The 70,554-nt window shown below is 37.7% G+C and overlaps 5 protein-coding genes across 6 annotated transcripts; 4 read left to right on the forward strand and 1 right to left on the reverse strand.

Annotated features, from left to right (window-relative positions):
• Positions 1-220: 220 nt before the first annotated feature.
• On the forward strand, positions 221-11,880 carry LOC116727582 (glucocorticoid-induced transcript 1 protein-like). Its single transcript, XM_032575092.1, has 8 exons — positions 221-896; positions 2,499-2,644; positions 4,019-4,120; positions 4,390-4,506; positions 6,392-6,520; positions 6,596-6,764; positions 7,706-7,868; positions 9,190-11,880. Exons 1-8 carry the CDS (start codon positions 773-775, stop codon positions 9,464-9,466), a joined length of 1,227 nt encoding a protein of 408 aa, XP_032430983.1. The 5' UTR covers positions 221-772; the 3' UTR covers positions 9,467-11,880.
• Positions 11,881-13,955: 2,075 nt separating this feature from the next.
• On the forward strand, positions 13,956-19,162 carry LOC116727737 (cytochrome c oxidase subunit NDUFA4). Its single transcript, XM_032575362.1, has 4 exons — positions 13,956-14,148; positions 17,390-17,478; positions 18,670-18,730; positions 18,885-19,162. Exons 1-4 carry the CDS (start codon positions 14,101-14,103, stop codon positions 18,939-18,941), a joined length of 255 nt encoding a protein of 84 aa, XP_032431253.1. The 5' UTR covers positions 13,956-14,100; the 3' UTR covers positions 18,942-19,162.
• A 1,214-nt stretch (positions 19,163-20,376) lies between these two features.
• Positions 20,377-28,186, forward strand: cenpt (centromere protein T). Of its 2 annotated transcripts, none has more exons than XM_032573367.1 (13): positions 20,377-20,684; positions 21,730-21,838; positions 21,919-22,054; positions 22,146-22,239; positions 22,345-22,481; positions 22,613-22,670; positions 22,757-22,893; positions 23,230-24,207; positions 25,241-25,531; positions 25,611-25,710; positions 25,816-25,983; positions 26,145-26,249; positions 27,567-28,186. In XM_032573367.1, the coding sequence occupies exons 1-13, from the start codon at positions 20,599-20,601 to the stop codon at positions 27,694-27,696; spliced, it is 2,529 nt and encodes an 842-aa protein (XP_032429258.1). In that variant the 5' UTR covers positions 20,377-20,598; the 3' UTR covers positions 27,697-28,186. The 2 variants fall into 2 exon arrangements, with proteins under 2 accessions (XP_032429258.1, XP_032429259.1); XM_032573368.1 differs by having other exon boundaries at positions 22,345-22,472.
• Positions 28,187-28,468: 282 nt separating this feature from the next.
• On the forward strand, positions 28,469-44,945 carry spop (speckle type BTB/POZ protein). The gene is made up of 10 exons (XM_032574962.1): positions 28,469-28,554; positions 34,335-34,551; positions 34,880-35,001; positions 36,254-36,405; positions 37,112-37,239; positions 37,313-37,490; positions 38,922-38,977; positions 39,930-40,052; positions 41,225-41,367; positions 43,352-44,945. The coding sequence occupies exons 2-10, from the start codon at positions 34,474-34,476 to the stop codon at positions 43,494-43,496; spliced, it is 1,125 nt and encodes a 374-aa protein (XP_032430853.1). The 5' UTR covers positions 28,469-28,554; positions 34,335-34,473; the 3' UTR covers positions 43,497-44,945.
• A 2,645-nt stretch (positions 44,946-47,590) lies between these two features.
• Positions 47,591-50,920, reverse strand: LOC116726831 (neurexophilin-1-like). The gene is made up of 2 exons (XM_032573706.1): positions 50,423-50,920; positions 47,591-48,627 (listed from the first exon to the last, which is right to left on the reverse strand). Exons 1-2 carry the CDS (start codon positions 50,471-50,473, stop codon positions 47,899-47,901), a joined length of 780 nt encoding a protein of 259 aa, XP_032429597.1. The 5' UTR covers positions 50,474-50,920; the 3' UTR covers positions 47,591-47,898.
• Between the last annotated feature and the right edge of the window lie 19,634 nt (positions 50,921-70,554).

Genomic DNA, 70,554 nt, shown 5'->3' on the forward strand with positions numbered 1-70,554 from the left:
ACATAAAATTTAGTATTTAGGGGGATTTTAAACATAGTAAATCTGTTAATGCGACGTATGAATGGGGGCGGGGACAGAAAATTTTATTGTTTGAGATTTGACGGATTGATGGGGCATTGACCAATAGGGTTCAAGAGCAAGTCCCCACCAGCCAATCAGAAGTCAGAGCTGCGTGTAACTTTGGCATAATTAAATCCACTACAGCGTGGTTGCGGTGGAAGTGTTTTGAGTTTGCCATTAAAGCCAGAACACTGGAGGGGGAAGAGAACCACGTCTACTTTCGCAACTTTCAAGGCCGTCAAAAACACACCTCGGCCCGAAAAACACATAATGAAACAGGCCTGTAAATGAGCTCTGAAGACGGAGGAGTTGACGTTAGGGTGACTTTTTTTTAAGCTAGCGCTGCTTCCTCGTTCGACAGAGGGGTGAAACATCTCAACATCCTCACAAAGAAACTTTGCTTTGCTAGGCTGCTAACTCGAAAACGACCAAGTCAACAACAACAAAAAAAAGTACCACTAGCGACGGCGCTTGCTCAATAAAACGTTTATATGTCGAGCTGAGTGACGTTAACTTCTTTAATTCACTGTGAAAGCTATGTGTGCGGCTCAGGGGAGAACTTTGTAACGGTTTCGAGTAATCATCATCATCACTACAGGAGGAAGAGCTGCAGTGGGTAACTTTAGCCAAGCTACGAGCAGCAGCCCAACTCGTACAGCTGAAACTGGGCTGCCAGTTTTTAGGTGATTAGTTCAAGCTGGTTCCCGCAGACATGTCCGGCCGAAGTGGACCTGGACATCCCCGGCCCGGCTCTCTGGGTCCGCAGCCCCTCAAGGCGACTGTTCCCTTCAGGCTGGCCAGCAAGCCGCGACCGAACCGGAGGGATGGGAAGTCAGGTATGGACTCAAAACACCTGTTAAGCTCTGACTGGAAACAGAAACTTATATAACATCAAATCAGGCAAGAATGACGAGGATTTTTATACAACTTTTACTCTGGAAAGATGTCATATTTGTCCCCCAAATCAATTTTTTAACAGGAAACTTACTCCAGACAATTAATGCTTTAAATGTACAATATTTTTGACTTATTTATCTGTAATCTGGACACGATCTGTAATTCTAGATCAGAGCCATCTTTGCTCTCAGTACAGCTGAATAAAACTCGTCAAGAGCTGCAAATGTTTTGACAAAAGGGCGACTTACAATTTGAATAAATGTCTACTGGAGGAAACGTTATACTTTTTAAACAACCACCATTTTATATCTATTTTTACGCTTTAAAGTGAAGCAAAACGAGTCAAGAAAGTTGACATTTGTGAAAAATATTGATTTAAAAAATATTGGTGGTACTTTTAGTATGATTCTGTTGTGGAAATGCACCTAATTTTATTTTAAAGAAGGTCTATATGTTTTTTAACTTGTTTATTATTAGCTGATGTTGTTTATTGTGAAAGTTTGTTGCACACCACTGTTAACAAAACACCCAGTGTGGTACCGCGTAGGAAGAAATAAAATTATATCAATAATCAAACACTAATGGGCTTCTTACAAAACAATTAGTTATAAAATGCATTTAGTTATTTTAGGTTCTTAATGTTGCGTTAAATATTAGGTAAACAAATAGGAAGTGCGTAACATGTACTGAGAGTCTGGATGTGATTTTTCTATTTGCAAAATAAATTCTTAATTTGTTTTCTGATCTGGAGAAGTTTCATTCTCCTCCAAAAGGGCAGAAGGTTACCGAACTTAAAGGTTACTGCAGTTTCACAAACCCCTTTCCTGCCTGATTGAATGTATTCATGAGGTGGTTTTTAACCCAGTAGCACTATATTTAGTTATGACTACCAGAATAAATAGCTACACCAAAAGTTTTTTTAAAATGGCTTTTATTTGAAACAGGAAAGCAGTAATTGTACATAGCATGTTAGTTATTACAGTTTTAAACATCGATTTGTTCTTTTGTATGCATGAATTTAAAATAAGAGCTGATATGTGTTTTTTTTAATAGTGTAACATTATTAATGTAACAAACTGATATTTGCTGGGTCAACCTGTGTAACCTCAGTGGGTGGGGTTCGTTCAGTTTTCACACCATGACTGTCTGGTTTTATAATCTGTTTCTTGGCAGTGCAGTTCAGTAGCTTTAGCAGCAACAGGCAGGGGAGGGGCAGTGCTGTAAAACCATGTGCAACATCCATAGGTCTACGAAATAATTGATTAAATATTGGCGATGTTTCTGTGAAAAGTTTTGATGTCCTTAAAGAACAACGGTCGTTTTGATGAGGAAATTGAGATGCAGATTTTCATAGAAGGAACTTAAATATTTATCTTTTTTGAAGAATAAAATGGTCAGTTTCGTTGTCCAGATTTATTCCAAAATACTCAGAGTCCCTTACAAAACCGGATGTTTAAATGAAAACATGAATTTCTGATACAAAATGTCTAACCTGCTTGCCTTTTTTAAAAATGCATTATGTTTTTCTGCAACGTTTGTAGCAGGAAAGCCCAGGCTGCACCAGCTGAGCTCGGGGATGAGACGGACGATGTCGCTGGACGCCATCATCGGGCCATATCTGCAGGGACACTGGCCGAAAGAACCAGAAGTCCACTGCGGTCCGTCCTGCAAGGACAAATCAACCCAGGTATGCTATAAATGGAGTTAATCAGCAATAAATCGACTAATCGCATAGTAAATTAACATTACCGTGATAATTTCCATTCGTTAAAGAGAAGCTTCCCTTTAGTATCAACAAAAAGCCTCCATTTTGAAACTCGGCCTGTCACGATAAATCTTACTGGACGATAAATCGTCCTAGAAGTTATTGCGATAAACGATAATATTGTTGTTTTTGAGATCATTTTCAATTAATATAATGGCAATGACACATTCTCAAAGATCAATGAACTTTAAAATCTAGAGAACATTTAACTCTGGAACTGGAAGACATTTTAAATATCAAAAATTAACAACAAATATACTGTAGTCTCTGTAAACAAAATTATCCTTCAAAAAAAGGCTGTTTGAGACCAAAGCACCAAAATAAAAACTTTTGTCATCCAGTTTTTGATAAGAGAGAGAAAATTTAAAAAAAGCAAACAAATAATGCAAATGGAAATTATTGATCTTGTTTTAATTTATAATGCGATTAATGGATTTATTGCTACATTTGACACCCAGTAAGAAGAACTAGCTAGTTTGCACTTCCTGCCACTTTTGTCTGAATTATTATTATTGTTAATATTTTTTTTAATGCAGTTTTGGTTATTGAGTCTTAATAAACCATTTTAACTAATGTTGTTTTGTTTGTTCAGTTTGTACATTTGAAATATTTTCCAGGTTACAGTTGCGTCAATATGTTTCTATTTTTAGTTGAAAACGGTCTCAGAATGACAATATTATCATTTACCACACAACTTCTGCAGCATTTGTTATTTTACGAGTTTAAAAGTGAGTCAGAGAAATGAGTTTATCACAATTTTGTTAAAGCTCTGCATGAATTTACAGTTTAGTTTTGTTTGAGTAGGCTTGAGTCATGGTGTCTATTTATTACCCTGCAGTTTTCTGCAAAGATAGAAGTGAGACGTGAGTGGAAGGAGAGGGGGAGGGAGTGTCCGGTGCTTGCACAGCTATTACATAGTGTGAACCACAGCCATGAGAACAGTGACTGAAGTCAGCTGATGAGGCTGTTCTGGCTGCACCCATCCTCTCTGCTCCGTGTGTGCAGGGCCTCGCCACTGGTCTTCGGTTGCCCACATCCTCCACTCGCTCTGTTTTTCAGTTTCTCCTGCTCTTTTGCTCTTCTAGAAGTGTGAAGAACATATCTGTGGGTGTTAGCTGTTTAAAATATCAAGCCAAGAACGAAATAAAACCACCTTATCTGTGTGATCCAAACCAGAGGTTTTGATGTTACGTGAGGTTTATTCTTGTCGCTGTTTTTTTGGCCAGACTCACATGATGTGATGATCTGAGCTAAAAATTCACATTAAAAACCTTTTTCTGTTGTTTTTATCTGTAGACTCCGGAGTCATGGGTGGAGAAGTCCAGGAGCAGGCGAGCTAGCAACAGCGGCAGCCACAGACGCTCGGCATCGTGGGGCAGCGCTGAGCATCTTCGAGAGGTCAGTTTCTGCTTTTATTCCTCAGCAGGTTATAACTCTGGATTCAAGTGGCCAAGCTCATTAAAAAAACTAACTTTTCTGAGCTGTGATCTCATCTGCTGCTTGGAAACTTCCTGTTTTCTCACCTACATGCACATGAAAATCTGGTTACAGCATATTTCAGCTGTTATTTGCAAATGATTTTTTTTTTTTTTTAACATGCATGACTAAAGCTATTAATGCCGACGTATGCACAAATGTGCTTGGCTGTAACCTGTGTTATTTTGCAGATTGCCAAACTGAAACAACAACTGCAGCAGGGCAGCAAGCCTGCAGCCTCTGGGGTGCATGACAAAGATCGTCAGTGTTGTTGTCCTCATGGGAGCTGTAGCCTAGGAGCAACTCAGGTACTTTACCACCATCATCAAACAAACACAGGGGCCCATTGAGACTTCATAGTCTTCTACTACGACTGTCTGTGTCCAATTTTTGAATTTATACATCAAGTGTGCAACTATTTACAGGAAGTGACTGAATTAAAACACTGAAGCAACAGGAAGATCACTACATCACATGTGCTTCTTCTTCTTAGGAAGAAAGACATAGTTCTGCTTTTGAGCACAGCTGGTCATTTTGTAGTGTATGATAATTGCACGCTTGATTTGGTTTTTGAGGCTTGTGGCCACAATTGTTTAAAATAAAATCAGTTCGTAGTTTATACTGGCTATTTTAGAGCAACAAAGGCAGTCATTCTAGGCTCATTTTGTGACTTATTGTTGTGGGAAAGACCCAAAAACGCACATTTTCATAACAACAATTTGTAAATTAAAGCATAGCGTTTAGATTCTGATGCAACAGAAGTGTTGTTTCTTTAAATTCTGCATGCTCACAAAGGAAACATTAATATGAGCTGAATTATCAACAAGTCGTACCAAATCCGAGAGGAAACAAGCTAGCATTAGCCTAGCATCTCAGCAAACTCCTTCCTGTGCAAAGATGCTTAGCAGAGTTGGATGCTTGTTCACTGAAGAGTTTTTCTAGCCGAGTCAGTTAATCCGTTAGAAAAATTAAGCAACAAGTTTTTTTTAGGTCAAGTGTAATTTGGAGCATAACAACTTTCTCAAACCCAGTTCTCTGGGTTTTTAAAGTTTTTCATTCCTACCCCCCTTTTCAAAGTTCAGCAATATGTGTGCAGCAGCGCCTGTTGCAAATCAGTTTTTCTGTTTTTTTTCACATCTTTTGAGTATACTGTGACCAAGCACTCAATAATGAGAAGCTGGGATTGCGGAACCAAAGGGGCGTGGCTTAGAAATCCAGTCAATAAAATGTCACATTCATTCTGCAATCCCTTCTCACCCCTTCCATTTAAATCTGTACTTTTTTTTTTGTAAATCGTGAAATTTTATTTACACTGAAGAAATTGGCTTAATTGCATGAAAAGCTATTAAGCTTATCAATTTTTTAAGCAGAATTTCTGATTAAATTGAACAATTTCCTAGAGTTTAATATCAGATATTGGGTATATGGATTGAGTTTTTCTTTTTCTGGACTTTTGACCTTATTGGATGTGGACATGTTAGTGTGAGACCTTTCATTATCTCTTTCTGAAAGATGAAAGAATGAATTTTTTCGACACGGGGAAAATGACGAACAACCACTAGCAACATTAGCTGGTGTTCTGGATGCTTCAGTCGTTTACAATGTTGAGAAGGAATTTTCTCCTCTTTCTCTTCTTTACAACTCGGCTACATTTCAGTTCCTTGCAGCAGAAGGACAGGGGTTCATTGTCCTGTTGATGATCCAGTTCTGGTCCAAATTTGTGTACAGAAGGGTGCAGCAGGATTAGATTTAGTTTGTAGTAAGTATTTTTTATAACTTATAGATATGAGTAGAAGTTAAAATAGTCTCATCTCATATATTTAAATGTTTACATGGGCGGAGCTAAGAGACTAGGGGGCGGAGCCGAGTCTGCAGATGAGTTCCTTTAAATCGAGACTATAAAGCCACCTGTGTAGAGTCGAAACATTATAAATGTCGATCACATTTCCATGTGATTGACGGCACTTGACAATTATTGGTTGTGTTTTATAACTTTGCATTTTTTGTGTGTTTTTATGACATAACGCACTTTGAACTGCCTTGTTGCTGAAATGTGTTTTGCAAATAAACTTGACTGATTCATTTATATCAAATAGCTGAACTGGTAATGTGTGTGGTTGTTGAACTGAAGTCAGGAGCTGCCTTTAAAATGTTTTGAACTAAAAGTTAAGTGGAACGTGTTTGTGTCCTCAGACCCAGCCGGTTCCCATCCCCCTCTCGCCTCTGTCTACTCTGGTTCCCCGCCTGCGCTGCAGCGTGGAGGGCCTCAACCAGGAGCTGGAGGGCATGTTCATCAGCCAGTCTCCTCCCCCACAGCACAGGGTAGGTGTCTCTCATGTCTTCTGTCTTCAGAAAATCACAGTGATGCCTGATTTATTTTGTTCTCCTTCTCGTCAGCTGCTCGAAGTTCCAGACGGTCACCGCGCTCCGGTGCCTCTGCACAGCTGCAGCAGCGGTTCGCAGAGCGACCGCGCCACCACACCCCTCTCCTCCTCCTCCAACTGCTCCTCCCCCTGCACCTCACCTCCATCTAACGCTCTAGATGCTCCTCTGGACCCTCACCAAGGCTAGTTTATGTAGTTTATTATGCAAAATAAATCCACATTTTGGATGTTTTTGTACTTGCATTTGGCTTCTAAAATCAACCCAAGCGCTTAAAAATAAGTTAATGTTTCTTTGGTGTCTGGAAAACGAGCCGTTTCAAAAACCTGAACTCTCATTCGACGCTCACTAAGCCTGTCGCAATGACAAATTTTACTGGACAATAAACTGACCAAGAAGTTATTGCGATAAAAGATACTATTGTTGTTTTGAGAACATTTTCAAGTAATATACTGGCAAAATAAATCAAGAATACATTCTCAAAGATCAATGAACTTTCAATTGCAATGAACATTTAACGCTGGAAATGGAAGACATTTTAATTGTCCAAAAATAAATAAAACAACAAATAAAATTAATTCTGAAATATCTTTAAACAAAAAAAGGGATAATTGAGACAAAAGCACCAAACTGAAGACTTTTGTCATCCAGCTTTTGGTAGAGAAAAACAATACATTTTAATTTGTTATGCAACTAGTCACATTTGGTCGTCTGGTTTTACCCCTGTATGTGCTGTACAATGGCTGCTGGAAAAGACAAGTGTTTTGTAGTTGACTTACCGTCCAGGAAGTACTTGCTGTATTCTTGTTGGTTGTGCAGGAGGCACCACTTCTGCTTTTCAAAGATGTACGGTTGTATAATTACGAATCTGTTTGCAGCCATTTTCAGATGCGAATGTAAATGTGGCCAGAAGTAGTTTGTTTGGATTTAAAGAGACAGAGCCCTAAAACAGCTCATTCACTCAAAGGACTAAATTCTCATTATCTAAGAATGATTTTGACCAAAAAATATGATGAAACTGTTTTGTATAAACTCATCCTAACCTGTTGAAGGAAGACTGATATGTCTCCTTTAATAAAGCAGCAAACAAATACTTTATATGCATTTTTTTCCTTTTTGTTTCAGGCTCAGTAGAGAAATGTCCGCTGTCTCCAGTGTCCTCCCAAAGCGAGGCCGAGCTCAGCCAGCCGCCACAAATCTCCTCCTCTCCAGGACTCAACAAAAGCTTCTGCTTCCAGCGAGAACCTCCAGAGGGCTGCGAGAAGGTCCGAGTCTGGGAGGAGTTCAGGTACCGTTCTGCTGCTGCAGGGACGTCCAGATAATCTTAGTTTCAGGCAACATCAAGATCACAAATGTACTGAAAGGGCCGCTTGTAGCAGAATGTATTGATAAAACCACCTGTTCCACCTGCAGGATTGTTATTTGATGCTTTAACAGAAACGGTTTAGGATTCAGATGAGTCTGACACGTCGATCTTTTCTGATGAGAAACGTAAAATTAGATAATTTTTTTGTTATTTATTTATGTACATAAACTGAAAAAAATATTTTATCGTAGTTCCTGCTCCGCCTGGGAGAATATCTAGTTTCACATCCACTTTTCATGATGTGTGGAAATTGTTTTGCATTATTGGCTGAAAATGAGCTGAACTGTTGAAACTTATTAGGAGTAAAATCACTAATAGGGAGTGAAGCTGCGTTTTCATTCCCGTTTGTCTTGGTTTTAGTCTCTCACTCCCTCGGACTCATGAGTTAAACTAACAGCTTCTGGTTTACAGTGACGACATTTAGCTCTTTTTTCAGGCACATTGCTCATAACTTGGTAATCTGTTGGTAATCTGTGCATTCATGAATCCAAAACAAAATTATAAAAGTTTTAGTTTTTTTTTATTGTAGTTTAGTTTGATTGTGTAATTCTGTTCATTTGTTACATTTTGTTTAGTTTTCAGTAGTAATAATAGTAGTTTTAGTTTTTTCATACTTTGGTTTAATTGTACGTGCAAAATTCTAAAGGTTCGACGTATGGTATTGTGATTGGGTAACAAATACTCAACAGAAATTACTATTTTCAAAAAATGTATTGATTTATTGCTAAGCAACCAAGCGGGTTTGGGTAGAGTATCCAAAAATTGTCCTCAAGTAAGAGCAGCACTACTTCAACATTTACTTTTACTTTAAGTAAAAGTAAAAAGTATCAAAGAAATTACTCAAGAGTAAAAGAGTATTTGGTGAAATGTTTACTCAAGTACTGAGTTACTAATAAGATTATTAATCATAAAATTACTCAAGTGAAAGTAAAAACACTCCCAAATGTAACTGAGTAAATGTAACTAGTTACTACCCAACTCTGGTGTTTTCTCACATCGTCATTTTGCCACCAGGAGGAAAATGTATCGCTATAATTTACCAACAGCTGGCGTAAACTAAAATTAATTTCACATCAGTTTGAAAGGCTAATAAATATACTAATAAAAATGTTATCGCTATAATTTCAGTATGTTTTAGTTGGTTTTATAAAAGTTATAGTTTTCCTCCAGTATGTTCCAGTTAAATTGTTTAGTTAACGATGATAACCTCGATCCAAACTCTAAGTCCTGGTCTCTCCTGCAGTATCTCACACCACCACAAGGAGGCCCCGGTCTCCTCCTGCCCCGACCCCAACAAGGTGAACTTCACCCCCCACGGCGGCTCGGCCTTCTGCCCCGTCAGCCTGCTGAAGCCCCTGTTCCCCTCCATGGACCTGCTGATCCGCAGCCTCACAGTCTCTCCCGTCGGGAACTGCTCCGGCCAGGGCACGCCGTCCGCCGGGAACCGCGGCGCCTCTCCGGATCCGGCCGCCGCCTCCGCCGTGCTGGGAGACGCATCGGGAGAGGCGCTCGCCTTCTGATCACAGCTGCAGCTCTTTTCTGTGAAAATGATGATGCAAATGTTTACCTGGACCAGGACAGGTGTGTTTGAACTGCTCTTCTTCTTTAGTTATAAAATAATCTGATTTATAAATAACTCTGGAGGAGGGGCAAATAAATGACATGGTAGTGTGAACACCCCTGGTGAAATTTCAGGTATTTTTCCTGACAAATCAAGTCTTTCCACCTTTTATTGTGACTTCTTCCCTTAGTCCATTGCACTTTCAGTCAAATTTAACTCTAATTTTAATCCAAATTCATTCATTTGTGTTTGCAGATGTACCTTTTAGCCCCGAATTATTCATATTTCGTGACGTATTTGGATTTTAAGTCTCACCTTAAACCAAAATGTTATTTCTCAACATGATAAAACTGTAAAATGAGTTTTGTATTAAAAATATATAATAATATAGCTGTATTTATTTAAATTTGTATTAAAAATTGTGTTGCATATTAGTTATATCCTTCTCAATAATCGCTTTGTGAGTCTCGGCTTCAAAAACATTCATTTTACATCCACATCCCAGTAAAATTAAAATAATATAATAATTCGATACAATAATTTTGTGCTTAACTGTATGTTTGGACTTCAAATTTTTATTTTCTAGCAGAAATCCTGAAGGTTTTGTGTAAAAATTCATGAAAGTTTTCAGAAATGTATCCACCATTAGCAAGAAAATTAAACAAGCCCACAGCATAATGATGCCACCACCATGTTTATCTCGTTAGGGAATTCTCTCTCGAGTCCCTTCTTCTTAGTCTAGATATATGGATAATAGAATATATCGTCTGATATAGAATCAGTGCTGCTGTGGTCTTCCTGACGGGTTCACGTTTTGTTTTTGGATACATTTCTCATGGTGAGATGCTATGGAAAATAATGCTGAGGAATTTTATTTGTAGCCTTCTTATGACTGGTACCTTTAAACATCGAGGCTTTTCTGACTTTAGCTACCAGATTCACTAGAAAGATGGTAGATAATCTGAACGCAATTAAAACAAGAGGTTATTGCTGCTTTTTCCCCCAAAATCTTTGCTCTTCAACAGATCAGTTCAGAATATGTCGCATTAAAAGTGGAAAGTTTTGATTATTTATCAGAATTTCCTTTAAAAAACAACATTTTACCAGGGGTATGAACACTTCTGAGCTCCGTCGAAACCCAAAGGAAAGACTTTATAAGCTACAATTTGCTTCCAGAAACTCAAAACATTTAAATTGGGGTCAATCAGTTTTATTTTCCAAAGAAATTTATGGCCAAAAAAAAAAACATACAACAGAGCTTTGACTTTACTAGCTTCACTTCCTGCCTAGATCCTCCTCTTTTTTTATGTTTGTCCAAAATATCAGGAGTCTAGGTCTTCTGAGAACACTCACCTCTTATTAAAATGAGTTTTCTTCCTTGTTTTAGGTATTCAAAGATATTTATGTGTAACTGGATGTTGCTAGTGCATGACAAATCAGCTGGTAATCTTTGCTTGACTCAAGAGAAGACAATGAAATCACTTTTTTTGTTTTATTCTACTAGACTGAAGGGAAATTTCCGTTTGTTGGAGTTGGGTAGCATTTATACCCAAGAGCTTCACTTCCTGCTTTAAGGTAGTTTGTTGTTTTTGTAAAAATATGTGAGTTAGTAGTTAAAGATGTTGTTTTTCGATGTTGGTGTATCAAGAATACACCAGATGGGTGTGTTTTTGACACTATGTTGATAGTTTTGAGGTTTCACGGCCTAGTTGACTACCTAACCAGTTTTAGTGGTATAGATGTGTCGCCTTTAATGTTTGCTTTGATATGTTTTCGTTCTGCCAAGCTGACAAGTCGATCAACTAGTTTTATTTCCGGTAGACAAGTTTGCACAGATTGAACTGTTACCTTTGAGTTGCAATTCTTTGTTGTTTTCTTTTGTTTTTTTACATTCATACCTTTTGTACTTCATTGTAAATCTTAAGAGTAGTAAAGTGCATTTTGTACGTCTTTATCAGTTACCTGCAGCATAAGCTAAAAGTAAAAAGAAAAAAAATCCTGTTATTTCTAGTTTTGTTGATGTTTGTTTGTGGCAGGTTTTTCATCATCAGGTGGAGTTTTATGCACTTCCAGGAGAGGATGTTTGGTTTTTTTCCACTTTTTACACATTTCTGGGTAAAATGTCTGACAGATTTGTGTGTGTGTGTGTGTGTGTGGGCGTGTGTGTGTTAGTGAGCATGGTGATGGAGACTTGATTGATCTTTTCACTAACTTGTAGGTTTTTTTTTATTGTTATTATTATTATTAAAAATACAGAATAGAATTGTTCTTTTCCCATTTGATATAAAATGCTTCCTTTCTGTTTGGATGTTGGGAATTTGCTGTTTTCTCAGGTTCTGTGTCCTGTCCACATAAATATAGTGTGACAATAAACTCTGGTTTCTGTCATTTATCCACTTCAAACTTTTTACCACATCTGTTAAAAAAATACAAAAAAGCAACCTTGAATCGATATAAAGTAGCCCATTTTTTCTCATTTTCAGTTTTTCAAAATGGATATTTATTGTCAATCCAAAAGTTGACAGGGATGAGGGAAGTTGTAAATAAAAAAAATAAAATAAAGTAAAAGGTGGAGTAGATTTATTCCAAATACTTCAGAAGTTTAATGATTAATCTCAGAAATTTTCTAGAAAAAACTTTCAAAAGTCAAAACATTTTCAACATTTGAAACTCAGAAATTTCTAAATTTTTAGTAGAAAATTTCTGAGATTAATTTATAAATTTCTGATATTTTTTGGCAGAAATTTACTACTTGCTACTTTTTTCTCTCTCTATGATTACATGATTGTAGATTTTGCACATTTCTTATATTTAAAGAAAGTCTTGTAGTTTGGACTTTTTTTCTCTTGATTGAATGACTTTATTTTCAGTAATAACAGAATTTTGGTCACTTTCTTTAAAAACTCTTGCTATATTTATCCAAGTTTAATAAAAAAAAAGCTAATTTGTTTTGTTTTTTTTTTTCAGAAAAAGTCTCTGGATAAATGTGGTTTAATATTTTCTTTTAAAGCTTGACTATAAAAATATGAATGTTTTGTCAGAAAATTATGTTGGTAATTATTTAACCCGTATTAAAAACTTGTATCACTTTTGAATTGCAGTTTGAGGGGGCTGCACAAAATCAGTCTTAGGGCCACCAAAGGCCCCTGGGCCACACTTTGGACACCCCTGACTTGGTCTCTTCTGTACTGATGTAAAATGAAAACTAGTTACTATAACTTCTGTTGACTCCAAAGTTTGCAGATGTGGCCCAACGCAAATGCAAACTCCGACCCTTTAGCGCCCTCTGCTGGTGCGTGACCCACGCGGGCGTTTAAATTCACAAAGATTTGTAAAATAAAAATCAATTTTGTTGAGGCTAATTAAAAATCTCGGTCACTTTTCACCAGACAGTGAAGCCATTTTGGTTTTTATCACCATCATTTAAAAAATGATAAAGATTTCCCCCCCTGCTGGTCGCAATCATTGTTTTAGTTTTGTTTATATACTTTTGTAATATTTAAATTAATGTAGAAAAAATGGAGAACAAAGAAACATTAAAACTCTTTTGTTTTGGGTTAATTTGGATCTGAATGAGTTTTGACCTGCTTTTAAGGGTTTATTCCATTTTTTAAATGAGAGATTTTGTTCTAGTTTCTTGTGCAAATATCTGTACATTTGAAATAAGACAAAACTAACTTTCAGCGAGACATTAGAGTTTGATATCAGTCAATAATTCCTTTTATATTGATGAAAAGGTTCTAGTTCCACTGGCATAACAAAACATTTTTACCCATGTTAGTTACTTGTAAGTCAGTTTTGTCTTATTTCAGGTACACTAAGATATTTGCACTAGAAACTAGAACAAAACTTAGTCAAATTTGTGGAGGTTATTTAGTTTTTTTTGCAATGTGGCACAAATATTTGGTACTTTTTTAGTTTGATTTACAGAAACAATATTAGCAACTCTCAGTAGACTGAGCTGTTTTCCTTCTATGCAGCTAAATACGAGTAATAACATTTCCTTCCAGATGTGTTTGTGAACAAAATGTTAAACATCACCCTGACTTTACTAAGTGTAAAGCATAATATAGTTCATTTCTGTTAGTAATTCAGTTGAACAAAGTGGTATATTTCATGTATTTATCATCATAGAAATTAGAATGTTGCACAAGAACAATAAAGAGTTTTTTGTTTTTTTTGTCCAAGTGTATGAATAAAAAGTTGAGTGGAAGGAAAAGATGCACAAGCATAAGGGAGGATTCTGATGGAGTTTTGGCTCAATTCTTTGTGATTTATTATTTATTTAAAAATTTAAAACAACGTATCTTTCATTGAAATGCATCAAAGTTGTGGGCAAAATGTGAACATGTGATTGTAAAAGCAGTGACGGGCGGCAGCAGGTGATTTTTCTTTAAGAGGTCCGCAGCCTCGCGGTGTGACCGGGGTCCGTGTACCCGGCTGGGATTGGCTGGCAGCAGAGGAGTGGGTGTTCAGCTCCGCTGCGTGCCTCCAGGCCTGCAGAAAGAAGATCCGCAGCAGCTCTGCCTGTTTGTCCGCAGATTCCTATAAACCCAACAGACTCCGGTCGCTGTTGCGAAAAGACCCTCCACCATGTCCATGTTCTCGGTCGTCCGGAAGCAGATGAAGAGTCACCCCTCTGTAAGTCTCAAATGCTGTAATTTAATTTATTTATGTTTTCTCCTGTGCTTATTATCCTTATTTGACATTGAAACGTGCGCGCGGAGGGGGAGGCGCGTTCCCGATTGCTGAAATATTCCCAACAAAAGGGCGATCACTTATTAAATACTATATAAAATAAAATAAAAATATATCCACATTAATGGGATCTGAACGCAATGTTTGGGAGGTTTTCCCTTCCAATAACCTTAAATCTTAAAAATTTGACCTAAATGGCTTATTTTTTTATACATAAAAACCACCAACAAATGAAAAAAGAATGGATGATTAAAACACGAACGCACCTAATTTGGGTTAATTTCTTTAGTAGAAACAAATGAATTGCCCTGATTTTTCTTGCGGTTTCCCTTTCACCTGCTGGGATTTGCTGCACTTTACACTCAGGAGCCACATCTGGCCGAACCCAGCCGGAAAAGATCCAGATGAGGGGATTAATACCGCAGCCATGCATGGTGGTCGCCAAAGCACGTCTGATATCCATATAGGCCTGACTGACTGAAGTCTATTTTTCCAAGGACGACGGGGTGAAACAGTCTGCTTTACGGCAGAGACCATATAAATAGGCCACTGGTATGTTTATGTCCTGTGCTGGTCGGTGACTCACCCATTTGCCAGTTTGTTTAGCTGGTTGGGGCATTTTGTCGTGAAAAGTTTGATTATCACACCAAATCTCCAATCTGGAAATAAAATTCAATGGACTTCAGAAGAATAACACCCCCAAAATTAATGGATAAATGATTTCAAAACCCTTTATCCCATCCATTTCAACTGATTAATATAGGCTATTTTGTTGTCGTGAAACTTTTGATATACTTTCAATATTCAATCTTTTTGGATTCCCGCAGTGGATGTCGTCAACCCAAAAATAAAACTCAGCCCTCAATTTGCATTACTTAGCTAAACGGCGACATTAGCTGCGTTTCGGTTGACCTTAAAATTGCGCATATTTAATTACGAAAATAAATTATCTTTATTTAACCGAAAATTTGCGTCTTTCGGAACGCTAATTAAGAAAAAGTGAATGTTTTTTTTTTTCATAAAAAGAGGTGGTTTTCCGGCTGAATCGAAAGAAATGTCTTTTTCCCCCACGTCACACGAGTCATGTGATCAACAACCGGATGTTGCGACTGGCGGAAATGACGAAGACTACAGGAAGTGGTAGAAGGATGATTGTCAGCAAGTTTTAAAATGACTTTCAGGGTGAACAAACTTATTTTAACTGTATTATTTATCTAATAGAAACACTGCAGTTGCAAAATGGTGTTGTTGTTTTTTACGTTAGCGGAATATCAACAAAGTTTTGTGCACATTTGTAATAGAAACAGCTTATGACAGGGGAGCAACTACATACTTTCTGAGGTGTTTGAGAAGAAATGAGGTAGCACCACTACACACCTGTAACTACAACACACAGTAGCAAGACAAAAGTAAAGTGTCATTTTATTAGTAACATAAACTAACCTGAATACTTACAAGCCTCGTCTCGATACTGAAATAATTGTCATCCATCCTGTCATCAAACAGGATTCAAATAAAATAAAATAAAGTAAAGGCAGTCACACTCACATGCATTCTACATAGGATAGTTTTTCCACCATCATTTGGCGCCCTCTTTAGCATAGCACCCATATGCGCCGCCTATAGTGCATACTCACTTTTTGGTTGTTTTCGACGGAGCAGAAATCACTTATATTCACAGTTTATCTGTACTAAGAAAAACGTTTGCCTTTTTTTCCAGAGAAAGCATCTAGGGATGGATAAAATATTGTAAAAACTTTGTTGGATGAAATCAAACATATTTTGGGCTGAAATTGCCACAGGCAGCGTTGGGTTGCCGGTTTGAATCCCTGATCCTTTCAGCCTCAGTCTCTGTGTAAATGTATAAATTACTAAATGTAGACTAAAGCCCTTTGGAGTCCTCTGACTTGGTAAAGCATTATACAAGTAAAAGCCATTTACCATTTCTTCTATTTTACAGTAAAACATGGTGGGGATGGTATTATGATCTGGGATTGTCAATGTTTATTTTAATTGTACAGGTTGTATGTAATATTAAAGGTGGAAAACATGATTTTTTTCTATTGTTTTACATCACATAAAGACTGTATATGTGAAATAACAGGGGTTTATGTTATTATTTCTTATTCAATGTAAAAAGGCTTTATTATCAATCAATCAATCAATCAAATTTTATTTGTATAGCACATTTCAGCAGCAAGGCATTTCAAAGTGCTTTACATCATTACAAACACAGAAACACAATGCAACATAGAATCAACAATCAAAGCACAGCATTAAGTCAAGTTCCATCAATAAATTTGTAATTGATTACATTTCAAATACAATTCTAAACAGGTGGGTTTTTAGTTGAGATTTAAAAGAAGTCAGTGTTTCAGCTGTTTTACAGTTTTCTGGAAGTTTGTTCCAAATTCGTGGTGCATAGATGCTGAAAGCTGCTTCTCCTCGTTTGGTTCTGGTTCTGGGGATGCAGAGCAGAACCAGAACCAGAAGACCTGAGAGGTCTGGAAGGTTGATACAATAAAAGCAGATCTTTAATGTATTGTGGTGCTAAGCCGTTCAGTGATTTATAAACTAACAACAGTATTTTAAAGTCTATTCTTTGAGCTACAGGGAGCCAGTGGAGGGACTTTAGAACTGGTGTTATGTGATCTATCTTCCTGGTTTTAGTGAGAACGCCAGCAGCAGCATTCTGGATCAGCTGCAGCTGTTTGATTGATTTGTTGGACAGACCTGTGAAGACGCTGTTGCAATAATCAATACGACTGAAGATGAACGCATGGATGAGTTTCTCTAGATCTTGCTGAGACATTAGTCCTTTAATTCTGGAAATGTTCTTCAGGTGATAGAAGGCCGACTTTGTAACTGTCTTTATGTGGCTCTGGAGGTTCAGGTCAGAGTCCATCACTACTCCCAGGTTTCGGGCTGATCGCTGGTTTTCAGTTGTAATTACTGAAGCTGTGCATTGACTCTAGATCTATAACTCTAGATCTATAACTCTAGATCGTTCCTCTTTAGGTCCAAAAATAATAACTTCAGTTTTGTTTCTGTTCAGCTGGAGAAAGTTTTGGCACATCCACACATTTATCTGCTCTAAGCATCTGTTCAGTGATTGGATGGGCTCTGATGATAATATCATATTATCTGTTTATGTTTTAACACAATAAATGCTTGTTTTCTACAGCTGATCCCCCTCTTCATCTTCATCGGTGGTGGCGCGACGATGAGCATGTTGTACTTGGCCAGACTGGCTCTGAAGAATCCTGACGTCTCGTAAGTATCTCTGCACTGCAAAAACTTACCAAGTATTTTTAGTTTAGTTTCTCATGCAAATATCTTAGTACGCTTGAAATAAGACAACACTTATTTACAAATATATATTTTTAGGAACTTGGTTTAAGTCAATAATTTCCTAAAATACATAAAAAAAGTACTAGCTAAAGTTTAAAAAGAATATTAAAAATCTATAATAGACAATGAAATAACATTGAATTGACTGGATGGCCAATTTTATATGGTTTATTTTTGACTTATTTTGAAATGGTTGAGGCTGTTTATTTGTATTTTTGTGTTTTAATATTGTTTCTGTGTTTTGAGGTATTTTGAGGTCTTTTTAGTGATTTTATTGTAATGTTTGTGCTGTGAACCCCAGGAAGAATTGTCTCTACACTGCAAAAACACTAAATCTTACCAAGTAGTTTCTAGTATAATTATATTAGTATTCTTGAAATAAAACAAAACAAACTTACAAATAACTTTTCCACAAGATTTTGAAGCTTGTTTAAGTAAATAATTTCTTAATATTGATGAAATTTATTTGTTCTATTGGCAGATTATTTCACTTATAACAAGACATTTTTATGAGATTATAAGTATAACTAGCACTTTTCATTAATATTAAGGAATTATTGAAACAAGCTCCGAAAAGTTACATGTAAGTGAATTTTGTCTTACTTTAAGTGTACAAAAATATTTCCACTGGAAAAATACGTAGTAATTTCATGTTTTTGCATTGAAGATTACCTGCAAAACAGCATAAATACAAATCTTACCAAGTTTTTTTGATCTAGTTTCTAGTGCAAATATGTTAGTAGTGCAAAGATATGTAGGCTTGCTTTAAATAAATATTTCTTTAACATTGATGACACAGTACTAGATCCACTGACAGATTATTTAATGTATAACAAGACATTTTCCCAAGTTATTAGTTGAAGTATCTGCCAGTGGAACTAGAAGTTTTTCATCAATACTAAATAATTATTTACTTAAAACAAGCTGCTATATCTTCCTGAAAAGTTACTTGTAAGTTAGTTTTGTCTTATTTCAAGAGACTAGACAAAAGTTCTTGGTAAGATTTTGTGTTTTTGCAGTGTAATGCAATATATAGTGTGATTTTAAGATTTTTTTGTTTTGAAAATCATCATATTTTAACCTCTGATATCTCCTACAATATGTCATCTTCAGGTGGGATCGCACAAACAACCCAGAGCCCTGGAACAAGCTGGGGCCCAATCAGCAGTACAAAGTAAGACATTAAAATAAAACACATGCTAGTTAATAGTTGTTATTTCTTCATATCAAGATGAAGCACAACTTGTGTTCTTATCATGCGTCAAAGTCCATGTTTCCTTCCTCACCCTGACTGTGTCCTTTCACGTCTCTTTTTCTCACTCTTCCAGTTTTTCAGCGTCAACACGGATTACTCCAAACTGAAGAAGGACCGGCCAGATTTCTAGGTCCTTTCACAACCGGGGTGCCGAGATTATGCACTGTTTTTGTTTCGCCAAAGTTCAAGTTGAATGTTGGTCATTTAACAGTTGATTGTCAGCAGGAGAGGAATCATAAACCTATACAAGTTTGAATAAAAGCAGGGTACCACCTGTTTTCTATTGATAAATTCTGTTTTTTTTCTTTTATGTGTTGTAAATTATTAAAGCAATTAAAATGATTAACCTCATTAGTATGTTAAGTTTAGTTATTCTCCAAGAGAAAATGTCACGGTCAGTTTGTTTTGCGCTTTGTTGGGAATAATTGTCTAATCTAGATTAAAAATAAATTCTTTCCCGAAGCAAGTTTACTTGAAAACAGACTTCTGGTGATGCCACAAAAGGCAACAGATCAGAGATATTTAGAGTCTTCTTGCTTTTTGTTTACTTGCATCCTTTTCACATTGAATAGGACAGATTTTGTCATTAAAAATTCCCATCTATCCATTAAAGGCTAACAATATTGACATCACTTGGTTTTTACTTAACATGAAGGTTGAGTATTTAACCAGGCAGCTGTTTCTTCTCCAGGTTAAAATGTCACTGCTTCTGCTTTCGCACTAATATTTACATTTCAGCAGTGAGCTGCACTAAAGCATTGCCAGCCCAGTGGAAGCTGTGACTTTTAAAGCAAACTTTGACCCGTCAGAAGCAGAGGATTTCTATTACTAGTATAAAACATTATCAGTAGTAAACAGAAGACTGAACCCGCCTAGAAGAAGTTGGGAAATATCACTCGAAATTGGAGCACGAAGCAACTGGAAGTGAAGCAAGATGTGACTGTGTTGTACGAAAAACAAACTATGAGACAGAGCTTCATCTCCTATCTGTGGGAAAATGCATGAAAATGTACCTCTACTGAAAAAGAGCAGAGTTGCAAAGAAAGAAAGCAAAAAAAAAAAAAAAACAAAACAAAAAACACGGTTCTTGAGTTCAAATAGAGCCCTGCTATTTTGTCATATCAGGCAAAATTTCTTTGCAAAGATCCTGAGAACTAATTTTATTATTTTATATAATAAAATTATATAATATATATATATAATATAATAATAAAATATATATTATAAAAATATATATTTTACATGAGAAATGGCCACAATAACTATAAATAGTGCAATACAAATACAATTAAAAACAAACAAGTTCAATTAAATTACATTGAACAGTATGTTGCAGGTCTAATAACAAATTTTAAATGAGGAATAATTGAAAAGTGTAGTCACATTAGAATATATTTTTGCCGAATATGCATGACGAATATGCAAGAGAAAAACAAAAAGCTACATTTGTCAGTTCAGTGTACAGCCGCCAGAGGGCAGCAACACACCAATCGAAGCACGCCACGTTGAAGTAGAAAGAAGGCAAAACTTTCTCATCGCGAGACTACACTCAAATATAGCGCGGGACCGTTGGTAAAAACATTCATGTTGAGCCAGATAACAGTTACAGCTTAGCGCATACGAATGGTATGTTAATTTAGAGTCGAGTGACAGTAGTTTGCGCCCTTTTTGGCTCTCTTTGGTTGGTAAAACTTCGCGCTGTTGTGACAGTTTGTCTGTGGCTTCAGCTTGTTGTCAGACGGAGTTTCTCTGAGGTTTGTTAGCTGGATTTTTACTTCGGCAGACTAATGGATTCTACCGAGGATTTAACCCCTCGAATTCTCCTCAAGCAAATTCTGATCACCGAGCCGCCCAGGACTCCTGTCGGCAGCAGGTACTGCCTTCTCTTTCAGGGAGAAATAGTGTTGTTTGTTTTAAAACAAAGTTTAAAAGTGTAAATGACAAACCCCGTCACAACATCCTGCCTTTTAAGCAAATGACCAAAATTATTGGCTCTCCTACTATCGTATTGTACTATATTTTTTTCTATTCTCCAGCTTAGACACAGATTTTCTGTATAGTTTAATTGGTAAAAATATAGATTTATGTTTGTTCCTGTGTTTATTTGGACAATTATCTTTGATAATTACTCTGCCAGGTACGACCTATTTTCACTTCTCTAACAAACGCCATGACCTTGTAATAAACCCTTTTGGTATTTTACAGTGTCTTTAAATTTAAGAGGCAGTATAGACTTTATCACAGTATTTTCTCATTTGTTGAAAAAAGTCTGACCACAATGCACAACTGGATCGGAATTAACTTTTAGGTGAAAACAAAATGTACATTTACTGGACGAGAAATTGTCCCAGAAGTGTTTGCGATAAACGATAACGTTGTTTTGAGGCCATTTTCAAGTACTACTATGGAAATGGTATAATAATACAAGAACACATTCTCAAAAAATCAATTAACTTTAAATTCTAATCCAAAATAAACAAAACAGCAAATAAAATGAATTATAAAGTCTCTGTCCTTCCAAAAATGGCTAGACCAAAGCAGCAGACTGAAGACTTTTGTCTTCCAGTTTTTGGTAGAAAAACAGAGAAAAGAAAAAAAACACAATACATTTTACAATAATAGAATTATTGAGTTTGTTTTAATTTGTTATGTGGTTAATTTATTTATTGCTTATTGTGACAGACATGTTGTGTTAAAAGATGCGTTGACTTTAAGATATTACACTTTGCTGCAATTAGCTAACAGTTTTATTTTTTTAGACATATCCAGTGTTATAAAGACATAATAGAAACAGATGCGTTAGTTGTGTTAACAGGAAGTCGCTTAAATTTAAGAATTTAAAGGTGCAAAAAAAAAAAAAAAAAAAACTAGGAATTTTGATTGAAAATGGATAATTTTCTTCTCTGTCTGCATGTCAGTGAGCCCCAGGCAGCAGGTAGCAGCGAGCCGCGGCGCAGCAGGAGAGATGCTGAGCCCAAAACTCCACAGAACATCCTGCGACGCAGCCTGAGGAACAAAATCCAGGAGGTGAGAAGAACACAAACGACTCGGCTGTGGAAGGTGGCATCAGTTGAACCCTCTAAATCTGACCGTGCTTTTGTTTTCAGAATATAACCAGGAAATCCCTGCCTCTCAAGCGAAGAACCGCCTCCGCTGTGCTCAGACAGCAAGCTCCCTCCTCCTCCATGATGTTTGATGATGGAGAAACTCCCAGGCATTTACTCAGGAACATCCTGCAGACAGGTGAGTGGCTTTATCCGCCCTTCTGGTTCTCAGTGAGGCTGATGTTTTTGTTTTCCTCTTTACATCCATGTCGTTTGGTTCTGCTTTTCAGAGCCTGTGAAGTCCCCAGTGGTTCATGACAAAGTCGCCCCTGCAGAGCTGCAGCCTCCTTCAGAAGACAATACAGTTACTAGAAGTCGGTCTAGGTGTGTTTAAGATGACTGTTTGGTGTAAAATCTAAAGTTTTTTCTGTTTCTCAGCACCTTTATGTTGACTGTTTGTACATTTATGTGTTTATTTTTTGTGTCCAGTTTTGAGCTGTCGGGTCTGGATCTGCCGGATGTGACGATGGGGAACATTGCGAGCGCCGCTAAGGGCCTGAGCAGAAAGAGACCGCGTCAGAGCCTCAACGTCACCGCTTTTGAAAAACGACTTAAAGGTGAAAACGGTAAAGTTAAACTTTATTTATTTTTCTGTGAAAGATTGTAAACATTTTTACTTGTGACCCAGTGCTGATACGGACTCCAGAGTTAACGGCGTTGTTATATTTATGTGTTTTGGGGATTTTTATGCTTACAGCTGCTGAAGAAGAACCAGAAAATTCAATCGGTGATCATTCATCTCTTTCCCTGTCAAGGTAAAGTTAAAAAAAAAAACCCTTCCAAGTGAAATAAGTATATTTATTTAGTATAAAATGATCTGCATGTTCTTTCTGCCGCTCAGCTCCTCCTCCCTGAGTCTGAAAACCCCGTTTGTTGACGTTCACACTGAGAAGAGAGGCCTTCAGAGACGAGTTTCGCGCCGCAGAAAGATCACAGAGGAAGAGTTTTGTGCTGCTCGCAGCAAGCAGCAGATGGGAGGTGATTCTGTCTTTTCACTGCAACCAAAAGCTTCTGTTCATTAAATGATTCTGATTCTTTACAGCAAAAGTGTCAAACTTGAGGCCCGGGGGCCAAATCTGGTCCGCTGTAACTTTTTATGTGGCCCTCTAGAGTCCAATAAGTTCCTCCAGCTTTTCACAAATTTGCAAAATTCACATAAAATCAACAAATCCCTACTTCTTATTTTACAGCAAATCTTTATTATCAATAATTGGATCGGGACCGATACAGACATTGTCAAATTGGTGCATCTCTAGTTTTAATACAAGAACTTTCCTTTTTATTTCGGCTCTTTTTCTCTACATTGTGTTCCAGACGTGAGCCGTGAAGCACTTCAGGGGCGAGAGGTCGGCGGCGAAGACACAAACTTGGCGGGAATTACGTTGGGTCTGAGCAAACTGAGCGAGCCCGACGTCACGGTCGACATCGTGAACTGCCAGACGGCTCTGTACGACCAGCATGACGCCCTGACCTCCAACTTCTCCATCACTGCCACTCAGGATAAACCCGCCGTCATGGCGACTCAGCTCCAGAGAGACATACAGGAGGAGGAGGAGCACAGGGATGAGGAGAGACAGAAATCAGCTGAAGAAGAAGAAGAAGTTGTGACCAACATGGAGGAAGATGAAGGCAAGGAAAATGTTGATAAAACACGAGATGTTTCATTGAAACCTGAGGAAAAGGACGATGCAGTTGGATTCCAGACTTTTGATCTGGATGATGGAGCTGAGGCTGCAGTCGATTCTCAGTCTGAAGACGTCGAAGGAGGCTCTGAGGAAGAGGAGGCTGCAGTGGGTTCTCAAGCTGAGGATGAAGGTGTGGAGCAATCCCCAACTGAGGAAGAAACTGCAGCCGATTCTCAGTCTGAAGATGTTGAAGGAGGCTCTGAGGAAGAGGAGGCTGCAGTGGGTTCTCAAGCTGAGGATGAAGGTGTGGAGCAATCCCCAACTGAGGAAGAAGCTGCAGCTGATTCTCAGTCTGAGGAAGAGGCTGCAGTGAGCCCTCAGGCTGAGGATGAAGGTGTGGAGGACAGTCCTGAAGACGCCGCAGCAGCTTCTCCGTCTGAGGAAGAGGAGGCTGCGGCTGGCTCCCAACCCGAGGATGAAGGTGGATCAGTAGTAGGAGTTAATCAACTCCAACGTGACGACGAGGAAAAGTCGGACGGAGCCGATCGTCAGACTGACCAAGACTATAACGATGAAGAGAGGAATCAGGAGGAAGAGCGACACATCAGTCGCAGGGCTTTTCGCTCAGAGGGCGGGCTCATTCTGCCCGTCGTCAAGGCGACAGAAGGTACAGCTACTCACCTGTTGGCGTCATCTGCTAACTTTACAACCCAAACTGACATTCTTACCCAAGTTATCAATTTATGAGTTTATCTAAAGTTGATTGATATTATCGATCGAATAATAGTTAATCGATAGGCGGCCATTTTCTTAAAAACCTCTTGTATCAAGAAGGATGACCGTCTTTCCTAAATCGTTCATAATATACATAATTTAACATTATTTTGTGTCAGCTGTATTAAATATTGACTGAATAGACTGACAATTTTGTTTTCACATGATCAAACTTAGACATATTTATAAAATATAACTAAACAGGAACCTCTTAGGCTGCTGAATAGAAAAAATAAATATGTTAAACATTAAATCCCCCATTAACTGAGATACGGTCACGCAAAGTGGTCTGTGGTTGCTGTAGAAGGAATGTTGACGCAATTAATGGAGAAAAGTTTTAACCTACGAAAGTCATTAGGCTCCATTTTTCTGTTGTATCCTCCGCTTTTCTGTCATGAATCCTCGCCTTCGTAGCACGTCGGTCATTTTTGAATAAGAAATTGATGCAGCTCGGCTAAATGAGCGCTATTAAGGTAAAAACTAAAGGATTTTGTCGAGTGATTATATTTCAAAACAACTTAAGGAGTTTGAGTGTTTTTATTTCAAAGCCGACACGTAGAAAGTGTATTTTGCATCCCGTACCGGACTCTGTCTGGACCGTTACTCTTTACCGTTCCCTTATGGGCGCCATCTTTGATTCCGTATCAGCGGCTCCGCTTAAGGAAGACCAGCGGCGCCCTCTGCCGGATGGCGGTCAAACTACAACACCAAAAGAAGGTCAAAGCAGACGTTATTAGTCAAAAGATTAGAACTAATTTGAATCTAATAAACCATTAATTAACAATTAGTCGTATTGCTACATAAGTTTATGAAGACATTTTTTTAGAACAGTAGCTTATGGATCTGGATGAAAAGAAATGATGAAAAGAGAATCAAATGCGTTTTTCTTTTTAAAAAAACAAATTCCTGCCGTTTTATTTTTATAGGTCTGTCATTAATAAAGTCCAAAAGCTACAGCGCTCTGGGTTTGAACACCAGTTTGGAAAGAATCCAGAATCAAACTGGAAAACCAGACTGGGCTAAACCTTCGCTTCAACATCTGGACGAAGATTCCTGGGATGTAAACGATCCGGCGGACAGAAAAAACGCCTCGTTCCACCTCCTCCGTGTCAGCCATGATGCAGAGGTCAGCAGGCAGCAGGAGGATGTTGAAGCTGCCGCAGAGGAAGCCGGGGAACAGGAGGAAGAGTCGGATGAGGAGGAGGATGATAATGAAGGTGAAGGCTCGTAACTTTTAGTTTGTGTGATTCTTCATATTTAAAAAAGTGATCATAATTTGGATTCTTTAAAATCCAGATTTCCCAGGCAAGACGCCAGCTTTTGTCAGAGAGAAAATAAAGTTTTTTACCTCCAGTCCTCCAGCGTCGCCTTCAGTTTCTAAAAATCTCCCAGCAAGGCAAGTCACATTTCTTTCTGCAGCGTTAAACAAGCTTTCCCCAGTGAAATAATGTGCTGAAGTCTAACGTTTCTCCTATTTACTGCTTGTTCTTTATCCTTGCAGTAGTGCAAGCGAAGCTTTACCTGCAGTTAAACCAAAGCAGGCGAGACGGCGGCAAACTGGGCTGTCCAGGAGGGAGACCGTCCTACCAAAGACCTACCTGACGAGTGTCTTCAAGCACTTCGCCAAAACAAAAGTCTCTGCAGATGTCTTCCCCGTCCTAAATGAGATGTAACAAAAATAATACTTGTTTTGTTTATACAAAAAAAATCAGCGACTTCATTCTGAAAAGCTTTTTTTTTTACTGCTGTTCTTTGTTAGATTTTGATCCTGCAGAAATAACCACAAACAGTTTTTACTTTTGTAATCGATGCTTATCGACTTTGTGGCAGAATGGATGAGTTCTTCGACCGTGTTGCTGAGGACCTGGAGACGTACGCGGCCCACGCAAAGAGAAAAACTATCGAAGTTGAAGATGTTGAGCTTCTGTTGAGACGGTACGTTTGAATTTGACATGTGTCAAACTCGAGGTCTGATTAATTGCTATGGTAACAGGATTTAGTATACTCTTCCAGTTTCTGTTGAGTTTTTAACGTTAATTTACGGGTTTTAAAAATATTTTTAGACAGAAAAAAAAATCAGATTTAAAACATTCATATTCAATCAGACAGATTTCCTGATGTTGATTCCAGAGATTATAGTTGGAGACGCACCGATCAGCTGCTGCAGGCCGATACTGATCACCGGTTTTACTGGTTCTTTGAAACTGTTTTCACTAAGCGGTTAAATGTAACACATTAACCACAACTTCCTGATGGAGGCAACAGTTTTTAAAATGAAGGATGTGCTTTATTCTATCAATTTATTTATCAAAATTTATCTGATTTTCACCAAACTTTAATGTGCATGGATTATATGCTGTTTGCTGTGTTCACAAAATAATTTTTTCTGTTTTTCCCCTAAGAATCAATCGGGGGAGAATCGTCCAATTTTTATAACTTTTAGATTATTGTTTTATGATCTGATTTGACATAAAACATAACCAACATCTTTAAAGGCATCCTGACACATTCAATAAATTAGAATATTATTTGAAAAGTCAATTTATTTTATTATTAAGTGAAAACATTATGTAGATTAATTATACACAGATGGATGTGTGGAAACCTTTATTTCTGTTATGACGATTTTCAGTTTACAGTTAATAAAAACTTTACATTTAAAATTAGAATGTTACATAAAACAAATTTTAAAAAACTATTTTTAAAAACAGAAACGCATTAGCTTCTGCCCGGGATTCACAAACCCACAGAAAATGCTGCAAAATGTAAAGAATCAAATTTACATTTTTTCTCCCTTTTATTTACTATTCAATAATTATTACATTTATTTAGCATGAACTCTTCCTCTCTGACACCTGATTTGAGTTGGCAACCAGTTTTTTAGAGGAAATTATCAGGTAATATATCCTGACTTTATTAATCTGATGAATAAATTACCAGATGTAATTTTCCACCACAATCCCCTTTTGTTAATAAAATATGCAATATTTTTATATTAATCCCATAAAATTTTATTTAATCTTTTTTTCTTGATGGTTCCTTCTGACCGTCCATTTCTAGCTTGAAAATAAAATTTTCCTGACTGTGAAAAGCTCAGTCCTGCATGGTTGAGTTTTACGTTCGTGCTGAAGAAAAGGCCAGGGACCGCAACATTTATGAATTGATTCTTTATAAATAACCGTTCACAGTTTGCATGCATTACTCTATCAGTTTTTAACTCCTGTTTGTTTGTTTTTTTCTTGCATTCTGCAGGCAGGGATTCGTAAACGACAAGGTGCCAGTGGAGGTTCTCATTGAAAAGTATCTGCGCTTGGACCAGCGAAAGATCCTAATCCCCATCGCAACCAGTGGAAATGTTGTGATCCCTAAAATACGGAAGTGAATACTTTTAAAGCACTTTTTTTTGTCTATTTATCTCTGTAAACAAATGTTATTTCTATATGGAGTTGTTAATTTCTTTCTTTCTATTCTTTCCATCATTGTATTGTTTTTTTCTTCTTCTGCATATGTAAATGTTGAGATGGTTGTGCTCTGATAAGTGGGATTGTATGAATTATCTTTTAATTTTATTCTCTTCTGATTGAAAACACAAATAAGTATAGTTTCATCCATTAATAAAGATTATTTGCATAACAGAAATCATTTTAGACTTTAAATTATTTTACCTGCTAGGTATTATGAAGCAGCTTACAGCTGTAGCTGAACTAAAAACTGGTTTTAAATTTTTTCGCTTTTTATTTTTTGGGAATTTTAGGTTGAAAGTTGTCAGATTTCTTCACTATCCACTAGATGGCGCAAATCACCTGAACTAGTCCAGGTGACTTGCGCCTTCAACAGCTCTCTTGTCTAAAATTAAAGGAACTGAAACCAAATCCCAAAACTACTGCAGACTTTTCCATTCATTTTATTGCTTGTTGAAGTCCAATTGGAAATGCTTTCTGCTAAATAATGTGCAATATTTCCATGGATGTTCGCTGGTTGCAGCTAACTTAAACTCAAGCTGTTGACTCAAAAGCATGCATAGTATTCAATTTCAGTTTTTTTTATACATTAGGATGAAAATTAACCAATTTATTTTGCACTAATATGAGAAAAGCTTGTTTTTATTGTAACTGGGCTGTAATTCCACGCCTTGACACCAGGGGCGTTGTTCTTGGAACGTGATTATGGAGAGCTGTCACTAGCTAACAACAACAGAAAATCCCGGTCGGCAAACGTTTTAATTGGACCCGACTTAAAGGTGAGTTTGTCCACAGATTAACCCAAAAATAATAATTTTAGGATTAATAACTTGTAACCCCACGATGGGGACGGTTGTGTCGCTATTATTTATCAATTGGCGTAAAAGTCCCGGTGTTATTGTTTGTCTCGGGTTAGCTGCTACAGGAGGGAAGCTAACCGAGACCAGCTCTGTGGAATTAGCTGCCATGTTACCGTTAGATTACCGTGGATTATTGATGGGCTTTCTGTAGTTTTATCAGGGTCGGACGCTGTCATTTGTCATTTAAAACTGTCCCTTTCGTCTTCCTGGGTGTTTTAAATTGAAATGAAGTGAGGTGGAGGCTGTGTGTATTGCTAGCAGGTTAACTACCTGCTCCGCCTGCAATGACTAACTCTAAAGTGTTAAAGTTTAGAGCATCTTAAGAGTTTTGGACTTCATGCAAAATCGGTTATTTTTAAATGAAAGTAAATTTGAGGTTCACATTTAAAATATAGGATATGACATTTTGTGTCGTGGCCCTTTTATACGTATCATTTACGATCTTTTACTCAATACATTATAGCATATTTGTTAGTGGTTTATGTTGGGGCTCGTATTTTACCTCCCAAGTAATTAACGAAGCAGCCCAGACACTGACAGGCTCACCAGCTGGTTGGTTTTATTGTTGTTTCAAAGATGACATGATAAAGTTTAGTAAGATATTACTGATACACCACAGACAAACAAGAGTAGCGCTACTGCAGCATATTGTTACTCTAAAGTAAAAAGTAGCAGCCAAGAGTAAAAAGTATTCTGTACAAAAGCTACTGAAGTACATCAGATATAGATATTTTTAATTTCATCTGTCAAAAATATGAAGTTATATGCAAATTCAGGTACTTCTAAGACTAATACGAATGAAAACAAAAAAAAACAACAACCTAGTAATTAGTATAATTGCAATATAAAGTAGAACACACAGAAGAAACACTTTTTCAAAAAAATTTTTTTCAATATAAAACATGAAAACGGCATGTGAACAAACAAAGCTTTGTTTTGGAAGCAATGTTAAGTTATTTACCGAGAATAACTTAACATTTGTTAAGATATAGGAATGACTGTTGAATTAATCACGATAATCATTCCTGTTGTTGACATTTTGTTGCTCTTATTTGTTGTTTCTCACCTCATTTCTCTATAAGATTTGCCTGCATTGACAAACGTAAACTGAATGAAAAATATCCACATAAACTTTTAAGACTTGTTTTTATTTTTGGTAAAGTTTGGCGAAACAACAAAGAAGTGAATCAACATTTCTGAAGGAAAAAATGCCCATTATTCCTTCATAAACTTAAAGTTTGTAGGAGTTTTATTTAACTGATTGTTTTTGCTTGTTTTCCACCTGCGTTTAGGAAATTATATTGTGTTTGAGTTACTCTTGTTTATGAATGTTTTGGTGAGTCTTTCATTCAGTCTGTTCTGAAAATATTAAGTCAAATTTACACATTTAAGCTTATTTAATGGCTTGAAAGTCATTTTTTAAAATTTAGCAGAACTTGTCGATGCATATCACCTGTTTCAGTTACATAATATTAATATACTTATAAAACGAAGTGAAATTTAATCTAAATTTGTGTTTCACGGTTGGTATAAACATTGTCTGGACACGGAGGCTAATAGCTTTCGTATCGTCTTGCAGTGCTTTTTGGCAACGCAGCAGTCTGTTGTTATCTTCTCAGCTAAACAGTTTACCACGTTAAAAACATTGTAGTATTTTTATGCAAACAGCTGTGAAAAGTATTTTGCTCTCAGTTGGACTTTTCAGTCACCCTTCACCTTCCCAGCCTTGAATCTGAAGCGGCTTGTAAGGAATAAATGGACTCACCTAAATGTGACACACACAATAAATCAGAGTTTCTATTTATTATAACTGAAAATGTAAATTTTGCCCCAGTGTCAGGGTCTTGCTTTGTGGTAGTGTTTGCTGCAGTAGTTGTTTCAAGATTTAAACACTTAGCAAGAAGCTAACATGACAGCTAGAATCAGTCCTGACTGGAAGAACTGGCTCATCCATTTCTTTTACTCAAACCTGTTGAACTTTTTCACATTTTGTCACTTTACAGCCATGAACCTTAAAGCTTCTTATTGGGATTTTATGGGATGGATCAACACAAAACGCATGAATGTGGAGAAAAAGGAAAATAACAACTGCTCTCAAATTTTCATACAGACATAAAAATCTGAAGTTTGTGCCTTGGATATAGTAGGGCTGAATTGATTAATTGTGATTAAACAATTATTTAAATAATCGTCAACCAATTTAGTGACTGATAATTATTAACTAGAGCATGCAGACTCAAAAAGGCCATTTTCTTAAAGAACAACATACTCAGGACAGTAATTATCCAAAACTGTAATGAAATATACACATATACATACTAGGACTGAATCAATTAATCACTATCAAGTGTGATTAACTGATTATTGAAATAACTGTCAACCAATTTAGTAATTGATTAATTGTTAACTGGAGAGTACAAACTCAAAAAAAGGTGACTTGCTGAAAGAACAACATACTCTGAGCAGATATTAAGAAAATAAACACATTTTGCATAGAAGATCAAATGTAATTTTACTCATTGGTTAACCCAAAAATGAACCCCAATACAATTACCAATAATAGTCAACTAATTTAATAAGCAATTAATTATTGACTGGAATATAAATATATAGAAAACATAATACACATATAGACATTTTGCATTTAAGATATAAAAATCACACATTTGTCGTTAAATATTTTCAACCAAGATTTCCTCAAGTGACAGTTTTAGCTGCACCTGGTTTAAATTTTGTACAAAGTCTCCTATTGAGTACTTTTGTTATCCGGGTATTAATCGGTTAATAAAAACAAACAAACATAAAAATAAAGCGATGAGCGCCACGCTGTGTTTATGAGAAGTAAAGGAAAGGCTGAGCTGATGCATCTTATGTTACAAATGATTCAGCGTTCACTAAACAAATGCTGCTATTGCATTTTAAAATGTTTATTTTCTTAATAAAAAGGAATTGAATATTTGTTTATTTGCATCTTTGATTGAATCAGCAGAATGTGGCAATTTTTTTTATTCGATAAATCGATTAATCGTCAGAATAATTGCAAGTTGCAGGCCAGGTTTAAATGTAAAATAAATGAAGTGTAGAGCTTGAATTGTCTGAACGAGGTGAGCGGAGGCATTAGTTATGCATTGGGGTCCCTCCTGCGTTTAACCTGCCAGGTGTGGAGAAAACAGCAGAGTTTTTGTTGGGAGCCACAGATGGGAGGAGGTGAAGGCCGGCTGCTAATGCTTTCTTTCTTTCTTTTTTCTTTTTTATTTTGCCCTTCGCTGTAATTGCGGGTCCGCACAAAGTCGGAGGACCGTTGTTGGTGGGGGGATGAAAGCGAGGCGAGCCGGTCGCTGCAGCAGAATCAATAGTTCATACCTCACTGAGATTGAGTTTTTAGGGAAGGAGAAGCGCCGTGACCGAGGGCAGAATATGAAATCGCTTCCACTGAGGCCGAGCGCGCTCGTTGCAATCGATCCCGGCTCCTGTACCAATTACAGCTTTAAGGTTCGTCTTTGGCTCGCCGCCGTCCTCACAGACCGGCGCTTTGGAAACAGACGTTGTGTTCGCTGACACTTTGACAAGCGCTGCAGTTTTTTCATCTCTCTTGGAAATTGCGCTCTGAAATGCCTTCATACTTTCAGTCTTTAATTTGGAGCGGAGATTGATTTCTTCTTTCTTATGTGAAATGTCGATGAAAAGGACATAACTGCAACTTTCTGTCCCACATGTTTTCAAATTTCACTTTTTTTTTTTTTACCTTCAGGTCAAATGTCTGGCTGTTGTGGATGTTTGTTCTCAACAAAGTGGGCTGATAAATTACAACATCTTGGTGCATAAAGCAAATATTTCCGGGTGAATTTTAGCAAATTAAAGCTTCATTTCATCAATATTCTGATGTTTGTTTGTTGGTATCAATAGCAGAATTATCTTCTTTTTATTTAAATTTTTTATTGTCATATAATAAATAAAAAATACAGATGTTAGAATTGGGTTTACAATAAAGAAAAAATAGGAAAAGAGTCCAGTGTAGTACTTTGTAAATGTGTAGTGTCTGTTGATATGATAAATCAAATGGAAATTTAATGAGCTCGTTTTAATTTACTGTGCGATTAATTGATTTATTGCTTGTTATGACAGGCCTATTTGTTTATTTCATAAATAATAGGTTATAAACTCTGACTGCTCTGTGCAGCAAATGAAACCGATTCTGTTTTATTTCATAACTTTTCTGGATACCTTACTGTGTTTATTTTCTATTATTTCAATGTTCTTGAGTCTCCATTTACCATTTTATTTAGCTTTTTTTAAACATCTTGTATTTCATTGTCAGAGTTGGGTAGTAAATGTACTTTTAGGAGTATTTTTTTTACTACAATTTACTTGAGTAATTTTATTATGACGTATTTCTACTCTTTCTACTCCTAAAATTTCTGGATTTTCTACCCACTGAATGAAAAACAAACCAAAAATTTACCAGACACAGACACACACTTACAGTTTCTGTTATAGTTTTGTACGTTTTATTTGGAAAGAAACTGATTTGTTATTTTCTGTTACTTATATGAATTATTGTCAATTTAACCCTTAAAATACCAAAATTTCCTCTTAACTTTATATTATTATGTAATTTTTAAATACTAAATGATTGATAACTTGGTTAGTTACTCAGTACTTTTCACCAAATACTTTTTTACTCTTATTGAGTATTTTTTGGGTACTCTGCCTGCTCTGGGTGTCGTTTCCCACCTGCAGGTTTAAAGTTTCCTCTCCTGTCTGTAGATCTGGATTTGATTTCTCTTTCATGCGTTTCTTTGATTTTCTGCCGCCTCCATCTAACCTCTTTTTGTTCCAATTTATCTTGGTGAATGGTTCCACAGATGCGGCTCCATCCTTCATCCACCTCTTGATTTTTCATTTCACTTTTCCTTTAATCGTCTCCCTCTGCGCTTTCTTCGCTGGTCATCTTCTCTCTCCGTCTCACCTGGTGCAGAATAAGAAAAGCTGCTGCTGATAATTTATGATAATTTATTCATTGATAGATGGAAATCTGGATTGATTAATTTGTTCCTGAGTATTTCAGGGCAAATTATCGACTGATTTTCTCAATAACTTTGATTTAAAATTCAGACCAAAGTCTAATTATCTATCTGTCTGTTCTAGTAACTTTGAATCTAATTTATTTATTGTTGAATATTTTATATTTCACTTTAATCCCATTGATTGGTTCTGATGACAGATTATGATCCCAGATTAAGGCGGCATATTGATATTGAAACAATGTCAGTTGTAAATAATGAAGATTAAATTGTGTCATGAATTCCTCATGACAGAATCCATCAGCTCCGCCTGATCGCACAGAACAAATAACAACTTCCTTCATCCCTCCCTCCCTTCTTTCTTTCTTTATTCCTTCCTTCCTTCTTTCTTTTTTCTTGTTTTTCTCCCTCCCTCCTTCTCTCTCTCCTTCCTTCCATCTGCCCATCCTTCCTTTCTTTCTTTCTTTGGTAAAACTTGTATAATTTATACAATGAAATTAATTTATTGTATAAATAAATTCATTTTAAACTTGATTCTTTCTGTTCAGGTGAACCAGGATCCTTGTTTATTTTTACGCCCCGACATTAAAACGATACTCAGAGACAGTTTCTCATCCTGCAACATGAACTGAATAATAATAATACTGACTCTACTGTGTCTGGTTCTGCCTGTAGGGGGCGCCCTGCTTCCTTCTGCTGTTCACCGATGCAGATGGACGTCGGGACCCGACGCTGACTAGAGGAAGTGTCACATTCCAGCTCTTCTCCTTCTTCTTCACCCTTGTGTCCCACTCCTCCCTCTGTCACACTGGCAATGTCCAGGGTCCCGAGTCCGCCGCCCCCTGCGGAAATGTCCAGCGGGCCCGTGGCCGAGAGCTGGTGCTACACGCAGGTAAGATGATTTCAACCTGCACAATTCTGTGACAATGCTTGTAAACGTTATTTGCAGTTGATAATTTCAGACACCAACTAAAAACTAAAAAGAGACAGAAATACTTTATTTGAAGAGTTGTGCATAAGACTGACATGAAACTTTTAATGCAAAGATAAAACTTTGGAACAAAACAAAGTTTAAAAAGGAGCTTATTGATAAATATGTTGTGTATGAAAAGTTTGAAAACTTACCTTAAGAAAGTAAAACAGTTCTTGAATAAATAAATTCAGGCATTTATCTATCATAAAACACCTCAATCTTTTGCTGCGTCGTCTCTGTCTAACAGATCAAAGTGGTGAAGTTTTCCTACATGTGGACCATCAACAACTTCAGCTTCTGTCGTGAGGAAATGGGCGAAGTCATCAAGAGTTCGACCTTCTCTTCTGGGGCCAACGACAAACTCAAATGGTGAGAATAACAGGAAATATTCTGTTAAAAAAACACAAAATACAGGCTGGAAATCAAACTTCATATTTTTACTCCCCAGTGTATTATAAGCCTGGCGGGCCACCAGGCTTTACTTCCTCCCCTGCCAGGCTAAGTGTTACCTGTTTATTTTAAATTATAATTTTTTTATATGTACAACAGTAGCAGTATAAGCAATATAAAACATTATTAATCTTTAGTATACAATTACCTATTTAAAAAGATAATGGCATAACCTTCTATTAATCTATTTTCTTTGTTGTTGATGTTTTATTTCCAAAATATTCTGTCAACTTTTTTAAACATGAAAACATTATAAGACAATGCTAACACCGCATTTGGCTAGTTTCCTGGGTGAGAACCTGAACCTTCATATCTCTGCTGTTGTGTTTAGTCCCTTAAATTTATCTTTTGCTGTAATTTAATCTACAAGTATTTTGAATCTGGACATTTTTTTCCAATTCTTTGCTAAATTTAGCTGGATTTCGAATCTTGCCAGCGATTTTCAGTTGGATTTAAGTCAGGACTTAAATATGTTACAACGACTAGGACGTTGTAACATATGAGTATTCAATTCAAAATGACTGTATTTACCTCAAAGAAAAACTAAATGTTGCCGTAACTCGTATCATTGAAGTATCATTGAAGAAAGAATGGTGATGAGATGCGAACAACACCAGAGGGAATAATTGTCCAAACATGCAACGCCTCAAAGAAAAAATAATTATCATAATATCTAAAAAAAAAAACAGCAAATCAGGGCTAACATAATGGAGCTGCTCCATGAATGGTGCCATTCTAGAAATTATGAATTAGAATTAAACTTTGAGCTAAACCATTCTCCGTAGTGCAAAAAAAAATACAAATCTTACCAAGTTTTTTTGCTCTTAATTTCTTCTGAATATAACTTAGTACAGTTTAAACGAGACAAAAATAAATTAGAAGTAGCTGTTCAGCAGGAAATAGGAGCTTTTTTTATGCCAATAATTTCTTGATATTAATGAAAAAGTGCTAGTTCCACTGGCAGTGTGTCTCACAACCGTTACCTAGCAACACCTGCCAATCCCAGCCCGTCACCTAGCAACCAAGTTCTAGTTCTACTAGCAGATTTTTTCACTTACAACAAGACATTTTCCCATTTTGTAGGTGAAGTATTCTTCCAGTGAAAACAGTACGTTTTGGGTCGGTTAGCACCAACAGGAGGTTTAAACTGCTTATTTCTTTTTTTCCTCAGGTGTTTGCGAGTGAATCCCAAAGGCCTGGATGAGGAAAGCAAAGATTACCTGTCTCTGTACCTGCTGCTGGTCAGCTGTCCAAAAGCAGAGGTGCGAGCAAAGTTCAAGTTCTCCATCCTCAACGCCAAGGGGGAGGAGACCAAAGCAATGGGTGAGCAAAAACATTAATAATAATAATAATAATAATAATAATATAGTTTAGTTATAATGCCCTGTATATCAAAGGGCAGGAAACAAGAACAAAACAAGCTATTTGAATTAACATTATGGAGCATTCAGAGCTGGGTAGTAACTAGTTATATTAACGCGAGTAACATTTTTGAACAAATGTACTTATAGAAGTATTTTTACTATGCTGTACTTCTGAGTAATTTTATTGTGAAGTATTTTTACTCTTACTGGAGCAAAATGTCTGGATTTTCTACCCACTGAGTGAAAAACAAACATGTTTTAACCAAAAATTCACCAGACACAGACACACCTGCAGTTTCTGTTAAAGTTTCATAAGTTTTCTTTCTTTTCCTTTTGCCTGATTTCATTATTTTTGTTACTTGTCATTTTCATCTTTAAAATGCGAAAATTTCCACTTTTTTTGGTTCATCTGATGATGTAATTTAAAAACAATTAATGATTTAGGATTTGATTAATTATTTTGTAATGTTTTTACCTAATACCTTTTTACTTTCCTTGAGTAATTTCTTGGACAGCTACTTTTTACTTGAGTAAAAATATGTTGTATTACTCCTACTTGAGTACAATTTTTGGATAGTCCTCCCACCTGTGGTAACATTTTAAAATGATAATTTTTTACAGTGTATTTCTTTTAAATGTTGAACCATTTCTTTGTCCGTCTGCAGAAAGCCAGAGGGCGTACCGCTTCGTCCAGGGAAAAGACTGGGGCTTTAAGAAGTTCATCCGGAGAGACTTCCTCCTGGACGAGGCTAACGGTCTCCTACCTGACGATAAGCTAACGCTGTTCTGCGAGGTAACGCTGATTTTTCTCCCGCTTTCATCGCGTTTACTGAGCTGTGTTTCAGCTGCGGCTTTGCTTCCTTCAGGTGAGCGTTGTGCAGGACTCGGTCAACATATCGGGTCAGAACACGATGAACATGGTGAAGGTACCGGACTGCCGGCTAGCGGACGAGCTGGGTGGCTTGTGGGAGAACTCGCGCTTCACAGACTGCTCCCTGTGTGTGGCTGGACAGGAGTTTCAGGCCCACAAAGCCATCCTGGCAGGTAAACAAACACACCCATCAGGTTAACCCTGAAACCCTCCAAGTCCTAAGTTTCAAATTTCCGCCTGGATATTTTTGCTTATTTTAATTGTATGCAGTTCTTTAAATGTCCTGTGTGTAAATATATTTTCCGATTTATCCATAACAACTAGAACTTTCAGTATCTAGGAAGTTATTTTCGCAGTTTACCTCCAGTTAATTTCACTTCCTGCTACGGTGGGAGTGAAATTACCGTAATAACCCGACGTTGGCTGGAAAGCGCAACGTCTCCCCTTTCCAAAACTGTTGGAATTTTTCAGATAGCACAAAGTCTGGGGGTTATTACAATAATTTGTCTGGGTCATCGCTGATAGGTTCGGTCTGGAATTGACATGACGCCGGCTCCGCCCCCTGCTGACATAGAGCAATCCTCCCCCAATCATTCCAGGGCATTTGTCAGAAACTGACCAATCAGCATTCCAAGTACAGTTCTCCAACAGTATTGACAGTTTCTATCATAGAAAACACTCTGCAGTCACAGCGATTTTGAGGAAAATAATAGATAATCACGGTCCAAGTTGTCAGTGGGTAATATTCAATCCCAACAGCCATCACCCAGAACATACAGAGGGTGGAATACAATTTATCACATTTCCAAAATCAAAAAGGAGTCTGGAATAACGCAAGAAATGGATCATGGACTGCAGCCGACCTCACGTCCAGTTAAATGAAACCGATGGACGGGAACTACCACGTTAGTCAGCACCACGAAGGTAACTGGTAGTAATTACCTTCAGTAACGATTCTTACTGATAACTCTGTGCTAACGGCTCACAACTCAGTTAGATTAAAGTAACAATGCTAAACATCTAATCATTTCCAGATCAATAAGTGAAGGTAGTTATGCTGGATTTTATGCGTATAGATTCCAACAGTCGCTCTATGGCAGCATGAAAACAGACTGCGCTAACCTGCTATCTTGGCATTTCAACACCGTTTCATACTATTGTTTATTTCTAAGCATTTTCCTGAAGGCGGATTTTCACAAGCCGGTATTATTTAAGTAATTACTCACCCATTTTGTCCCGCAGCGTTCACACTTACATCCAATCAGACTTTTTTGTCCCTCATTTTTTCCTCTTGGGCTTTATCGTTGATTTTTCCGTTATTTCCTGCTAACAACCTTACAGACCTGACGTAGGACTAGTTACAGAATTTTCTTGCCCGCCGTCTTTGCCTCAGTGTTGGTTTATAAGGCGAAATTGACTCAAAAAATGTCTAGGGTAACGCACTGAGGTCCGTTAGTCTGCCTTAATAACGGTGTGGTTGTCGGGGGACTGCTCTACTTCCGCATGGGGGCGGAGCCGACGTCATGTCATTTGTTAAGGAATAATTGACTTAAAACAAGCTTGCATGTGCTCAAAAGTGCTTGATATTGTTTCCTCTGTTTCAGCGCGTTCCCCTGTATTCAGCGCCATGTTTGAGCACGAGATGGAGGAGAGCAAAAAGGTGAGTCCGAACCGTCCCTCTCCTAAAAAATTAGCTTGTTTTGTTCCTTGATGGCTGTAATTTTCCAATTTTTGAAAGATTGCGTGTCACTGAACAGCTGCAACAGAAAGGTGTTTGCAGAAACTGGATGATAGTGAAACCCAAACGCAATTGTCCCGCTTTCACTCGGGGGTCGGGACTCATCCTTCACTGTCAGAGCCACAGAAACAGAGAATTGCTTTTTCACCTCTTCTGTTGACGACAAGAGATGAAATTACAGCCCCACTGATTTTTGTTTGTTTAGTCAGACCAGCAGAGATACTTTTAATTTTAAATGTAAATGTATTAATTTGAAAAAATGTACAATTAGATCATATTTACATTGGTTTTCACTAAAGTGGCATAATTTGTCTTTGATGAAGCACATAACTTGATATCTTTACAAATACAATAAAAGGGCTGACGTGTCCCAGCGTTCGTTTTAATTGATTTATTGTATATTTAGGATAATTAAGTGAAAATTTAACAACACATTTTGAAAAAAAAATACCAGAAAATGAGAAAAAAGGAAAGAAAAAACCCTACGGATTAGCTCCTCACCACCTTTTCTTTAGTGCGGTGTTCTTTCATGATTTGTTGCAGAAATTATAGGTAAAAACTAAGCAGGTAAATGTTATTTTTTTCCTTTTCAAATGTTATTAAAACTGATGGGGAAAAACCTGAAGAAGGATGAAATTTCAAAGTGGAAAATGTGTAGAAACTCTGGACACAAGAACAAAAATAAAATTTTAAGTGAATGTTTCACAATCTGTGTTTCAAGCATCTGTTATCAGTGAAAAATAATAAAAGTCAAAGTTGAATAGCTGTGAAAAAATACCTATGAAATTCCCTTATTCACTGGAATAACTAAAGTTTTACTGATCACAAACAGGGTTTTAATAAATCTCATTAATCAACCGTCCTCCTTCGTCAGAATCGTGTGGAGATCAACGACGTGGAGCCAGAAGTTTTCAAGGAGATGATGTGCTTCATTTACACAGACAAAGCTCCCAACCTGGACAAGATGGCCGACGACCTGCTAGCAGCAGCCGATAAGGTAATGCACTCACTTTCTCCTCATAGGTTGGAATGAAGACATTTCAGCAGTAGATATTTTATTATATTCTTCATTAAGCAGGTAGAAAACATGTCATTTGTAAATATTTCCAGTGTGATTCAGGTCACATACACCAGGTAACGCATTTCGAAATGCAGCTACATTTAAGTTTCTACAATTACTGTTTATTATATCCAATTGTTTATGATCTTCTGCCTGGCTATTGTTAAAAATTGATACCATGGGGAAAACAGCCGCCCAACTGTTAGCTGACGATGAATAGCTTTGGTTTTAGCTGACAGGTTGTCAATATAAGGCGCTAAATCTTAATTGTACCCCTGATATATAAAAAGAAAAGGGACGCGGTGCTTTGCGTCCCTACTAATTGTCAACACTGCAACAACTAGATATCAAGGCCAGGAAAAAGTTTATTTAAGAGAAAGAAATATATATAGGGAGAGGGCAGCAGTTCTGTTATGCTAGCTTGACTTTGAAAACCGTAACATGTAGATGTGCTGTGGAATTCGGTGTGTTTCGTTTCAGATAAAAAACAAAAAAAGGCGACACTCTTTGATGTTATTAATCTCAAAACAAACATCGAGCCTGAAAACATAAAACTGTAACGGACTGAATGTTCGGTTCTTCATGTGGGAAATGTTTGGTGTTGAAACCTGAAACGTAAAGCGGCGTTGTTGTCAGTTGCTACAGCAACGAGTCTGCGTGTAGCGTAGCCGGCACAAAAAGCGAGAAGAAATAAGAATATGAGTTATTCCTCAATGGTTTTCTGCGGTTTTTTTCCTTCCTTTTTTGTGGTGCATTGCACTGAATTAATAATAAAACCCACAACTCCAGGTTTCACTTTGCTAACGGTGCTGTTTCTCCGCGACATTGCGGTTATGGATTTTGCGTAATTTTTAAATGTAAACAAGAACAAGCAACATTCAAATAGGAAACATTCAGTTTAAACGCACTTTAAAATTGATTCAGAATTCACAGGGTTGCACCTCCAGTTCAAGTAGTGCTATTTTTACCTGAGTACATTTTTTGTAGCTGCACTATCCTCCTCTTATAACCAGTTTTCTCTGTCAGAAGTTAGATTTAAAATTTTGTTGCTATAAAATAGAGGTAAGTATAGGGAACACTGAAGCCTCTGTGTCTCTGTCTTCTTTCAGTACGCTCTGGAGAGACTCAAGGTCATGTGCGAAGACGCGCTGTGCACCAGCCTGTCCGTGGAGAACGCCGCCGAGATCCTCATCCTGGCCGACCTGCACAGCGCCGACCAGCTCAAAACGCAGGCGGTCGACTTCATCAACTAGTGAGTTCACACACAGACGGCCGCTCTTCGTCGCGCCTCACAGGTCCGCCGTGTTCGCGTCGTGTCAGCTCGTTTAATCTCGTTTCTTCCTTTCAGACGGCACCAGGACTCTGGTTTGTTAGAGTTCCTGATTTAATTTCACACGTGTCTCGGCGAAGTGGCGGGTTTGATGTTATTAAAGCGTGGCGAATGTTCCCGAAGGATCGGGGCATCCTGACTCCTCGCCGCGCCCCATTGCCACCTCCTCTGTTGCCGCAGAGACGGGATGTGTGATAAAGATCGATCACGTGTCTTTACAGACTTCTGGCTCACACAGACTTTGTGTAGGAGCCGACGATGGGTCACAAAAATGTTTGCTTTAGTGGTAAGAAACATAAATAGACAAAATATGATGAAGAAACGCACTACCCCTTTCTCAATACTGAATGTTTTTTACTGATTCATCATGATAAATGTAGTTTTTTGTGAGGATTCACATACGGGCGAAGTGATTAATCACAATTAATCGATTGTTGAAGTAACTATCAATTCATTTAGTAATCGATAAATGGAGTACACAGACTCAAAAAAGAGACCAATTTCTGAAAGAACATCACAGCAATTAAGCCAAAACTGTAAATATGTTCGACCCAAACTATTCAAATGTCTGTTATAGGTCAAGGTTCAACTTCTTAAAAACAGAAATCTCCTTTTAGGGAAATGTTTCTATCTAATTGTCAATCAGTTAATCCAGAAATAATCAGCAGCTCCACAGAAAAGCCAGAATTTTCACATGTTGATGTTAAAGTATTTTTAGCTGCAGATTTCCTGGAATTAATCAAACTTTCACTAAAGGGATTCTGTTACTGCATTTTAGGTAATAAAATGTTTATTTTCTTATTTAAAAAAATAATTTAATTATTTGTTCATTTGCATCTTTTAATGCATTTCTAATATTTTATGTTTATGTTTTGTTGTTTTGTGTGCTGAATGAAATACAGGAAAGAAATTAAGCAGATTTGCAGATTGTTTGGTAAAATAATGCAACGTTTCTATGATGGACAAATTTTGGTGTTGAGTTCAACTCTAAAACATTTTAAAATGTCAAAAAACCTCAAAATATCAGGAGTTTTAGTTCATAACAGAGATGCTTTAAGTATCTTGTAAAGCCCTTTTTTCAGAAAAACGTTGTGGAAGATATTTATTAAAATATGTTGATATTCTTTGGAAGTGGGAATACTGGGACTTTCTCTTATTTATTGATTTTTTTTATTTTGAATTTGAATTTTCTATAGATTTGTTTTATTTTTAATGATTGATTTTTTTTAATAGTTATTGATTAGAAAAAATATTTAAAAGAAAACATTCAATGTTCTGCCGGATCACGGCAGTTTGTTAGTAAACTGTAGTTTGTCTGGAACAGCTGGTTAGTAAACAAACTACCGTTTTCATTCTCTCCATAACAATAAATATGATTAAATGGAAAATGTGAAATTCAGAAAAATAAAACTGATTTATTTTATGATATGATATCGGTGTATGATATTGTATCATACACCGATACAATATCGGTGTATGATAACCGATATTGATATCGGTTATCAATATTGATATCGATCGATCGGTTCATCCTTCGTTTTTTGGTATTCCAACTGATTTTTAATGGTTTTTTTTTTAATTCTCTTATTTATTGATTCTTTTTTATTTTTAATTTACATTTTTTACAGAATGTTTTTTTTTTTTCCTGATTTCTACTTAAGTTGAAGAAATCAGGAATCTGGACTTTATTACGAACCTTAAAGGTTAACAGATAAAAAAACAAACTTATAATTATGATTATAGTGAACAGCATTTAATTTCCTTTGGGGACCAAAAGGAAATAAAAATTTTTATTTCCTTTTCTTTTTTTATTTGAAATGAATGTCCAGCTATGAGAACCATTTTTTCTACATGTGCCAGGCGGTTCAGTTTGACCTCTGGTGACCTCTGTCTCTCGTCCCTCCAGCCACGCAGCGGAGGTGATGGAAACCGCCGGCTGGAAGTCGATGGTCGCCTCCCATCCGCACCTGGTGGCCGAAGCTTACCGCTCGCTGGCGTCCGCCCAGTGCCCCTTCCTCGGACCGCCCCGCAAGCGCCTCAAACAATCCTAAAGGCAACAAAACACACTCTCGCTCGCTCTCTCTCTCTCTCACACACACACGCACAGACAAAAGCTCCCAGACACACAGGGATAACCAGTCTCCTTGATGTTACCTACAACACTACCACCCAGAACCTGCTGTATCCTGTCTTTTTAAAGAAGAAGAAGAGGAAGAGGAAGAGGAGGAGGAGGGGATTGTAACGTGGATCTTTTAGTGTTTACAATAAAACCCGCAGAACCCTGTTTTTCTTCTTGCTCCCCGGTTCTGATGTTGTTCTCCTTTTTTTTTTTATTATTATTATTATTTTTTTTTCCTCGCGTATCCAAGGAAGAGCGGAGCGCCCCCTCAAAATTCGCAGATTTGGAGCGCGGGGGCAAATAAAGTGTCTGTTTTATCGTAAAGCGAATAGCGCGATCCACCCAAGAGACTCGAGGACTCTGTAGGGAGGGCTCCGGTTACAAACTGGAAACCCCGAAAAGAAAACCAAGGGCTAGTCAAAATCGAAAAGTTCCCAGTAAAACTTGGGGGAAAAAGAAAAATTGCACTAACGCCACAAATCAGCCCTCGCCAACCCGTAACCAGCGGCAACCTAGATATACTGTAGGCAAGCACACAACGGACCCAGCTGGACCACAACCACCACCAACAACAACAACAAGTTCCCTTTAAGAAAATCTGTCTGCAAGTGACTCAAACAAACACCGGCGTCCATTTTTCTGTCTTCTGAACGCCAGGAAGCATAAAGAAATAAAAGAAACGCACAACTAGATGTCGTTGGTGTTTCTCATGAAGTCTGAGAACAACGTCTGGAAATGGTTACGGATATTTAAAACAACAACAAAGGGTTCGGTCAGACACGCTGTTTTGTTTTTTCGCTTCCATAGGAAATAGCGCAGATATATATTTGTGTTTCAGGACCGAGAGCGTTTTTCTTTGCAGCATAAAGACTAAAGGGAAATGAGATTACAATGAACACGTTTTAATGTTCAGAATATATCGATTGCAGACAAAAACAAAAAAAAGGAAGTCCTGAACTACAGAAAATACAGTCAATGTGAAAAGAAAGTACACCCTCAGTCAGTTCCTGGGTTTTAATGTTTAAATTTCCTGTTGTTTAACAGGCTAAGAAATTATTTAAACCAAACCTCAGATTCCACCACTATTTATTAAAATGGAAAAAGTTTGGTACAAAAAAATTAAGTACACCCCCTAAATATGTACAAAATGGGTAAAACCCTTGAATTTAAGGGGTTGTACTTTGTTTTTCTTTTCTTTTGTTTTTAGCCATGGCTGTACATTTGAAGTTTTCATTTCAAACTGTTGGAAAATTGTAACGATAGAAGGAACCGTTGTTTCTTTTCCTGTAGATATTTCTGATTTTGAGAAGTGACACTTAGCTGTTGCCATTTTTTTGTTCCCAGAAAAAAAATAAACCACAACTATTTTTTATTGAACGCAGTTCTGATGTCGTCTGAGTGTTTTTATGGACACAAATGATATAAAATATTCTGATTGTTGCTTATCAGAACTCCTGGTATAGAGCCTGCAAATCCTTAAATGTATTTTAATGTTTTACCAAAGAATTAGGGATATGCTATGGCATCACATTCCTGACAAAAACCTTAAGTAGTGTATTACAACAGTTAATTTTTCTTAACAAAGGTCACATTTCCATTTATTTGCACGCTCCATGAACGCAGCATGGGAAGTAGTAATAAAATGAAGATGACTAGGGAAAGCCCTCTTCATCAGACTGTTCAATCCCTCCAGGATTTTGTGATTGTTTTTGTAATTGTTTTTTGCAAAAATTACTAATTTGTGGTTATGTTTTAGAAATATCTGCATGGAAATTTGTGTTTATGTAAGTAAATGACACACACACACCCACACACACACACTTTTGTTAAAGGTTTCTAATTTTTTTTTTATTGAAAGAAACTGATTTGGATTTTTCTTTTTAATTTGCCTCATGTTGTATTTATGTTATTTATATGAATTATTTGCATTCTGATCTCTAACATACCAAAATTTCAACATAACTTTGTATTTTGTCCGTCTTCTGATGTGATTTTTAAAATATTAATTAATAGATGTTTTTGATCAGTTACTCAGATTTTGAGTAGACTTTTTACCATGTTTTTAAAAAAATCTTTCTTTATTCTTACTTGAGTAAAAGTTTAATGTTCGGAAACACAAACACCTTAGATTTTGAACCTGGATCTTGATCTGATCCCACATGAGGTTTGAGAAAATAGCAAAGAAAAATAAAAAGCGTTGAACATGCAGAAATAAAATAACATAAAGCTCCTTACTTTGGCGCTTTTTGCGGGGAACTCGTGCAGAACTGTGTCGCTGTAAGCAGGTTCTCAGCATGAAATGTGTCAACTCTGCAACCCTGACTAACTGTTTTCTCACGTCCACTGCAGCCCGAGAGTTTCTCTCTTTTTCCTTCTAAAAACCTTCAAAGAGCCGAGGTGCTAATTGGAGGATTTCCATTGACTGGGGGTGAAAGGTCATTGCGTTTGTTGCTTCACGCTTCCCTCTGATTCTGTGTGAATTTTAAATTCAGAGCTTTTAGGGCTGACGAGTTTCTTCAAAGATGTTCTTTCAGTTTCAATTAATAGTACATTTTTTCATACATTATGAAACCTTTTATCTTGGACTAAAAAATTAACCATTATGTATTTAGCATCTCCTTAATCATGTAATGCTGAAATATTACAATTATTTTTCATTTTCTTGCATAAAATTTAAATTTCAAGTTAAAATAAAAAATATTTTATTGACTCCCAAAGGGAAATTAAATAACAAATAACTTTTTTACATAAGTTTTAAGTTTACTTAGTTTGAAAGTTTTTTCCCCCCCTTTTAGTAAATGTAATCAATGTTAAAAAACAGCTTTTTTCTCTGGTTATCTTAGATATTTAAGGTTTAAATGCGCTGAATGTGTGTTATTTTATGGTTTCTGTTTGGATCAGACATTATGAACTCTTAATTAAAACCAAAATAACTGATTGCAAATATGACACCAGAGAATTATACAACATTTTCTTGCTGGAAACCATAAGCAGATGGTATAAATGTATTTTAAAATCACAAAAAAGACAAATTATTTTGAAAATATCTGTCACCAGACAACTTAAACTGCAAAAGTTTTAAAAAAAGGCGATATTATGAAGGTTATATTTTTACATATTCAACTCCAGATCATTCTGGTTCCTTTTAGTTTGACCATTTTTGATAGATATTGAAAAATAATATCAGCTACAATCATTTATTTTTCAACAGGAGACATCACCTAGACATATATTTTACTATGTTTAATCAAGCATGTTCTCAAAAGGTGCCGTTTGTAAAGTTACAGAATCAAAATTAAAAGCAAAAAGTTTATATTTAGCTTGTCATAAGAGGGAAAAATACACATTTCTCAAAGTCACATTTTCACCAGGTTATTTGTTCATATATTAAGATTACAGTACCAAACTAAGCTCAGCTAGCAAGCTAAATATTTACCACTAACCTAAATAATTAGCTCAATTTAATTAGTAAGCTAAATATTCACTAATATTTAGATCTCTCAATATTAGTAAGCTAACGTTTAGCTAACTAATATTTACCAGCTAATTAGCTTACTATTAAGCTAGTAAGCTAAGTACTTAGCTTATCAGTGAAATATTTGTTCTGAGCTAAATATTAGCAAGTTAACAAGCTAAATATGTTTTTTTACAAACTGTTTAGTTTAACTAAATATTAATAAGTTAGCTAGCTAAATATTAAGCTCCCAAACTTATAGTTAGCTCATATTAACAAGTTAGCAAGCTAAATATTTCGCTCCAAGCTAAAGTTTTAGCACGTTGGCATGCTAAATATGTTGTTTACAAACTATTTAGCTAAATATTTAACGACCAAGCTATATATTTAATTTATGTTTAGCTCCAAGCTAAATATTAGCAAAATATTAGTACATTAGTGAGCTAATATGCTAATATTTAGGTAGGTTGTTTCTTACAAGCTATAAAGCTATTTAGCTTGTAAGCTCCAAACTAAATATTTAGTTCCAAACAAATATTAAGAAGTTAGCAAGCTAAAGATTTTGTTCCAAACTAAATATTAAGAAGTTAGCAAGCTAAATCTTTTGTTTGGGTCTAAATATCTAGTTAGTAAACTAAATATGTAACTTGCTAAATGAATATTTACTTTGAAACTGGGACATTTATAAGTGAATGAATAATATGGTGAGAATATGAAAAGAAAACCTATTTTTCCCGCTTATAACAGGCTAAATAATCCAAATTATTGCTGTTAATATTTGACTCACTTACTGTACAAACAGCATTCCATATATTTTAGGATAAAGTTTTGAACGGCTCAAACTGCATCCTCCCTTCATCCTCGTCACCTGGCCCCATGTTTACCCTGTGGGCAGGTAGGGTGGGACCTGGGAGCTGTAGTCCGGACAGACCTTCTGGACCAGCCTGTAATCCGTGCTGTAGAACGACATGTAGACGCAGATGACCTGGAAAGGCTTGGAGCACATCCAGGTGATGTGGCTCTGGGTTTGTTCTTGGTCGCACGTCTTCGACGGGTCGTAGTTGCACAGCATCACCTTCTTGCTGCGTTCGGTTTTCTCGTAGTCCACCCTGCAGTTGAACGTCTTCGACTCCTTGGGGTGGACCACGCTCTGGCGCTCCAGGTCGAACGCCACCTCCTTCATGGGCGGGACCAGGCTGACCGACACGTTGCCAACACCCGTGGAGTTGTGACGGAAGTAGACGCCGAGAGAGCCGTTGCCGTGGTCCACGATCTTCCCCATTATCAGCAAATTCAGCTTGACGGTTTTGATGTTCGAGTAAAAGTCGCCCCAGCTGAACAACCTCGACGGTTTGGAGAGTCCTTGAACGTTCATGATGGGCTGAAGCTTAATTTTTACCAATGGGTTGGACTTGGACTTGGGGATTTCCCAAAGCCTCTGCTTCGACAGAGGAACCGAGGGATTGTTGAGGACTTTGGAGTTCTGGACAACAGTCCTGGACTGAAGGCCCCAGATTTTCTGGAGATGCTCCTCTTGGTCTCTGTGGGGTTGAGGTGATGAGTTCATGAAGGTGAAGTTGCTCTGAGTCTCAAGTTGACAGAGAACCAGCTAGATGGGAAATAATGAGAAAATACAAACAATGAGCCTCAGAGGAAGTTTCAAAGAGCATTACTAGATTCAAACTAGAGACTTTTTTAGCAACTTCTTTCAACCTACAGGGTCTACCAATTCTGATCTTTGTAGTTTTGGGTTTTACTTATAAATTTTGTTTGAATTTATAGTGTAAATCAAATTTTACAAAGATATTTTTACTTCCCTACCAATACCTGAATAAATGTTTCCAGAATACAGAGAAACCACACAGTTTTTGTAGCCGTGAGAAAACGTCTGACATTATTCTAGCCAGACATTTGAGCTCAAATTTGGTAAAGTTAATTTAAACTGGTTAATTATTGGCTAAAGACTTTAATGTTAATCCCAGAAGCTTAATATTAATCAACTTTTCAAGTATAGATACCACAAAATGCTAAGTTTTAAACAACTACTCATGATTTGTGCTCACAAATTCACAAAATCAGTATTTGTATCCAACCAGTTCTTTTTGACTGCCAGCAGAGGACACAAAAAAGTACTCAAGTAAGAGCAGCACTACTTCAACAATGTATTTTTACTCAAGTAAAAGTAAAAAGTAGCCATCTAAGAAATGGCTCAAGTAAGAGTGAAAAAGTGTTTGGTGAAAAGTTTACTCAAGTTCTGAGTAACTGATCAAGTTATCAATCATTTAATATTTAAAAACTACATTATCAGACAGACCAAAATATAAAGTTAAGTGAAAATTTTGGTATTTTAAGGACCAAAAGGACAATAATTCATATCAATAACAAAAAATAAAAACAGGGAAAAGAAAATTTTTCTAAATCAGTTTTTTCCAGTAAACAACTTATGAAACTTTAACAAAAACTGCAGGTGTTTGTCTGGTGAATTTCTGGTTAAAACATGTTTGTTTTTCATTCAGCAGGTAGAAAATCCAGAAATTTTACTCATGCAAGAGTAGAAATATTTCATAATAAAATTACTCAAGTAAAAGTCAAAAGTACAAGTAAATTATTTCTGTATATTAATCAGCCTGAATTTGTAGTGAAGTTAAATAATTTGAAGTTGGATTTCCTTCATTATTCCACAGAGAAGCATTAATAATAATGAACTACACTGCAAAAACACAAAACCTTACCAATCAATTTGTCTAGTTTCTAGTGCAAATGTCTTGGTACACTTTAAATAAAACAAAACTAAATTAGAAAAATCTTTTCAGAAAGATAGGCGCTTGTTTTAAGTCAATAATTCTTAAATATTGGTTAAAAATTACTAGTTCCACTGGCAGATTATTTCACTTATAACAAAATATTTTTCACATGTTAAAAGTGAAATATTCTGTAGTAAAACTAGAACCTTTTCACCAAAATTAAGGAATTACTGACTTATAACAAGCTCTTTATATATTGCTGAAAAGTCACTTGTAAGTTGGTTTTGTCTTAATTCAAGTGTATTAAACTGTTTCCACTACAAACGAGAGTAAAAATACTTGGTATGATTTGCATTTTTTGCAGTGTCCTGCACCTAGTTCTTGTTACTTAAATTTTATTAGTTGCTCAAGAGAAAATCAGTTAAAAAGTATCATTAAAGGCTCTAATTTACAACGATATTCATCGCAGCTTCTTTCAGCATATTCTCTTCTGAAAACACTACAAAAATTATTTGAAGCATAAATTAATCACCACATTTCTTTCCTTCTAGTTTGTAAAAAAAAAAACTTGCATTCTTGTTACTTTTAAGCATTTTATCCCCAGTTTGTTTCAATTTACTGCACAGCTGTTTAAATCTGTTAAATTAGATTTTTACTCACCAAATTAAAGCTTCCAGTCAGAAGGATCCAGCGGCAGGAGAACCTCTCCATCGTTCCACATCTACCTGAGCCTCATTCAGGACGAGCCACGCGTAACGTGATCACCTCTGGAGCAGGAAGCGCCGGTAAGCTGCTGCCTCTGACTGGGAGAACCTCTTGGATCTGGACGTTTTGCTCCGTCTTCCTCACCTCCCCCTCTTCATCGCTCACACACACTTTTCTTTCTTGAAATCCCCCAAAACACACAGAGTTTACTGTTCACCTCTGTTTCAGCTGAGTACTTCATCCACCGTGTTTGTAATGAATTAGTCGATTAAAATCTGATTTTATTTGCATCTTAAATGAAGAGGAGGCGGATCAGATGTGGTGAAATTCTGCCATCTTGTGGCCAGCAGAAAGAATGCAGTGTGAGCTCGAAGAAAACATATTAAAAGTACAAAATTAGTCAATTATTTAATTAAAAATACACAGCTTCATTTGTTGCCATGCTCAGGAATTAATTAACTTGCAATATTTCAATAAAACAATCAATGCAGTCGGATTTTTGTATTTATTTTTCATGTACTTTATACATTGATATAAACTAAAGAGGGTTTGTGGCTGTCGGAGCAAATTGAAACACAACAAAAACACGAAATCCTACTATGTATTTTTGGTTTATTTCATTGTGCAAATATCTTAATGCACGTGAAATAAGAGGAAAACTAGCTTAAAGTAACTTACAAGGAGCTGGTTTTAAGTCAATAATTTATCAATATTGATGTAAAAGTTTTGCTGTCAGATTATTTCACTAAAAACATGGTGAAAATATCTCGTTATAAGTGAAACTAGCACTTTTTAATCAATATTAAAACGAGTCAGAACTCTGGGTTTTTTGTTGGTTCTGCTTCTCATTTTATTTAGCTTCATGTTTTAGTTCACTTTAGTTTAGCCTTTCATGGTCCTTTTGATATTATTATTATTTGAGATATTTAGTGAAATAAGAATTGTCTCATTGCTTTCCTTATTTTCAGTCCTTTATACTGTTTCTAGGTTTATTCTTTAGTTCTGTCCTTGTTTGTCTGAGTCCATGTCCAGCCTTCTTTAATGATTATAGTTTAATTTTATTTTATCCTTCTAGTTATTTCAGCCTCCCTGCAGTGTTTCTAGTAATGTTTCTTTCTTAATTTCATCACCGTAGGTTCAGTTATTCTTCCATGTCTGAGTCTATGTACTGTATATCTTCCTTTAGTAATTCTAGTTAATTTATTTCTTTGTTTAGATCTTCTAGTTTCTCTAGCTCTATGTTCCTTAGTTCTTACTGTTGTTAGATCGGCCTTGTTTCTATTTAGGGTGGTTATGGTTTCCCTCATGTCTTTCTCTCCTAGTTCATCAGGTTTTTCTTACTCTTAGTTTTTTTTGCATTAGTTGTATTTTTCAGTTCCCTGTTTCCTCCCTTTGTGTTCCCAGCAGATCTTAGGTTCCCTCTGCCACCTTCTCTCCGCCCCTCAGCTCCTGTGCCAGTTACTCACAGCTGAAATCACTCTTCCCATCTAGCTCTGCCATTGTTCCATTTACTGCCTCCCAGTATTTCAGCTCCTCCATCCCAGTCACAACTCGCCAGTCCGTCTCGTCACCCTGATGGTCACTGCCCATGTTTCCCTCCCTGGATTACCTGTTGTTCCCTCGTGTTTCCAGTTTGTTTTGTTTTTGGATTTTGTGTTGGTTCATTTTTTTCATTAAAACATCCATTTATTTCTACGCCTACTTCCTGCTGCGTTTGGGTCCACCGCCACACCATGACAACCTGCTCATATATCTTGCTTAAAATTCATTTTTAAATGAGTTTTTCTTATTTCAAGTGTATTAAGATATTTGCATTAGAAACTGCACCAAAAATACTTTGCAAGATTTTGTATTTTTGAAGTAAATCCTACAAAAACAAGCCCAAACCATCACTCCTCCACTGCCGCACATCACAGTGAGTGAGGATTTGTAAAATGTCTCCATCTTGTTCTCGTTCCAAAGCTGTTTTTGTTTGTTTCGGTGCAGATTTGCAAACCAAAGCAGCGCTGCTGCATTCCTTTCAGAGTGAGGAACCGTTTTCCTGACAGCCCTTCCCAACAAGTCGTACTTGTTTAGTTTATTTTTGATTCTCCTGACGTGAACTTTAAACACCGCAGGCCTTTACGGTCTCTGATGGAGCTCCTGCACTGCAAAAATACAACATCTTATTCTAATAAGTAGTTTTTAGTGCAAATATCTTAATACACTTGAAATAAGAGAAAACTAATTTACACAGGTGCTGAGGGCAAAACATCCATGTACTGTTTTAAAAGAAGCTTTAAGACTTTTTTTTTTAGCAAAACTTTTGGTTCATTTTCTGAGATATTGGTTTTAATCTCATTTATTGATTTATTTTTCTCCACTAAAATTGCTTGTTTTGTTTCGGGGTTTTTTGCCCTTTGAGATTTAAAGATATAAAGGGCATTATAAATCAAATTTGTAATAATAATAATAACTATTGTTATCTATTATTATTACAAGTTTCTTATCGGCGGATGTAGCAGCTACATAGTGTGATAAATGTTGCATAACTGATTATGTGCTAAACATAATCAGTTATGTCTACCATCTGGTTTGTAGTTTCTTCTTTCAGAACCAGGAAGTGGAAGGTCTGCAGTGAAACAACAATTGTTGCCACGCTTACATTCACTCTTCTTATGATCAAAAGATACAATTTTCTTTATATATCAGCAGTAAACACTTGAAAGAACATCTTTTCAAAATATTTTATTTATATTTGTTAATTTAAATATTTTACTGACTTCCTCTTGTTCAGGATTGTGACAAACATTTATGTCCAGCGTCACACAGGAAGTAAAGAGGTCTGGTCATGTGACCTTTCACACTGGATACATGAAATTGATATTGTTTAGAGAAGACACACTATTATTTTATTTTAAAACATTAAGCAGCTGCCAAAAGTCAAAATAATTCATTTAAAGCTTCTAGAAGTTAGAAAAAAATGTCTGGCAACAATTTTTGCTGGTGGGATTAAAATTCAGTAATAATTTGATTTATTTAACTGTCATAAGAGACAGAAGTGGTTTCAGAATGTCAAGTTATATTTTCACCGTGTTATTCATCCATTTATTAATACCACAGTTTCAGAGAAAACATTTCAGTTGGAGACTAAATATTCATCTTCATTCTAAATGTTTCCCAGCAGACGGACTAAAGACGTTTCTCCCTCTTCCTCCTCTATCAGACCTTCTCTGCTCCTGCAGCAGGTTCCTCCATACCTGAGAGCTTCCAGTCTCCAGTGTGGATCCTTCAGTCCAGCCGACAGCAGCTTCACTCCTGAGTCTCCTGGATGATTGTAGCTCAGGTCCAACTCTTTCAGATGGGAGGGGCTGGAGGTCAGAGCTGAGGCCAGAGAAGCACAGCCTTCCTCTGAGACCAAACAGCCTGATAAGCTGCAGACACACAATTCATCACATGATGAGAATATGAGAACATTGAGGTAGAACCCAAGGTCTGAACTGATCATTTTCACAAGAGGAAAACACACAAGAAACTGGAGATTCACCTGTTAATAACATAGAATAGTAATAAAGCTGTATTTCATTCTGTAGATAGTAGAAATCAACATTTATCATTTGTAAAATGGACGAGAAAGTCTAACAACTGGTTGGAGGAAGAATCTGCAATACTGCTTCTTTGTACACTGAGGATGCAGCAATCGGTCAAGTGTCCAGCGTTACACTAGCAGTTAAAGCCTGATCCCCACCTTTCTACATTCCTCTCTTCCTGGTCCTTTCAGCCTGGAGTAAATGAAAACCAGCTGAGTTTATGTGTCAAGACTTAGCATGATTAGCCTCATCACAGTCAGACATTTTTATTTTAATAATCTACTATTGAAATAACATTTGCATCATCTATAGCAGCAGTTAATGGACAGAAATATGGCTTCACTAGGATTCAAAACATTTTACCTGAGTTTCCAGGTTGCAGTTTGGACTCTTCAGTCCAGCAGAGAGAAGCTTCACTCCTGAATCCTGCAGGTTGTTGTTACTCAGGTCCAGTTCTCTGAGACTGGAGGACTGGGAGCTGAGAACTGAGGACAGAGCTTCACAGCTTCTCTCTGAGAGGTTACAGCCACTCAGTCTGAGGAGAGAGTGAAAAAACTCTGTTACTAGGCAATTCTTCAAAATTGTTTTCCAAACAACAAATATTTTTGTTTAGTAATCTATCAATTATTCTTATGATTAATCGAGTAATTGGATAAAAAAATTATAAAATAAATTAATGCTGCAAGTGGCGTCATGCAGCCCTCGCAGCTCAGCACCGCTCCGGCCTATTGGCCACCGCGGGGTGCCGGCACTGCCACCCGCCAGCCACTGTAGACCCTCTGGCACAGTTCCCGCACCCGTCCACCAGGCGATATGCACCTACGCATTCGGCAGTGCTCTCCGACGACGCACAAAAAATCTGGCAAATTGGGTGATGATATATAGCTGTTGCTATAGAAATTGAGCCCAGTGTTGCTGCGGCGCTAAAACAGCGAAGGGAAAAGTGCTAACGTACGGCTAATCCAATTAATTTTAAAGTTTAACAATAAAGCTGCACATGTGTTTGGGGTTTCTTCAAATCTTTGGGGGCAATTTGCAGTGACCAACTGACCTGACCGACATGTTTTAGGAGATGTGGGGGGAACCAGAGCACCCGGAGAAAACCCACGCAAACACGGGGAGAACATGCAAACTCCACACAGATGGTGTCTGTGAAGACGCAGCGCTAACCGCTGCACCACCGTGCTGCCCACGTTTTTTCCAATTTGGTTGGGAAGGGATCTATTTTCTAGTTTGTCAATGGGGGGAAAAAGTTTTTAAATTTGGTCTTGACGGAGCGTGGCATGGCGCCCCGTTCACAGAGGCTACAACCTCCATGCGTTTGATTCCAGTCCTCGGTTCGTCTCCTGCACGTCTTTCTCCTTCTCTAAATATCAAAATCAAGAACTTTACACACGTTCTTGATTGTCTTCACTTGTTTGTTTCTTTTTTGGCTTCTTCCATCCCAGAGTGTTTCGTACCTTCTTCCAAAATGAAATTTTAGACTTTATCTTTTTACCATCTGGATTGTCCGAATCCTCCAGGATGGTTTCTCCAGTGACCTCGGTCTCGTCTGAGGATTCTGGATCCATGGAAGAACCTGGTAGAGGTTCTCCTGAGAGATCCTCCTCTGAAGAAACCTCTTGATTTAAGACTTTAACTTGATTCTGTGACTTTTCTTCCTTTTCTTGGGAAACTGTGATGGGTTGTTGTTGGAAACCTTCTTCTTTGGCTCTCAGAGTGTCGGCCAGCAGTAGATCGTCTCTCGCTCTTTGTAAATCCTTTTTCACACAAATGAGCTCCTCCTGGTGTTTTTCTACTTGATGTTTTAATGCAGTTACTTCGGTTTCAAACCGACTGTTTAGCTCCATGTACAAACTGTTAACATTGTCCAGCTCAGCCTTGGCACTCCTTTCCTTGTTTTGCAGGATTTTCTTCTCTGATGTTGTGATTTCTTGGAGGATGGCATATTCAGCTCTCAGCTTCTCTAGAAGCTTCTTATCCTCCTCTGTTTGCTCCAGGTGAGCTTTTCTCTCCTGCTCTACCTGATGCTGGTATGTCTCAACCTCCTGCTTTAAATCCATAATGTTTCTTTCAAACCTACGTTTTATCTCCTCGTGCGAAATGTGAACCTGATCCAGTTCGTTCAGCATCTGCTTCTCTCTCTTTCTCAGAATAAAGATTTCTTTAGCCATTTTTCGAAAGAGCTCCTCCTTCTCAGCTTTCAGCTTGTCGACTAGCTTCAGACTCTCTTTTTCTCTTTCTTTGTTTGCATCTTTCTCATGTTTCACCTCCTGCCTTACCAGAGAAATGTCTGCTTCATATTTACATAGCAGCTCCTTGTATGAAGTCTGGAGTTGGTTCAGTTCTTCTTGGACAGCCTCGGTTTTCTTTCTCTCAGCCTGTATTCCATCTACAAATGCTTCCTGGCTGAGGAGGTGGGCCACCTTTAAATCCTCAAACTCCTGCTGCAAGGTCTTCTCCATGTTTTTCACACCGTTATAAAATGTGGAATCAATGTCTGCAGCGTAAAGTTCTGCTGGATCACTGGACATCTCTTCCCTCTCTTCTCTCTCTAATCTCTCCAGTTCCCTCATTGTCTCTTCGGCCTCGTTGATAAGAGTTTCTCTGAGAGCTTCCTGCCTTTTTAGTCTCAGTTCCATCTCTTTCAGTTTGGCCTCCAGCTCGGCCGGGCTTTGGTCGTCTTCTATCCTGGCGCTCTCCATTTCCAGACTGGAGTCCAGTCTTTGGGTTTCCTCATCTAATATATCCAGATGTGCAGGAACGAAGCTGCCTTGGGGGTCTTGCTGGACTCCCGTTCTCGCCTGGGGTCCCATCATTTTGTTGCAGTATTGCTGAAATAAGTGAAACATTTCTCCTCAATACAATCACTAAAGTTGTCGATTGGTAAACTACCTGAAAGAGCTTTGCGCACGTCTGAACTGGTCAGTGATATTGCAAGCAATGAAAAATATGCAGAATTGTGTTGCATACAATTCTGCAGCTGATGACATCACAGAATCTGCCTTTGCTGGCGGTGTGACATCATTCCACCACCAAATATCTCACTCTTTATTCTTGTTTACATTCAAAATAGTCCATGATTCACTCGTTTTTATCCAAACTCATTTCTGTGTTGGGCCAGATCAAAAACCTGAATGTTCATAAAGGGCCTGTTGTGCCAGAACATATTGATAAAAACCAATTAAATTGTTAAAATATCAATAAATAGGTGTTTCAGCATCAATAAGTGTTTCTTAAAATAACATAATATTGAACATCTTTTCACACTAATCAGTTCATCCAGGATTGTTTTTGTGCTTTTCTGCAATCAACATCACAGATTTTGTGGCGCTAATTTAGAAATATCTGTAAGGAATTTTTTACAATATTTGCGCTAACATATGATGTTAAATGTGATCTTTTATTAATCGCTCTATCGGTCATGGACTATAACTTGACATCAGGTCAGGCTGAGACAGCAGGCACTTAATCCAAAATGTTTATGGTCAAATTTGAGAAAAAAATGTTGATAAACTCAGAAAACATGTTGATAAACTAAGAAAAATGTTGATAAACTCAGAAAAAATGTTGATAAACTCAGAAAACATGTTGATAAACTCAGAAAACATGTTGATAAACTCAGAAAACATGTTGATAAACTCAGAAAACATGAGGGGATCTGTTGATTTTTGTGTGAATTGTGCGGTTATTTGTAAAAACTGGAGGGGCCCATTGCTATGATTTGGAGTCTAGAGGGCCACATAAAAAGCTATGGCGGGCCAGATTTGGCCCTCGGGCCTTGAGTTTGACACACGTGCCATATATGATAATCTATAGAACGTTTTTCAATATCTATACATTTTGAAGTTAATTTTGCTTGTTTAGTCAAACATTTATTTTCTTTTGTATTGTGGAAAAAGACAGTGGGAAAGAAAATTTATAATAAATCGATGTCAACAACATGAAAAAGTAAAAGATAAAAACTAAAACTATTGATTTATAAATCTTGTTGAAAGTTGGTATTACCAGGGTTTTCGACCTGACGTCCCGAAAGAGGGTCAAAAGACCCTGAGTCCAAACTGACGACTCTGATGGCTCAAATTAGCATCCCTTCTTCAATTGAAAATGTGGCCGTTGACCGTCAGGCCAGAAGGTAGGAGTGTGAATAGTCCATGTTGGGGGTGGGTATCTATGATACCTACAACTAGTCAGTTTAGTTTTGAAGCATACATGAAGTGTTTTTGGAGAGATGTGACCTTTTGTAGCTGATCCATGATGTTGTGCTGCATTATCCAGGTCATTTTGCCTGGTTTGTACATAGAGTTTGCAAAACATACAATCTGTTTCAAGAAATATGCAAAGGTTTTTCTAAAAGAAATTAGTAATGTTTTTCTTTTAAATAAAGCTAAGTGGGTTTAAAATGACAGTTTAGAAATAAACTAACCAAATTAAATGTGTTGATCCACCTCAAAAAAATCATGCAAAAAGTGTAAGCAAAAGAAATCTGGGAGACTTTGCACATGCAAATTTGCATGCAGCCTTTTGTGCTGTGGAGGATAAATAGGTGACTGCTTCACCTATTTAGTTCACAAGAACTAATGGCATTTATTTCAGTCATAATCTTGCGGGGGGTGACCAAGGTTCCATCACTATGTGACAGCTGGTCAGCAAACCTGGCAAACATGATTGACATGGCAGCACTGACTGCACATGTGCTTTATCAGGCATGCATTGGGGTGCAGGAGAGACGGGTGGACTTCCTGGTTGAGCTTGCAAAAGAGTTCGGTAACTCTCATGTGAGTGAGAAGAAGGCACACAAGGAGAAACTGCTTCGGCAACAACCTTCCACACCCAGCTCAGGCAAAAGGGCGAAGTGTCAGGTCAACCATCGATGCAGGATGCGTGTCCTGAGGCCGAAACATCATCAGTGACCCCTCACACCCCCACCATGGACTGTTCTCCCTGCTGCCCTCTGGAAAGAGGTTCCGCAGCATCCGGTGCAGGTCCACCTGGTTCCGAAACAGCTTTTTCCCACTTGCCATCAGACTGCTGAACTCTTAACTGGACTGCACTCAAAATCTGGTCTCCACTTTATACCTTGCACATGTACAGAGCTAAATAACTTCTATTTTACTGTCAGTCCTGCACTTTATATTTTATATTTAGATTTATATTCACATTTTATACTGTATTTTATTTTATTCTGGAGTAACCTCACAACATTGGAACCTCAAACATTGTCCTGAGCCGTAAGCAACGAAATTTCGTTCTGTATACACCCTGTGCATGCAAAATGACAATAAAGTCAGTCTAAGTCTAAGTCTAAGGAACAATTGTGATCCTTCAGGTCAGTCGACCCGTCTCTGGACTCCAAAGGTAGAAATGTTAAATGACCTTTCTCTGGTATTGCGTGTGTTAAAGTGAAGTTTTTATTAACCTCTTCCTGCTAGCTGCCCCCCCTGGAGGAATGAACTCAGACGTCTTTTATACGGTGCAGGTGGGTCTCATCAACGTCTGATTGGCTTTGCTGATCCAATGGGGTGGCTGCTCTCCTGCAGCCTCTAGGCAGCCAATCAGAAAGCTGTGCCCGCACAGCTGATCCTGCATAATAGAAAAAAAACAAAGAGCCTCCACAGCCTGAAGAGGCCAGGGGCCGCAACTATGTTTATGTAGCTTTGTTGTGTTTTTACACCTTCTCGGCCTTTTGGCTAAGACAGCGGTCCCCTCCTTTGGGTGGTGATAGCGGTAGTCTTTGTGACTTGGCTGTTACCACTGATTTAGAGGTTCAGTAAATTTTGTCCCCGGTTGAGATATTGACCACTAAGTAGTGGAAAATATCTTTTACCTTTTATTTGTATTTATTGGTGGTTCTTAACTATTTATTGGTTTTAGTAAAGGTTTTAAACCTTTAACTGGTGGTGCCTCCACCATGGCGGCTAGCCATGCCGGCATGCGGAGGCACCACAGTGTTCGGTTTTTATTTAAGGAAAAATAAGAAGAAAATAGAATAACGAGATTGGACTTTTCCAGGAAGCTGATTCAACAGGTGCTGAAGTTTCAGCCAGATGACCTGAATTGTATCCTTACCCTGCCTTTCAATAAGGGATATGATGTAAGTTTTTGCTCTGCCGCACTTCTTAAGGAATTTTGGACACGGTTTGAAAATGCTAAGACCCAGTTTTCAGTATTTGACGTCGAGAAACTGACTGACAACTCCCTGAAAACGGTGATTGTCAGGATGTTCAATGAGACTGTCAGTGCTGAAGATATCTGTATGTGGCTGGGTAGATACTGCACTGTGAGAGGCCAGGCTATGAAGGTGCGGGATGTGGACGGCATCTGGAACTGTGCTTGGCGGGTCCCCATTAAACAATGGGAAGACCCCCAAGGCTTCCAGGGCCTGAAGCATCTCCCCTCAATGATAGTCCTGGGGGAGAACAGAGGCTACATTCACTATCAAGGCAAACTGTGTCGGAAGTGCGGCGAGCATGGTCATCTGGCCGAAACTTGTGAAAAAGTATTCTGCGGTAAATGTCGAGAAGTGGGACACACTTTTGATGAATGTACGAACGGGCGGAAATGTAATTTGTGTGGTGGACAGGATCATTTGTTCAGAGACTGTCCAAAATCGTTTGCAAATAAACTGAAAAAAGGAAAAGAGACGCTAACGGAAACGGCTAATGAGCAAGTGGACGCAGCTGGGTCGGAAAATTCAAATCTCCCGCCAGGTCCTCTGATTGGAGGAGAGGAGGAGAGGGCGGGAAGCGGGGAGGGGAAGGAAGCCCCCCCCTCCAGACCGAAACATCCAGTGAGGGGGGGGAGATGCTAACCAAAGGCGGAGCTAGCTCGGACTCTGAGGAAGAACAGACGGACAGCAGCGATGATGCTCCCCTCCCCGACGCCCAGCTGGCTAAGAGGCCGGCATCTGAGTCACCTCCCGACCTTACCCCCAAGGTAGGGAAGAGAGGAAGGCTGGAGGAACTCTTCGGTTCTTTCGGAGAAGAATCCAGAGCCTTCCTCGCTGGCTCATCCAATGAGGTCTCGTTCCTAGATTTTGCTCATCAATCAACCCCAGAGGACCCAAACAAGGTAACGGCTTTAGAAGGACGGCCGACACCGAGAGTCCGAAGGGGGAATGGAGCTCCAGCCCGACCTGCACCACCATGTGGGAAGGAAGAGCTCTATTCACAGGACAGTCTCTGAACCCGCCTTGTTTTAACGACCGCCCGTTTTTTAACATGGGTTTAAATTAGTATTATCTTGTTTTTAATCCTTTAAAATGTCGTACTTGATTTTAGCCATCATACTCATGACTCTCACCTTCTCAACCATCAATGTTAGAAGTGTGAAGTCGCGAGTTAGAGCCCAGAGTGTTTTATCCTTTTTAAGCTCCGTACAGTCAGATGTGTTTTTACTACAAGAATGTTCACTCCCGTTTTTAAAGAATTACACCCGGTGGCAGGACTTGTGGCCACGGCCGTCTATATGGAGCGGCTCCAATGGAAATAAAAATGACGGCGTGGCCATTTTAATAAACAACCTGCACATCTTGGTGGAGGGGAGCACCGTGGTGAGAGAGGGACGAGCACTTTTAGCAAATCTGACTTTTAACGGACAGGATTTTAACCTCTTAAATATTTATGGCTTTAATGACAAACACGACAGGTATGACTTTTTAGAGGAACTGCAGCCCCACATGCTGGGAACAAAACCTTTAATAATTGGGGGGGATTTTAATTGCATTTTATCTAGAAAAGATAGGAAAAGAAATAGACAGGATTTTAAGGTAGACAAAACATCACTTTTATTACAAAGAATCGTTAGGGATTTTAAACTAGTAGACTGTTTTAGAACTATGCATCCTGGAGAGGAGGGCCACACCTGGTTCAGTGGTGACGGCTCTATGGCCTCTCGTATTGATTATTTCTTCATCAGGGATTGCGCCCTAACTGATGCTAGATTGTCACCGGCTTTCTTTTCTGATCACCTCCTTCTGTCCTGCACGCTTTCACTTCCTTCAGGTGCGACGACCGGGAGAGGTCTGTGGAAACTCAACCGCTCCCTGCTGGAGGACCAGGTTCTGGTCGGCCAGTACCGGGAGCGGTACCACGAGTGGCAGACCCTCCAAGACCTGTACGAAACACGAGCACAGTGGTGGGAGATGGTGAAAGGTAGGACCCAGACTTTCTTTAGACAAGCAGGGAAAAAGAAAAAGGAGAAAGAACAGAGATGCACGATGGGGCTGCAAAAAAGATTACAAAGATATTATTTTTTAAACCAAAAGGGAATGGATTTTAATTAAGAAATAAGTCTAACAAATGGTTGGAGGAAGAATCTGCAATAATGCTTCTTTGTACACTGAGGATGCAGCAATCGGTCAAGTGTCCAGCGTTACACTAACAGTTAAAGCCTGATCCCCACCTTTCTACATTCCTCTCTTCCTGGTTCTTTCAGCCTGGAGTAAATGAAAACCAGCTGAGTTTATGTGGAGACGCTCCTCTTGGTCTCTGTGGGGTTGAGGTGATGATGACTTCATGAAGGTGAAGTTGCTCTGAGTCTCAAGTTGACAGAGAACCAGCTAGATGGGAAATAATGAGAAAATACAAACAATGAGCCTCAGAGGAAGTTTCAAAGAGCATTACTAGATTCAAACTAGACTTTTTTAGCAACTTCTTTCAACCTACAGGGTCTACCAATTCTGATCTTTGTAGTTTTGGGTTTTACTTATAAATTTTGTTTGAATTTATAGTGTAAATCAAATTTTACAAAGATATTTTTACTTCCCTACCAATACCTGAATAAATGTTTCCAGAATACAGAGAAACCACACAGTTTTTGTAGCCGTGAGAAAACGTCTGACATTATTCTAGCCAGACATTTGAGCTCAGATTTGGTAAAGTTAATTTAAACTGGTTAATTATTGGCTAAAGACTTTAATGTTAATTCCAGAAGCTTAATATTAATCAACTTTTCAAGTATAGATACCACAAAATGCTAAGTTTTAAACAACTACTCATGATTTGTGCTCACAAATTCACAAAATCAGTATTTGTATCCAACCAGTTCTTTTTGACTGCCAGCAGAGGACACAAAAAAGTACTCAAGTAAGAGCAGCACTACTTCAACAATGTACTTTTACTCAAGTAAAAGTAAAAAGTAGCCACCCAAGAAATGGCTCAAGTAAGAGTGAAAAAGTGTTTGGTGAAAAGTTTACTCAAGTTCTGAGTAACTGATCAAGTTATCAATCATTTAATATTTAAAAACTACATTATTAGACAGACCAAAATATAAAGTTAAGTGAAAATTTTGGTATTTTAAGGACCAAAAGGACAATAATTCATATCAATAACAAAAAATAAAAACAGGGAAAAGAAAATTTTTCTACATCAGTTTTTTTCAGTAAACAACTTATGAAACTTTAACAAAAACTGCAGGTGTGTGTCTGGTGAATTTCTGGTTAAAACATGTTTGTTTTTCATTCAGCAGGTAGAAAATCCAGAAATTTTACTCATGTAGGAGTAGAAATACTTCATAATAAAATTACTCAAGTAAAAGTCAAAAGTACAAGTAAATTGTTTCTGTATATTAATCAGCCTGAATTTGTAGTGAAGTTAAATAATTTGAAGTTGGATTTCCTTCATTATTCCACAGAGAAGCATTAATAATAATGAACTACACTGCAAAAACACAAAACCTTACCAATCAATTTGTCTAGTTTCTAGTGCAAATGTCTTGGTACACTTTAAATAAAACAAAACTAAATTAGAAAAATCTTTTCAGAAAGATAGGCGCTTGTTTTAAGTCAATAATTCTTAAATATTGGTTAAAAATTACTAGTTCCACTGGCAGATTATTTCACTTATAACAAAATATTTTTCACATGTTAAAAGTGAAATATTCTGTAGTAAAACTAGAACCTTTTCACCAAAATTAAGGAATTACTGACTTATAACAAGCTCTTTATATATTGCTGAAAAGTCACTTGTAAGTTGGTTTTGTCTTAATTCAAGTCTATTAAACTGTTTCCACTACAAACGAGAGTAAAAATACTTGGTATGATTTGTATTTTTTGCAGTGTCCTGCACCTAGTTCTTGTTACTTAAATTTTATTAGTTGCTCAAGAGAAAATCAGTTAAAAAGTATCATTAAAGGCTCTAATTTACAACGATATTCATCGCAGCTTCTTTCAGCATATTCTCTTCTGAAAACACTACAAAAATTATTTGAAGCATAAATTAATCACCACATTTCTTTCCTTCTAGTTTGTAAAAAAAAAACCCCAAAAAACTTGCATTCTTGTTACTTTTAAGCATTTTATCCCCAGTTTGTTTCAATTTACTGCACAGCTGTTTAAATCTGTTAAATTAGATTTTTACTCACCAAATTAAAGCTTCCAGTCAGAAGGATCCAGCGGCAGGAGAACCTCTCCATCGTTCCACATCTACCTGAGCCTCATTCAGGACGAGCCACGCGTAACGTGATCACCTCTGGAGCAGGAAGCGCCGGTAAGCTGCTGCCTCTGACTGGGAGAGCCTCTCGGATCTGGACGTTTTGCTCCGTCTTCCTCACCTCCCCCTCTTCATCGCTCACACACACTTTTCTTTCTTGAAATCCCCCAAAACACACAGAGTTTACTGTTCACCTCTGTTTCAGCTGAGTACTTCATCCACCGTGTTTGTAATGAATTAGTCGATTAAAATCTGATTTTATTTGCATCTTAAATGAAGAGGAGGCGGATCAGATGTGGTGAAATTCTGCCATCTTGTGGCCAGCAGAAAGAATGCAGTGTGAGCTCGAAGAAAACATTAAAAGTACGAAATTAGTCAATTATTTAATTAAAAATACACATCTTCATTTGTTGCCATGCTCAGGAATATATTAACTTGCAATATTTCAATAAAACAATCAATGCAGTTGGATTTTTGTATTTATTTTTCATGTACTTTATACATTGATATAAACTAAAGAGGGTTTGTGGCTGTCGGAGCAAATTGAAAAACCGTAAAAACACAAAATCCTACTAAATATTTTTGGTTTATTTTACTGTGCAAATATCTTAATATACGTGAAATAAGAGGAAAACTAGCTTAAAGTAACTTACAAGGAGCTGGTTTTAAGTCAATAATTTATCAATATTGATGTAAAAGTTTTGCTGTCAGATTATTTCACTAAAACATGGTGAAAATATCTCGTTATAAGTGAAACTAGCACTTTTTAATCAATATTAAAACGAGTCAGAACTCTGGGTTTTTTGTTGGTTCTGCTTCTCATTTTATTTAGCTTCATGTTTTAGTTCACTTTAGTTTAGCCTTTCATGGTCCTTTTGATATTATTATTATTTGAGATATTTAGTGAAATAAGAATTGTCTCATTGCTTTCCTTATTTTCAGTCCTTTATAGTGTTTCTAGGTTTATTCTTTAGTTCTGTCCTTGTTTGTCTGAGTCCATGTCCAGCCTTCTTTAATGATTATAGTTTTATTTTATTTTATCCTTCTAGTTATTTCAGCCTCCCTGCAGTGTTTCTAGTAATGTTTCTTTCTTAATTTCATCACCGTAGGTTCAGTTATTCTTCCACGTCTGAGTCTATGTACTGTATATCTTCCTTTAGTAATTCTAGTTAATTTATTTCTTTGTTTAGATCTTCTAGTTTCTCTAGCTCTATGTTCCTTAGTTCTTACTGTTGTTAGATCGGCCTTGTTTCTATTTAGGGTGGTTATGGTTTCCCTCATGTCTTTCTCTCCTAGTTCATCAGATTTTTCTTACTCTTAGTTTTTTTTGCATTAGTTGTATTTTTCAGTTCCCTGTTTCCTCCCTTTGTGTTCCCAGCAGATCTTAGGTTCCCTGTGCCACCTTCTCTCCGCCCCTCAGCTCCTGTGCCAGTTACTCACAGCTGAAATCACTCTTCCCATCTAGCTCTGCCATTGTTCCATTTACTGCCTCCCAGTATTTCAGCTCCTCCATCCCAGTCACAACTCGCCAGTCCGTCTCGTCACCCTGATGGTCACTACCCATGTTTCCCTCCCTGGATTACCTGTTGTTCCCTCGTGTTTCCAGTTTGTTTTGTTTTTGGATTTTGTGTTGGTTCATTTTTTTCATTAAAACATCCATTTATTTCTACGCCTCCTTCCTGCTGCGTTTGGGTCCAACACCACACCATGACAACCTGCTCATATATCTGGCTTAAAATTCATTTTTAAATGAGTTTTTCTTATTTCAAGTGTATTAAGATATTTGCATTAGAAACTGCACCAAAAATACTTAGTAAGATTTTGTATTTTTGAAGTAAATCCTACAAAAACAAGCCCAAACCATCACTCCTCCACTGCCGCACATCACAGTGAGTGAGGATTTGTAAAATGTCTCCATCTTGTTCTCATTCTCGTTCCAAAGCTGTTTTTGTTTGTTTCGGTGCAGATTTGCAAACCAAAGCAGCGCTGCTGCATTCCTTTCAGAGTGAGGAACCGTTTTCCTGACAGCCCTTCCCAACAAGTCGTACTTGTTTAGTTTATTTTTGATTCTCCTGACGTGAACTTTAAACACCGCAGGCCTTTACGGTCTCTGATGGAGCTCCTGCACTGCAAAAACACAACATCTTATTCTTACCAAGTAGTTTTTAGTGCAAATATCTTAATACACTTGAAATAAGAGAAAACTAACTTACACAGGTGCTGAGGGCAAAACATCCATGTACTGTTTTAAAAGAAGCTTTAAGACATTTCGTTTTTAGCAAAACTTTTGGTTCATTTTCTGAGATATTGGTTTTAATCTCATTTATTGATTTATTTTTCTCCACTAAAATTGCTTGTTTTGTTTCGGGGTTTTTTGCCCTTTGAGATTTAAAGATATAAAGGGCATTATAAATCAAATTTGTAATAATAATAATAACTATTGTTATCTATTATTATTACAAGTTTCTTATCGGCGGATGTAGCAGCTACATAGTGTGATAAATGTTGCATAACTGATTATGTGCTAAACATAATCAGTTATGTCTACCATCTGGTTTGTAGTTTCTTCTTTCAGAACCAGGAAGTGGAAGGTCTGCAGTGAAACAACAATTGTTGCCACGCTTACATTCACTCTTCTTATGATCAAAAGATACAATTTTCTTTATATATCAGCAGTAAACACTTGAAAGAACATCTTTTCAAAATATTTTATTTATATTTGTTTATTTAAATATTTTACTGACTTCCTCTTGTTCAGGATTGTGACAAACATTTATGTCCAGCGTCACACAGGAAGTAAAGAGGTCTGGTCATGTGACCTTTCACACTGGATACATGAAATTGATATTGTTTAGAGAAGACACACTATTATTTTATTTTAAAACATTAAGCAGCTGCCAAAAGTCAAAATAATTCATTTAAAGCTTCTAGAAGTTAGAAAAAAATGTCTGGCAACAATTTTTGCTGGTGGGATTAAAATTCAGTAATAATTTGATTTATTTAACTGTCATAAGAGACAGAAGTGGTTTCAGAATGTCAAGTTATATATTCACCGTGTTATTCATCCATTTATTAATACCACAGTTTCAGAGAAAACATTTCAGTTGGAGACTAAATATTCATCTTCATTCTAAATGTTTCCCAGCAGACGGACTAAAGACGTTTCTCCCTCTTCCTCCTCTATCAGACCTTCTCTGCTCCTGCAGCAGGTTCCTCCATACCTGAGAGCTTCCAGTCTCCAGTCTGGATCCTTCAGTCCAGCCGACAGCAGCTTCACTCCTGAGTCTCCTGGATGATTGTAGCTCAGGTCCAACTCTTTCAGATGGGAGGGGCTGGAGGTCAGAGCTGAGGCCAGAGAAGCACAGCCTTCCTCTGAGACCAAACAGCCTGATAAGCTGCAGACACACAATTCATCACATGATGAGAATATGAGAACATTGAGGTAGAACCCAAGGTCTGAACTGATCATTTTCACAAGAGGAAAACACACAAGAAACTGGAGATTCACCTGTTAATAACATAGAATAGTAATAAAGCTGTATTTCATTCTGTAGATAGTAGAAATCAACATTTATCATTTGTAAAATGGACGAGAAAGTCTAACAACTGGTTGGAGGAAGAATCTGCAATACTGCTTCTTTGTACACTGAGGATGCAGCAATCGGTCAAGTGTCCAGCGTTACACTAGCAGTTAAAGCCTGATCCCCACCTTTCTACATTCCTCTCTTCCTGGTCCTTTCAGCCTGGAGTAAATGAAAACCAGCTGAGTTTATGTCTCAAGACTTAGCATGATTAGCCTCATCACAGTCAGACATTTTTATTTTAATAATCTACTATTGAAATAACATTTGCATCATCTATAGCAGCAGTTAATGGACAGAAATATGGCTTCACTAGGATTCAAAACATTTTACCTGAGAGTTTCCAGGTTGCAGTTTGGACTCTTCAGTCCAGCAGAGAGAAGCTTCACTCCTGAATCCTGCAGGTTGTTGTTACTCAGGTCCAGTTCTCTGAGACTGGAGGACTGGGAGCTGAGAACTGAGGACAGAGCTTCACAGCTTCTCTCTGAGAGGTTACAGCCACTCAGTCTGAGGAGAGAGTGAAAAAACTCTGTTACTAGGCAATTCTTCAAAATTGTTTTCCAAACAACAAATATTTTTGTTTAGTAATCTATCAATTATTCTTATGATTAATCGAGTAATTGGATAAAAAAATTATAAAATAAATTAATGCTGCAAGCGGCGTCGTGCAGCCCTCGCAGCTCAGCACCGCTCCGGCCTATTGGCCACCGCGGGGTGCCGGCACTGCCACCCGCCAGCCACTGTAGACCCTCTGGCACAGTTCCCGCACCCGTCCACCAGGCGATATGCACCTACGCATTCGGCAGTGCTCTCCGACGACGCACAAAAAATCTGGCAAATTGGGTGATGATATATAGCTGTTGCTATAAAAGTGTTGCCCAGTGTTGCTGCGGCGCTAAAAAAGCGAAGGGAAAAGTGCTAACGTACGGCTAATCCAATTAACTTTAAAGTTTAACAATAAAGCTGCACATGTGTTTGGGGTTTCTTCAAATCTTTGGGGGCAATTTGCAGTGACCAACTGACCTGACCGACATGTTTTAGGAGATGTGGGGGGAACCGGAGCACCCGGAGAAAACCCACGCAAACACGGGGAGAACATGCAAACTCCACACAGATGGTGTCTGTGAAGACGCAGCGCTAACCGCTGCACCACCGTGCTGCCCACGTTTTTTCCAATTTGGTTGGGAAGGGATCTATTTTCTAGTTTGTCAATGGGGGGAAAAAGTTTTTAAATTTGGTCTTGACGGAGCGTGGCCTGGCGCCCCGTTCACAGAGGCTACAACCTCCATGCGTTTGATTCCAGTCCTCGGTTCGTCTCCTGCACGTCTTTCTCCTTCTCTAAATATCAAAATCAAGAACTTTACACACGTTCTTGAATGTCTTCACTTGTTTGTTTCTTTTTTGGCTTCTTCCATCCCAGAGTGTTTCGTACCTTCTTCCAAAATGAAATTTTAGACTTTATCTTTTTACCATCTGGATTGTCCGAATCCTGCAGGATGGTTTCTCCAGTGACCTCGGTCTCGTCTGAGGATTCTGGATCCATGGAAGAACCTGGTAAAGGTTCTCCTGAGAGATCCTCCTCTGAAGAAACCTCTTGATTTAAGACTTTAACTTGGTTCTGTGAGTTTTCTTCATTCTCTTGGGAAACTGTGATGGGTTGTTGTTGGAAACCTTCTTCCTCGGCTCTCAGAGTGTCGGCCAGCAGTAGATCGTCTCTCGCTCTTTGTAAATCCTTTTTCACACAAATGAGCTCCTCCTGGTGTTTTTCTGCTTGATGTTTTAATGCAGTTACTTCGGTTTCAAACCGACTGTTTAGCTCCATGTACAAACTGTTAACATTCTCCAGCTCAGCCTTTGCACTCCTTTCCTTGTCTTGCAGGATTTTCTTCTCTGATGTTGTGATTTCTTGGAGGATGGCATATTCAGCTCTCAGCTTCTCTAGAAGCTTCTTGTCCTCCTCTGTTTGCTCCAGGTGAGCTTTTCTCTCCTGCTCTACCTGCTGCTGGTATGTCTCGATTTCTCCTGACATTTTGTGGAGGAGCTCCTCCTTCTCAGCTCTCATATGGTCTAGAAGCTTCTTGTCTTCCTCTGTTTGCTCCAGGTGAGCTTTTCTCTCCTGCTCTACCTGATGCTGGTATGTCTCAACCTCCTGCTGTAAATCCATATTATTTCTTTCAAACCTACGTTTCAGCTCCTCGTGCGAAATGTGAACCTGATCCAGTTCGTTCAGCATCTGCTTCTCTCTCTTTCTCAGAATAAAGATTTCTCTAGCCATTTTTCGAAAGAGCTCCTCCTTCTCAGCTTTCAGCTTGTTGACTAGCTTCAGACTCTCTTTTTCTCTTTCTATGTTTGCATCTTTCTCATGTTTCACCTCCTGCCTTACCAGAGAAATGTCTGCATCATATTTATATCGCAGCTCCTTGTATGAAGTCTTAAGTTGGTCCAGTTCTTCTTGGACAGCCTCAGTTTTCTTTCTCTCAGCCTGTATTCCAGCAACAAATGCTTCC

Source organism: Xiphophorus hellerii, chromosome 10 (assembly GCF_003331165.1).
Source record: "Xiphophorus hellerii strain 12219 chromosome 10, Xiphophorus_hellerii-4.1, whole genome shotgun sequence".
Lineage (NCBI taxonomy): Eukaryota > Metazoa > Chordata > Actinopteri > Cyprinodontiformes > Poeciliidae > Xiphophorus > Xiphophorus hellerii.

Coding starts and splice junctions, on each gene's coding strand:
- LOC116726831 (XM_032573706.1), bottom strand. CDS start 50,473: ATGGAGAGGTTCTCCTGCCGCTGGATCCTTCTGACTGGAAGCTTTAAT. Junction 48,628..50,422: donor TGACTGGAAGCTTTAATTTG/GTGAGTAAAAAT, acceptor TTTCCCATCTAG/CTGGTTCTCTGTCAACTTGA.
- spop (XM_032574962.1), top strand. CDS start 34,474: ATGTCCAGGGTCCCGAGTCCGCCGCCCCCTGCGGAAATGTCCAGCGGG. Junction 34,552..34,879: donor AGAGCTGGTGCTACACGCAG/GTAAGATGATTT, acceptor TCTGTCTAACAG/ATCAAAGTGGTGAAGTTTTC. Junction 35,002..36,253: donor GCCAACGACAAACTCAAATG/GTGAGAATAACA, acceptor TTTTTTCCTCAG/GTGTTTGCGAGTGAATCCCA.
- cenpt (XM_032573367.1), top strand. CDS start 20,599: ATGGATTCTACCGAGGATTTAACCCCTCGAATTCTCCTCAAGCAAATT. Junction 22,482..22,612: donor ACGACTTAAAGGTGAAAACG/GTAAAGTTAAAC, acceptor TTATGCTTACAG/CTGCTGAAGAAGAACCAGAA. Junction 22,671..22,756: donor TCATCTCTTTCCCTGTCAAG/GTAAAGTTAAAA, acceptor TCTGCCGCTCAG/CTCCTCCTCCCTGAGTCTGA.
- LOC116727582 (XM_032575092.1), top strand. CDS start 773: ATGTCCGGCCGAAGTGGACCTGGACATCCCCGGCCCGGCTCTCTGGGT. Junction 4,507..6,391: donor GTAGCCTAGGAGCAACTCAG/GTACTTTACCAC, acceptor TTGTGTCCTCAG/ACCCAGCCGGTTCCCATCCC. Junction 6,521..6,595: donor CTCCTCCCCCACAGCACAGG/GTAGGTGTCTCT, acceptor CCTTCTCGTCAG/CTGCTCGAAGTTCCAGACGG.
- LOC116727737 (XM_032575362.1), top strand. CDS start 14,101: ATGTCCATGTTCTCGGTCGTCCGGAAGCAGATGAAGAGTCACCCCTCT. Junction 14,149..17,389: donor AGATGAAGAGTCACCCCTCT/GTAAGTCTCAAA, acceptor TGTTTTCTACAG/CTGATCCCCCTCTTCATCTT. Junction 18,731..18,884: donor GGCCCAATCAGCAGTACAAA/GTAAGACATTAA, acceptor TCACTCTTCCAG/TTTTTCAGCGTCAACACGGA.